We start from the raw sequence: 60,948 nt of genomic DNA, 5'->3' as shown, positions 1-60,948 counted from the left end.
CTTCATAAATCAGTAAAATAATGTTTTGAACTGTATATCTGCGTGCGTGTGTGGGACCCCTCTTAGGAACTCTATTACCTATAAAAATAAAGTTCTTATTATTGTATTGTTATTAAATATCTGCATAAGTTGTTAATTTCCTCTATTAGTGCAAAAATATTTTTTTGTTTGGAGCCTTTCAAAGTAAAAAAATTTTCAGTGTACAATTTGTATCTGCTTTGATTTAATAGAATCTGATGTTGTGAAATCAGCTTCTGTGTCAGAAGTATGTCATATTTTTGTCATTCGCTTTAGTTTCAGAGAAGCGCTCGGCTCATGAGTTGTAAATTTGCAAAAGGAAAAAGTGATGCATAATTGTCAATCAAAATAGTTTATTCTTTTTTGAGACATTTCAGGCTCAAAGTACACGGTAGTATCTGTGATAAAAGTTCAACAATAAAGTTGTGTCAACACCATAAAACCATGAGTGCGCTCAAAATATACAATTACATCCTTTTGAATCGTTATTGCACATGGTGTCTGTACACATAGGCACTCCCCCATTATACACAGTGTTCGTATTCATGCTGTGCAGTGACACTGTTTCCATCTCTACTGTCATTCACTGAAAAACTTTATTTGTGCTTTCGTTTTACCAAAATATGCATTTATTGTCCGGCATCAAACAGCTTTTTCCTTCCCTCCATACCAGACATGGCCTCCACGTTCTTACGCCAGTCAGTCACTTCTTCTTTCTGTTCATAGAAAGAAAAAAAGCTCCCAGTGATCCTGTATTTACTTTGACATAGTAACTCCAAACTGACATGAGCGGTCGTCCAATGTTTAAAAGTTCACAGTTAATAAGGACAGTACGCACAGTCCACTTGGCATTTTAAAAGGGAATTTATTGTTCCCAAACTTACCTTCTCCTCCTCTTTCTTCACGGTCTTGAGGTTGGCCTTGAAGTCCACGGACTCTTTGACCTTTGCACCCAGCAGAGCTCCCAGCATGGCGTCAGCTGAGATCTTCACCCTCTTGAGAGCAGGTCGCTTCATCTTGCCCTTCAGCTCGAAGATCTTCTGAGAAAGATTTTCTATCTGCAGGGGACAAGAGTGTACGTACGCAGGAAAATATACATTATGCAGTTATTACAAAATACTAAGTGGTAATTCAATTGTCACGGTCTGACAGGAGTGTTGACCACTGGACCAAAGTGCAGCCAGTCAACAATCGTCACATCCTCTAAAGGATTGAATCCGTTACACCTTTGAAGAAGTGTTGGTGAATACACACCTCCTTGGCATTTTTGACCACCTTGGCTTCTATGTCGTAGCGATCCTCGTCTATCGCATCCACCTTCTGGTGCAGGTCTTTGCACAGAGTCTGGAGGTAGAGAAAGCAACGCTTCAGCCTCGCTAAACATACTGAAGAGAACTCCGGAACGTTTTGCTTGACCGTAAGGAATCAGTGTGTAGATTGTCACACTCAGATATGGTGAAAGTTCATTTCTATTCGCGACATGATATTATATATTGTTTTTTAATAGTTTGGAGGTTAGACAACTAGGCCCACGAATGCGCGGCATGCGCGGCATCTGCAGCACAGACATTAGAGGTGCTTATGTGTGGAGCATTCCAGCAATGTTACTTCAATGGTGAGCATCTCACGCAGTGACCTGCACGGACCTGAAGATCCTGAAGGGACAAACCAGACAGCTGCAGTGGAGGAACTCTCTCCTTCAGAGCAGCGTCTCTCTCCAGCTGCTTTTCCTCTTTCTCCTTTTCCCACATCACCGCTGCCATCTTCAGCAGCTTGGTCTGAATCGCACAGGAAGCAGGAATGAGGAGATTTTCAAAAATCAGATCGCAAACGATGATATAATTTTAGTTGTTGTGAAAACACAAAAGATAATACCTTAAGAGTCAGTCTGCGTGATGCAGAGATCTTGGATTTCTTCTATAAAATCACAAGAAAAAAATCAGTTTGGACTACAACACACAATGATATTATTATGCTCTCTTTTAATTTAGGCTCATTATCATTCAACTTACCGGACTTTTGGTGGAAAAATATGTGGAAAAAGAATAAAGAATTATTAGTTTGGGCATGTTTAATAGCTGAAATGGTCTATGCTCTGATATTAAACGTGCAAATTTAGAAAATTTGAAAAAATGTGCTTACCCTTCAGACATGGTTGGCTTTTGTCTGTAAATATCAAAATATTTTTACCCTCAAGCCATAATGTTTATGTGTCAGAAACAGTAAAAGTGATATCTTGATTCTCATGCATAATCAATGCTTTTTTTTAATTGTTCCATAAAAAAACATAAATGATTCCTGTTATTCCTTTGCCAGCATTACAGATCAAATGTTTCTACTGTAAACACTGTGTGTGTCTTTACTGCTGACTGAGCCAAGTTTAAGTCAACCAGGCTGTGGAATGACAACATACCACCATTAAGCCTTTAAATTAAAACACCGCAGGCCTGAGTGCTGTGGATGAGTTCAAACAATAAATCCCAGGCGGAGTCCGTCCATCTTCAAGGGACAAAGATGAGCACAATACTGAGAATGTGTAGTTGTAAGTTAAACGGAAGACAAAACAATCAAAAAATCTAAAATGTTTACATAAGACAACATGGTACAGAGGATATTTTGTATAACTGCTAAAGTAAAAAGCAAAAGCGCACCTTGGCATTTAAATCACAATCATTCAAATGTAGATAAATTTGCGAAATTAACAATTCTTATAAAATATTACATTTCACAAAGTCCACTTCCCCCCCTCCCCCTCCTTGCACTGCACTCGCTTCCTGTCACATCACTTGTGCACACATTATTGATAACCTTACTATCCTCACTCGTAGAAATGCATCAACATACCTTTTTTTTTTTAATATATCCCTGAAGAAAACGCAGCTGATGTTATCAGTCTCTGTCTTTAACTGACAACGTGTAAACTTAAGTCAAATTTTATGGCTTCTTTTGCCTCCTGTGAGTGGCCAGCTAAAATAGCCTTTCCTGACAGCTACTGTACTGTATTTCACCACAACTCAGGTTCATAACTCCAGGTTCACCAACAGGCGGGGGAAAACTAAACAATACACTTGTCAGGCAGTCAGCCCCTCCCTGTTCTAGTACATCTACATTAGCAGTAGTAGTAGGAAATCAGCAGGTCGAATTGAGCGGTGCTTCTTAAAACGTAAGAAAGCAATAAAAAGACAGTCCAGACTTGTGATCATGATTGTTTAATCAGCTTCAGATTACAGGGCGATCCTATGTGTCATACAAATACTGCACTTTCAAAGACAAATTCAACCAGTACAGTTGGTATTATTGTGTTCATCGTTGTCGGCTATGTGTTCTTATATGCAAGTTCACATCAGTTTAAAACAGTGTTGTTCATAATATGAAATGGAAATTTAAATGGAAATTTAAATAGGATAATCAAAGTGGATGATTTAAAAAAACAAAAACCTTGAATATTGAATGCTAATGATTAACTTGTGTTAAATTATGTGACACCAGCATATCTTAGTTTATCTTGAGTTGTTTATTTTATTTTTATTGTGCAGCGTTGAAGAGTTTCTTCCTGCCCTCCATGCCAGACATGGCCTCCACGTTTTTACGCCAGTCTGTCACCTCTTCCCTCTGTGAAGAATCAAAAGGAAAACCAAGAGACAGGTTAATTTGCATGATTGTATAATAATGATTTCTTTTCATTTATGCAGATATTGAATTTGACCTTTTCCTCGTCTTTCTTCACTGTCTTGAGGTTGGCCTTGAAGTCGGCCTTCATGAGTTTGGAGGTGTCTGTGAATGATCCCAGCACGTCCTCCGTCGTCTTCTTCACCCTCTTCAGGCTGGGCCTCTTTGCACCCTTTAGTGTAATGACCTTCTGCCTCAGCGACTCGATCTGTGCAACAGACATCACCGTTTGCTGACAGGTCAGTAAATACATTTTATGGGCCTCGTTCATGTCCGATTTGCATGCGCCGTACCTCTGTCTCGTTCTTGACCACTTTGACCTCCAGATCGTAACGCGTCTCATCCACGACGTCCGCTTTATGATGCAGTGCTTTGCAGAGGTCCTGTAAGTAAAGGAAAAGCTGACAATCAAATGGATGTCAAACAATAATCGCGTGACTCAGCGTGCCTCGCAGTGTGAGTACCTGAAGCTCCTGAACTGACAGGCCTGACAGCTGCAGAGGAGGGAAGCTCTCTTTGACAACTCTTTCCTTCTCTTGTTGCTTCTGTTCACCTTCAACTACCAGCATAGAAGCTGCCTTCTTTAGTAGCTTGGACTGAAAGACAGTGAGGCTTTAACGTAGCCCTGATAAATATGCAAAATGCAGACAAGATTCAATGACAGTATAAACTAGTGATCGTGGCGTCTCGGTTTACAATACTCACCTTCAGCTGCAGGCGGCGTGTCGCTGAATATTTGCTCTTTTTCTGTGATGAAGAACAAAACACATTAACACAGCTGACATTAATACAGCTCTCGTGAAGTGGGTAAGAATTTGGAATTAATGTTATAAAGATTCCGTCTCACCGGTCTGCATCATCGAGGGCAATGAAAAGGAGACAAAAAAACAGCATTTAAAACAGTAATTTCAGAAAAAGAGTAGAGTAAAGCTGTATAGACTGGTTTCGTCACTGTACAAATAAAGAAATGAGAGCCATCGAATGGACAGAATGAAGATGAACTTTTCTTTCCTGTCTGAAATTTGTGGTTCTTTAGTTTTTACATATAAACCTTTCAAGTGTTATCAAGAAGTTTGTTTTCTTTAAGTAGCTAGTACTCACCCCTCAGACATCTCTGCAGCTTACAGTACCTTTTGAATAGAAACACAAGTATTATAAATACTTGCTATTTAACACGTAATATCACACAACTTCCACATATCCTGATGAAAGCCTTTGCATTTATAAATGTTAGCTTTTTATTTGGAGCATATTTCTTTTCTTTTTTACAGTCACTTTGAGACAATCACTCTTCCCTTTATTCCATCTGTTTCCTGTTGTCATTGTGATTTCTGAATCCCACCAGTTAAGTGTTAAGTCACGTGTTTCTATAATTTCAATATCAATCCAGGACCACATTGTACTCGGAACAGGCTGGCAAGGAGCTTCATGCACGGTTATATTTGGAAACATTGTTCACATGCTTTCATGTATGCCACCAGTTCATTGTGGCGTTTTATAATTACGCAGAAAAAAAAAAGTTGTGCAAGAGTTTCAAAGCCAAAGCAAAAACAAAACAAGTCAGCAGAGACCATGTCAGCCGGCTAAAGTAACAATCAAGTTCAAGTTTCTGTCAACAATTCATTTTCTTATCAGTATTAGTTTTTAAATGACATTGCTGTATTTATTTCACGAACATAACCGAGATATTATACTTTAGCAGTGAAATGAAGGTGTTGACAGATGGAGATGAGCAAAGAAACCAGTGGACACTTTCAGAACAACCTGAAACCCCCTTCCATCTGCTACGTGTCCAGTTCACGCAAACAAACAAATCTCACTTATCATTAAGTGATAAGTTGTTAACCGTTACTTTGGATCAAGCGTACCATTCCCGGCATCACTACTTTGCTGTGGAGTTTAGCCTCAGGTTACATTTCCTCACTGAGAAGATCAAGAGATAAACGAGTAGCTTGCAAAGTCGTGGAAGTCAAACTGTGATCGCAGCGTTCAGAAAGCTCCTCTAAGTCCTTGACAAAAGTGGCAACATGGTTGGGATTCCCTATAAATACCTGCTGCAGAATCCGTATCAGGGCCACAGGGTTGTAAATGCTCCCTAAAGCCAGATTTGACTTGACCCTGATAACATAGAGCAATAATGACAGGCACTTAGTACCTGAACTGTTGTCGGACCGGGAGGAGAGATGATCCACTCGATGTCTTAACCCTTCTCGCTGAAGATTCCCTTTTAGTGTCTACAATAAATCTGACCGGTATATTTCTTCTTATAAATACCAGATTGATTGCTGTATGCTGCTTACCTTGAAGGCGTGAAGAAATCAGACGGAGCAGTGAGGAGTCCGGAAATGGAAAAGGACTTTATGGTCATTAGTAAAAAGATGTATGCATTCGAAGAAGCTTGTGAATGGCTCGCTAAAATAGACCCCTGTCCACCTGACAATTTGGACCTCGCAATGCACAATCCGTATTTGATTTGCCCTAGACCTCTGACCTATTTATTTCATGTGATTGCTTCGTACAAGGGCACGCCGCACACGTCTCTCACCTAACTGACAGCTGAACTATCGCGCCAGCGGATGCCAGACGCTCAGAGCATGCTCACTTTTTAAATTTATGCGATGGTGTGTAGCCACGGTGTTCTGACAGAAAATAGCGTACAGGACCGGGTTTACAAAAGTGTCTCATAGAGAGACTTCAAAGAATTTTGTATTTTATTGCTGCTTCTTTTAAAATACCAGGTATATATCAGGGCAGAGTGCCAATACGGTTGTTGTTGTTGTTGTTGTTGTTGTTCTCACCATCACATCACAATGTGCACATGTCGAATGGTCACATTGCAGGATGTGCAATCTGTAGTCAGGCTAAGTGATTCCAGCTCGTCGCTGTGGTCGATGCTGGACAGAAACAACATGCTCTCAGATTGCTGGTTTAACTCTTTTTTTAAGACAATATTTCTCAAACATGGTCAAGGATTTTCCCCAAATTTGATTCAGTCTTTTCCACTCACTAGATTTGGTTGTTGAAAGTAATAGTTTGAATACAGTATATATCAGAAAAAAATCTATAATGTTGTGTCAGATTTATTTTCTTTCTCCAAGACCATAGAGTCTTTCTGAAAATCAGGTTTTTTGGGTGTGTCTTTGTATTTCTCATCAAATTACCGTGCATAGCTGAATATTTGCCGTGTTTTTAATAGCTTATACAAATAACTTTCTACGTTGTATGTTGGCAAATGAACTGATTATTAGTTTTTATCACCAGGCCCACGCTGAGATTAAATCAGATATTTCCAGGATTCTGATCCCAGCAGATCACATGACAACTGAGGGTAAGTTGTACTCACTCCAAATATATTTTTAATTTTGGACTTCACAATGATAATCACCATGACACCACTCTCACACAAAGGGTAGATCAAATACAACCTCCGCAGTCTATTTTGGTCAGATTTCAGTGGCACATGATGATCTGGCTGTCTGTTTGTCACAACATCGTGCAAACTGATACAGCTGAGCTCTGTTTCTCGCCAGAGACACACTAAACCTGGGACAATGTGGGAGGACTTAACATAAAGCCCCAGCTACTTTTTGGCTACAGACTCTAATCCTTGCTAACTAAGCGGGGCATCTCGCAAAGTTTTAGTGGTCAAAAGTCCTGGAGGGTCTGTTGGCGCTGAGTGTTGATCCTCTGTACTCAGACGGTCTGTTATCTGTATATGTGGCTAATATTACACGTGGGGGGAGGGAGTGTTACAGTTGGGGCCAAGTGTGATATAAGACCTCTTCTGGCTGGACTCCTGGCCTTAAAGGTACCCATTTTAACTGGACCAGCTTGAAGTCCACCTTCACAACAAGAATTGGACTGACCGAGAAGGTTTTGTTCTCCTCTTCTCAGAATCATTGCTGCAAATGCCTGTAACCACTTATAGAATAGAATAGAAACTAATTGTGCTACAGTTTGCAAAGTATCCATCAAATATCCGCTAGAAAATAAATGTGGAAATATAAACACTATAATTTTTTTTTTTTTTACTTTTTGTGTTTGATCAAGCAGCTCAGCACGTTACATGATGAGATGATGAAATGAGTTGCGCTGGATGGTTTTCAGCTTAAGACACCAAAGTTTAAGTTTCCACTGCAGCAAACTGTTCGGCTTCTTTGTGTAGTTTGCATGTTCTCCCTCAATAGGTTTTCTCAAGGCACTCCAGTTTCTTCCTCCCATCCACAAAACACACATTTGAGGTTGATTGGAGTCTGTGAAATTGTCTGTAGGTGTGAGTGTGAGTGTGTGTCCTGTGATGGACTGGAGGCGAGTCCGGCCTTGTACCCTGCTTTCACACATAGTCAGTCTGGATTTGGTTCTAGAAGTTGGATAAAGTGGTATTAAGCGATACATGGGTGAATGCAAAATTTCTTTAAGTTTGGCCACTACTGCCCCCTTGTGACGGATTTACTAAACTGATTTCTAATAAGGAACTGGAGCTGCATGATATCTGGTGACCATGGGATATGCAATAATGTGATTTCCAATTAATATAAACCCTTAAGTAGATGCTTTTAATGTCTTTGTGCTTTGGTATTTGTTTGTAATAACAGTTTCCTCTTGACAGGATCGTGTCTTTTGTTACTTTTTTTGTGTGTTTCAGAAGCAAAGTATTATGTTGCGTTTGTTTTTTGCCATTATGACTTGATTTTTGTGCTTTTGACTTCTGCTCTGTGGCCGCCATTTAGAATGAAGTGAAATAATCTCTGGAGTAAATTTAATTTATTCCAGTAGGACTCAATCTGTTTCGGCAAATATATTGTATATATTCTCAAGCAGTGCTTAAATACACAGTAAACATAACTCAACATTAACATGATTTGTGGCAGCTCAGTCAATTTTCTGATATTTACATTTCACCAGTTCGTGCAAATGAAAAACCACATTTGATAAGAGCCTCTTTCCTGTGTACTATGATGTCTTCAACTGATAAAAAAGACACACTAACTGAAATCATTCAGCAGGAAGCCGTCACTCTGATCGCTCAAGCAAACTACAGAGCAATCATTTCAGTAGCAAGTGATTATTTAATTGCTTTATTTTTTATTATTTCAGTTGCAGGTTTAAAGCTTTTCCGCTGGTATTTTGAAGATACACGATCTGTCCCACTATGATCTACGTCTCTTTTGTCTGTATTTGTCTCACTGCTGGATTCCCCTTGTCGTCCTCTCTCAGGATGAAAGAACAGCCGGTGGACTGCACCCAACCGGTGAGAACTGTTTGAATTATTTGAAACAGATGTAAAGTCTGAATTGCATAAAACACTGTCTCAGTGTATGTGTCTATTTTTTCAGGGTCTTCCCAACTGTACAGTTAGTAAGTATGTTCATGTTGATATTGAGTTGATATTCATCAACTCAGTCTAATGGAGTTCAAATAATTATGACAGCAGACAAGAGTTCATAATAGCAGCAAGATCTTATAATGCAGTTTTTTTATTTTTGAAATGGCCTTAAAGAATGAAAATGAAGGCAATCATCATTCACAATGTACCACCTATTTATGTTAAATGTATGTCAAAGGATGCAGAGTCCTTACAACTCATAATAGTAGTGTCTTTTTTTTGCTTTGTGGGGCAACTCTTCTGACCTGAAATAGGAATTCAATTTATTGTTGATATTTTATTTTGATAATAATCCGTGTCTGTTAAACATCAACGTGGTCATTGTAGCAGAGTACAAACCATTGGAGCAATAAAACAACAGTTGATTCTAACTACTGCAACATCATGCAGTCCACTTATATTCCCTGATACAGTACATTATACTCGTTTTATTCATATATCCATTTTAAGAATGTGCATTACTTTTTCAAAACAGCTCCAACTAAAGCGACGCAGTGCATTTAAAACAAAAGAAATTAACCCCCAGAGTGTAAAATAATGGCATAGCAACCATTTCCTGATTGTCAGATAACTGCTCAGACATGGTTACTGAAAGAGATCGAGCTCCTACCGGTCCAGACTGGGCTCCAGAGCAAATTGGATTGGACAAACATGGACGTGTTCCTGTCGTGAATGTGACTTGGATAATGAAGACCGATGGTGAGCGATGCTTACAACTGCTGTGCAGTGACGACAAAAAGCACTCTGTGATATATTTAAAATGCTGCATTATTTTTTGGGGGGGAAATGTATTAAGTACACCTCTCTGTCCACAGCGTCCATCTCTACACTTTGCGGATCGCAGATAAATGTTGTCGAAGAAAGAACAAATCAAAGTTTGTGTGTGCAGTTTTCCTTCAGTATGAACAACGTCCTAAATCCAGATTCTAACAGGGTAGTTATTACTGTTTATCTGTACTATGTCTGACATTGCAGTGATAACCTATGCACACATTGTTTTAGTCATTTCTTTATTCTGATTTTTAGTGGACATTTTCATTGGATGAAGTTGTGGTGGAGCCCGGACATAAATATACACTGACGGTTTTTAATTTGCCAGAACCCCATATCGGCGATTATAGAATTAGAAGAAAAATTACCATCCCAAGTGAGTTACCGTACCTGCAGATCTTTATCACTACGAAAATAAGATGAGGAGAATAAAACATATTTTTACAGTGCTACCACTGATAATTACTGCTCATTAATAGTTTTGTTGTTTGGTAATCCATCTCTCCATAATTATTTGTTTGCTCAAAAACACAAATCGGAAGATCCACTAGAATCCTTTTTATATTTTCAGCAACATTTTAATTTTAGCATTCTGACATGTCTATGTGATACTTTGACTTTATATGTGGTTCTAAAATTTGCTAATATTTTTCTATGTTGGGTAGGATGTGATGACACAAGAATCCAAAAGGCCCAGATGTGTTTGGAAAATGGTAAATTTATTTATTTATTTATTTATTTATTTATTTATTTATTTATTTATTTATTTATTTATTTATTTATAGTTACTCCTCAATTTTTTGAGTCTCAAAACATTCCAAGTGTTTGCAATGTCATTTCAGGGAGTCTGTGGGAGCCTAACATGTCTGTTACTATATTCAGTGATAAGAAACCTAAAAAGTTGTCTGTCATTGTGGGATTTGAGACGGCAAAGTATTCAGAAAGGTACTGCGTTATCATCCAGAACAATGGCTTCCTTCACTCAATCAATATCTCAAAGGTAAATACAAAAAAATATGTCTTTACCCTTTTATGTCTTGCCCCTTTTAATTCTGTGAGTATATGAATATTTTTGAAGATTTGTTTGGAGTCCAGCGATCAAAGGTAAATTCAGATTTTCTGTTATTTAAAATGTTAAAAATATTTATCCATAAATGAATTAAAATGAGATTACAAAAGAGTAAAGATGTAATTCTATTGATGTCTATGAGTTGTGCTGCAATGAATACTGAAGGTGGCAAAATAACCAGCAAGCCCTGGTTTCATTAATTTAGCATCTAGTCTCAGCCCAATAAGAAGAATATCAGATAGATACTGAACAAAACACAGTTTGGGGCTCAAAAGTAACTAAACAGAAGCTGCCAAAACAGACAGAAGTTTAAGTGAGCTGGACTGAAGACAAACTGGGGGCTAAAGTGACTCACTGCTGACGTCTAATGCATGAAAATAATAAGCCTTAATGCCCAAAATGTATTTTTCCTTTCCTTTCATTAATAGGAAAACAGGACATTGGTGAACGTGACATTTGAGTTTGATTTGTGGCAGCTCTCACAATGTGAAATATTCATCACGGTGAAGTAGTTTCAAATTTCTAGTTCCTACATTTTACCTTGTCCGTATAAACAAAAAGTGTTGATTTTTCTCTGTTTGTTTCAAAGATTAAACCCTTTTTTTTACGATGCAAAAACAACTGTTGGAGCCCAGAGAAAATAAGTGACTACTGCCTGTGTGAGTATGATTTCAGCAAGGATGTGGTGCAACTACTGAATAGCGGTTCTGACTTATGACCTCAAACATCAGGGAAGTCACATTAAACTGAAAAGTGTGTATTTGACACTTTTTTTCCACCAGATCTTCCACCCCGAACCAGAATTATAAAGACGGTTTTGGCGCTGTTTTTCAGTGCTGTTTGTCTTTCTTGTCTACTGTGGAGACCGTGCTACAAAGGTTTGCCTTCTTCTGTATGTCTTGTGAGAAACACATTCTTTAAAAGAGTAATATTTACTGCTACTTGTTTTCACTTACTTCTTGTCAGATCTTCTCACCACCTCCTCGTCTGCTACCAAAGAACAGCCAGCCGTGATTCAAATCCTGGAGAGAAAACGTGTTCTCATCATCTATTCCTGCGACCATCCTCTATACAAACACATTGTTCTCAAGCTCTGTGCTTTCTTAGCAAACAAATGTGGCACCGAGGTGATTATGGACCGGCTGGATTCTGCCAGACTGGGAGTGCTGGGAAGCATCCAGTGGTTGGAGTGTCACAGAGAGCAAATAGAGAGCTCCTCGGACAAAATCCTAATCCTGTGCTCTCCAGGGGTGCAGGCCAAATGGAGAGCCATGTGTGGTGACAAACCAGTTTTTCTGAGAGAGGACATCTATTCGCCTGTGGGTGACATGCTCACCCCGTCTCTCAGTCTCATGGTCCCTCATTTCATTCGATCCACGACATTCGAAAAGTACATCGTGGCTTATTTTGACGACGTGTGTTCTGAAGACGACGTTCCTTCGCCTTTCAAAATCGCCGTGCGATACAAGCTGATGAAACAGTTTGAGGACGTTTTTTTCAGGATCCTGGACACAGAAAAACATGAGCCAGGCAGAGTGAAGCAAATCGAAGGACTTTCGGAGAACAAATACCGTGAGTGCCCCTCGGGGAGAGCCCTGCACAATGCCATAGAAACTTTCCAAGCATACCAGCTGGAGCATCCACACTGGTTTGAGGATGAATTGCGGGAAAGCTTGGACATGGAAGTTGAGGAGACATCAACTGGAGTCTGCGAAAGCAGCATGCCCATCGCTGGCCCCAGAACATGTTGTGTACAGAACTCAGTCCAAGTTATGTGACGACACCATAATGTGGATTCAAACAGAAGAAAACAAAACATTTCAGATCTGTTTATCAGTTGAGTACAGCAGTGGTTTTGGTGAGGGCAGGCAGCCTATTAATGTTGTATTGAGACGTCGCATGAAGACACTGTAACTCAGTATTTTGATGGAAATGTCAAGTGATGTTTATTAATCTATCTTTTTATGATGATGATGCCTTGCAGCCTTCGGAGGATTTCTCAGTGACCTAAATTCTGTTATATTTTAATTCTGCTTTGTGATTTTTTTTAGTTTTATATTTTGCAATGATCACGTGTGCTTTTACAAGGAGACAATTAAAGAGTTTAGCCCCCAGTGGTCTGCAGTTGATGCTTACAGGCAGTGTAAACAGTGTGAGGGTCAAAGTTCAACCTAATGGCCAAAGTTTGTCAGATTTTTGTTTTTACTGCAGAAGGTAAGTACTAACTCTAGAAGCACTGTTTTATATGTCATAAAATGACTATGTTTAGTGACTTGTGGACCTTTTCATGGCTCAAACATGGACACTTGGTTTGAAATGTACTCTTTCCTGTTTTATAACATCTTTTCAGTTTGAATATTTATAGTGAGGAACTTTGTCAGTTCTTTTTCATGTAGATTGGTTTTTATTCTTGTCAGATTTAAGTGTATTTTTCTGAGGCATTGTTGTGTTTTAAAGTGTTGTTACACATTGAGTTCTGCAGCATTCAGTGAAATAGTTGTTTCTTGTTTTTATTTTATTTCACAACAAATATGTCACCAATTCTATATAAGGTACCAAGGAACGTGCCTCTATGTAAATTCAGTAAAGTAGAAAAAAAAGAGACCCTTGCTCTGGAATTTGAGTGTCTCTTTGTGATAGTGGCCTCAGAAAGGGGAGAGGGGCTCTGGGAATTTGTCCCAACTAACTGGAGCAAAGAAAATCTGCACAATGGCTGATAGGACTTGAGCTTTGCAGTGGCAGAAAACACACCAGAGGCCCAGATACAACTTTGGATGATTTTTTGTTTCTCTGCAAGAAATAAAAGGTAAAGCTGTTTGTTTCATTTTTTAAGCACCAATGCAGTTTTCTTTCTTTTCTTTTTTTTTTTTTTATCATTATAGATACTAGGTTGTATAATACTAGAATATATGCGACAACAGAATCATGCAGTCCCTTTTTACCTTCAGTGTTACGGTGGGTCTTGGCCTGATTGAGGTGCTGTGATGTCCTTACTGCCATTTAATGTTGTGGGTTTGTCATGCATAATATTAATGTTATTTATACCATTTGGGTAAGAGGTAAAGCTTCTCGTGTACTGCAGTAGCAGTTTAGCAAGTAACTAACAGGCAACCACTAGAAGGAGGTACCGCAGTGATTGATTTATCTCCCACAATCACAGTCTGCTTCTGCAGCTGATTGGTTCTAGTAACTGGAAGAGCAGGCTGACACTCCTTCATTAACTACTGAGGAGTGAGTGTGACTAATAGTTGGTCTTGTCGTTCAATCCTTAATCTTGTCATGTTGAATTGTTTTTGAGCAAGACACCGAACCTGAAAATGCTACCAAAGGTTGTGCACTTTGCAGAGCCGCTACTGCCAATGATCTGAATGTGAATGTGACTTAACAACATAAATAAAGTGCTTTGAGGTCCCATCATTAAAGTCTTATCTTTGTTTTCAAGGTGTCCTGGATAAAACCTGATCGGAATGAGGATGCTGAAAAGAGCCGTTACGTTCATCTTGAGTCGAGGAATCGCAACTCATCCAAGCAGATTGTCAAAACGCAGTAAATGCACCTTCGCATTATATCCAAAGTATCAACAATTGTACTCTATGCACATTTTACAACCAATGAATTTGTGTCCTTTCTCAGATGGTCTCTTCCACGTTCACCCCACTGTGCTGCGGGCATTGGAGGAACACAAGCCAGTAGTTGCTCTTGAAAGCACCATTATCACTCATGGCATGCCTTATCCACACAACCTGAGGTAATTCCAGATGTCAGCTCACTTTCATTCCAGACAGTATTTCTATTGTCAGTTGATTATTCACCGTTCTTGCAGGACAGCGAAGGAGGTTGAGGCCATTGTGCGAGCAGAAGGAGCCACTCCAGCCACGGTCGGCGTGATCGAGGGAGAAGTCCACATTGGGCTGTCATCAGAGGAGCTGGATCTCCTGGCCCAGTGCAAGAACTGCCTGAAAGTATCCCGACGGGACCTGCCCTATGTCATTAGCAGGGTGAGACTGCAATCCTTTAAACTCAGATATGGAAAGGACATGTCGGTGTCCTGTGTGCATTCTTGTCAGTGTGTTTTGCTTTTTCAGGGGCTCTCTGGAGGAACAACCGTGTCAGGAACAATGATAGCAGCGCATAGAGCTGGCATCCATGTTTTCGTGACAGGGGGCATTGGAGGAGTCCACAGAGACGGAGAAAAAAGTGAGAACCTTGTTAATGATGCTATGCACAGAATATACAGGGGGGGGAAAGCAACTGGTTTCATATCCTTTACTAATGAGTGCGTCAAAGTGGACTGATCTGGAATTAAGTGGGTCAGATATTCAGTTCATGCTGGATCTTGTCACGAAGGGATGAGGGGATACAAGTTGTGGTTGGTAAAGAACAGCTTCTTTGGTCACAGATTAATTTTTTTACAATTTATCAACATGAAAACCATCAGTACATGCGGCTTACTGTATCTTTCCCATTTTTAATGAAGAAGTAATAATATGTTTGTCATAAGTTAACTCCTTATTATTTAATGGGAGAGATGGCGATGGCCACGGGATTTATTGAGGCAGTCTTGTAACTCGAGGTTTGTTGATTGGAATCTCCCATGCCAATTGCTCACTGCTGTAGATCCATGGAAAAGGCCTGTATCCCCCAACAGGAAGGGTATCTACTGTACAAACACACACTCAATAGTCATCTAATGATTTACTTTAAACCTCCAGGTCTGGACATCAGTGCAGATCTGACTGAGCTCGGCAGGACTCCCATCGCTGTGGTCTCTGCCGGGGTCAAGTCTATTTTAGACATTGGCCGCACACTGGAGTTCCTTGTGAGTAAATTCACATCATTTTGTGGAAAGTCGACAAAATGATTTATAGTTGACTTTCTACTTGACTGTGTTAATGGTAATTTTATCACATTAATTGTGATGCGATGCCCAACCTAAACATTTTGGATCATTGATTGTTTACTGGCTTATCCACAGGAGACACAGGGAGTCTGTGTGGCCACATATGGATCATCAAAGAACTTCCCAGCTTTCTTCTCCCCACAAAGCGGATTCACTTCCGCGTACAACGTCTGCAACCCTCAGGAAGCTGCTAAGCTAATTGGTATACAGCACTTTATTTATCTGAATACTGATGATCCCTTAGCTTTATAGCTCAGGTCAGATTTTAGTATATGTCTCAACACACGTCACATTTATAATAATGGTTTGGCTTTGTATTTGTAATGATTCGTGTAATCTGTTTTTGGTCATTTAGCAAGCACTTTGTCACTGAGCCTCCAAAGCGGCATCCTGTTAGCAGTTCCAGTCCCAGAGGAGCATGCAGCGGCAGGACAGGAGATAGAAGAAGCCATACAGGCAGCAGTGACAGAGGCGAGGTACAGAAGGTCCCTCTCGTGTGATTGCTTTTTATCCTGCTGTACAATCTGCTCTCATGTTGCCTCCTCATCAAGCATCTCAAAACCAAAAGTGATTGTTAATGTCAGTGAGATCACAGAAATGATCGTTTTCTGTTCTCTTTGTAATAATTTCAGTGCTACAGGTGTTACGGGAAAAGATGTGACGCCATTCATTCTGCGAAAGGTCAATGAGCTGACGCGAGGAAAGTCCCTCCAAGCCAGTATCTTTCAAAAAAACCAAAAAAAAACCCACAATCAAACTGAAGATGCACGATGAACATGATTGTATCAAAGCTTGGAGGAGAAAAAAGAAAACATAACGCAAAAATCAGGTGACAGGTCTGAAAATGTCATTGCTAAATCTCCACTATTAAACACTACTAACCCACAGTATGTTGAGACCAAACTATCCTTAACAAGTTTCAAGACATTGCTCTCATTCACAACAACGCTAGGATTGGCAGCCAGATAGCATGTGCACTGTCAAAGCAGATGAATGACAACATATTAAAAAAGCAAACTCACAATCCAGGAAAACTCTCAGCAGACTCCAAATCTGATATTGTGAGTATCTAATTCTTTTTTCTGATTTTAAACGCTGAAATAATTATTATTTGAACCAATATGACGGTATTCCAATGCAGGTTGTGATTGGAGGAATAAATGTGGATTTTATTGCCAAAGGAAAAACAAAAACGATTCACGTAAGTTACATTTACACCACAAGTACTCAAAAAAGATGAAGGTGATTCATTTCTGAGAATTATTGTTCTTTCTCTCAGTTTGGACAGACAAACCCAGGAAGTGTCTATCAGTCGTTTGGCGGTGTAGGACGCAACATCGCTGGTTGGTTTTTACTTTATGATTATGTACGTGTGCATGCTTTTATCTGTAATTTAGAGCTTTTTGCTGCTTTTCTTTCAGACTCTCTGAGCAGACTGGGCCACAATCCTCTGTTTATTTCAGCCACTGGAGCTGATTCAAACAGTGACGCAGTGTTCAACTACTGTAAGCATATGGTACGTGAACATCAGCGTCAGAGCATGGTTGAAATCTTGTCACTCAAACATGCAAAGGCTTCATTGTTTTCTTTCGTCAGAACACCAGCGGTGTATCGAGGCTGGAACAGCAAAGCACGGCAACCTACTGTGCTGTAATCTCCCAGAATGGAGAACTGAGTGTTGGACTTGGAGACATGGACATTCATCAGCAAATCACAGAACACTATGTGAGTTCTGCTGACACACTATTCATTTTGCCGGACTCGTCCCGGATTAATGTTTCACTCCTGCATTTTGAACCACATTCATGAGGTACAGTTATAAAGTTTTCGCAATATCGATCCTGATATCGATATAAAATGTAGTTATTACTGAAACAGACAGCTGAATATAAAATTTACTAGAGGATAACTTTACCTCTCTCATCTCACCACATACTTACATACAACATTTCTCATACATCAGCTGCATCACGTTACATTCATATAGTTCAAACGGTTGACCCATTAACCCCTGGTTTTTTTCTACTACTTTATTACTACTTTTTTATTTTGTGTTTTACTCTTCTTCAAGACTCTAGTTTTACAGCCTGTCCTATCGTCCAAGATCGTACCACACCACTGTTTTAGAGCTCCTCTATTTAAAACCATCTGATTGTACACGTTCTAAGCTCTTTATGAAACATCTTTATCTCCAAAATATCAATATGTTTTCTAATTTATCTATCTTTTTTAACTGAAAGTTAAAAATTTTGTCTTTTAATTTGTATGTGATCGATCCCTTAGTTATGTAATAAATGTTCAAACAGGTGGGCCTATTGTGAAGTTAAGTTTAGATCTCTCATCTCACAGGGAGAATAGCCCTTGTACTAATATGGGCTGAAAGGCCTTTCTGTGTGAGGTGTGCATGTTCTCTCTGCACTTATTTAAGTTTTCTCCAGGTACTCCAGTTTCCTCCCACAGTCGGATTATCATTAGTGCTCATAGACTTGAATGTGTATGACTGTCTCGCCGTGTTTGCCCTCTGATGGACTCACAACCTGTTCAGGATGCTTTCACCCATAATTAACTTTAGTTAGTGCTCAATTGCTAACAATTACTGCTCACACAAACAGAAATAGTTAATTTTTGGGGGGCTTTCAGTGTCAGTAAATTGTTTTGGTTTTGGAATGTTGGTTGGACATCAGTCAATCTTTATTACTATAGACTCCAAACTTTAAATCGAACTCAAAATAACATTGCACATTGATAACATCAAGAGCTATTAAAGGATACATAAGCAACCCAGGCTTTAAATTACATGCTTTTAATTTGTTTTGTCAGTATTCTGTCTTGAAATATGTTTTTTGGAGGTGTCGCAGTTTGAGAAGCAGATTTCAGCAGCCGCCCTTGTGTGTCTCGATGGAAACATCCCAGCCTCCACCATCAACTATGTGTGCTCTGTTGCTGCAAAGCACAATTTAAATGGTGAGCGTGGATCCGTGGTCAGTGAGCAATGATTGTGCACAGCAGCATTCACTGAGTTTGTTCCAATGCTTTCTGTGTGTTTGACAGTTTGGTATGATCCCACGGATTCAGATAAGGCCTGTAAGCCGTTCCTTTCAGACGCATGGAAGTCACTGTCCTACTTATCCCCAAACCTGGAAGAGTTGTGCACCATGAATAAAACACTAGGTGTCACAACTCCTGAAGGTAAAGCTTATCCTTTCATAAATCTGTAGCGGATCCTCTTGTCTTGTTTTTCACTGTGTCATGTTGTCTAAGAGAAGTTCACACCCACAGTCGTTACACTGCGAGATTGTGAGTTCTTGTAAGAATGCACACAGTGTGGTAGTGACTGAGGATGTGGTTCTTCTTGTGGCAGTGTTGCCAAGCACCCTCGATGAGATGCTGGCTGTTGCTGTGGCTCTCTCACGCCCCCTGCTGGAGCATCTTCACTGTGTGGTGGTGACTCTCGGGGCTTCTGGGGTGTTACTGTGTGGAGAACATGATGCAGGGACAGTGAACCTGCAGCCAAGACAACATAAGAGGGTAAATACTGTCCCAGACTGTCACTCCATGATGATGATGATGATGATGATGATGATGATGATGATGATGAACTTGTATTCACAGCAGAGGACGCTTTGTGCTCTGCACTACCCTACACTCACCATGACCTCAGAGGAGACGATGAACGTGTCAGGAGCTGGAGATAGGTGAGAAAAATCTACGTTACCTACTTTCTTTTTCCTGTTTCCAAACTTCCCCTGCTCCAGTTTCATCTGCTGTTTATTTTCTGTCATCTATGAGCTCTTTATCTCCTCCTAACTGTTTTGATCTCTCTCACAAAATCAAGTTGTGACACTGAAACATCATGGCTCTTTGTGCAGTCTGGCAGGTGCCTTGATGGCAGGGATTCTCCAGGGTAAAGACACTGACAGTTGCGTCCGGATGGGACTCCTGGCTGCAAAGATGTCCCTGGCTTCACCCCACCCTATTGCCCCAACACTCACCTTAGACTCTGTAGACCCCACAAAAATCCACACTCAAAGCTGGCCCACACCCAGCTTCGTGTGGAAGGAGTAAAAATCCCAAATCTTTTTTCACTGTGTTAACGTTTTTGGAACTTTGCTTTGGACTCTTACAGACAGTTGATTAAATGTGACTATGTGAATGAAAGGAGGAGGATCACTGATTACAGAAATTTCACCTAATACAGTTTTTCATTATTTTAATAGAATCGAAACATTTCCAAAATACAAAGCACCGTGTGAATAATTCATTAAAAATTAAGAATTCAAAGGCTGCTCAATGTAATAAACCAGGGGTGTCCAACATCAGGTCCAAAGGCCAAAACTGGCCCAAAAGAGAATGCCATCCAGCCTGCTAAACCACCAAGCAAATTGTAAAAACATTATTTTTTTTACCTAAGAGTAGGAGAGACAACAAAATACTGAGACCCAAGCTGAGATATCAGTGATGCTGACATGAAAGCTAGCTACCTCATTGCTCGTAAACCAGTCATGCTGTAAGAGTGAGTTTGTAAAAACATGCATAATGCTACAGCTATAGGAGGAGCTGTTTGGACATTTCAAAACATTTTGCACGAGAAACTATCTTTATATTTGGCTTCATAATGAGATCATAGTCATTTTTGGTAGTAATTGTTTGGTTTTGTAAGGTTTAAGTATAAGGTTTATTATGGCACTACTTTAACGTTCCGGCTCACTCAAGATTAGACTGGGCTGTATGTGACCCATGAACTAAAATGTCTATATGCCTGTATTAAAAAATAAACCCATTAAAAGAGATTGAATAAATATGTTGATGAAAATGGTGTTGTTTTATTTAATACCATATCATAATTACCACTATATATATATATATATCTATACACACACACACACACACACACACACACACACACACACACACACACACACACACACACACACACACACACACACACACACACACACACACTAACATATATATATACACACACACACACACACACACATATATATACATATACCCTTACTTCACCATATTTATGGCCTCCGGTCTAATTAGCCATATAAACTACATCTCCCATGGTGCACCTCTTCCCCTGTGCGCAGACTCACTGGCCGTGAATACTTGCCTCGTTCCCTCCTCCCTACTATAATGCTAGCTAAGATGGTGGTTTGAGCGTAAATTGTCTCCACAATACCAAGAAAAGAAAGGGGCAAAACATCTCTACAGCCTTTTAGTGACAACAGAACAGCACAGCTACTGGTATCTTAGGCAGCAGTTTATAGAAATTTTGACATTTTAGATACATTGGCTCGCAGTCCCCGCCCAATTTGGAGTGACTCCCTTGGAGTGGAATCCTAAGCTAAATACGGACAGGGTAAGTAACGCTAACGTTAGCAGGGCTGCTAGGCAGGCTAACGGCTTCTGCTCTAATTCAATTAATCAAGGTTGTCGTGTCGCTTACAGTTTGATTGACCCTCTGTGGAGTCTCGTCGGGCCCCCCGAGCCACTGTCCATGTCTAACGATTGTCATTGGAGCAGTGTCAGGTGTTTAAAACTTGTCTCCAGTGCAGCGTTAGCTGCTGTAGGCCGCGACGTAAGCCTCGTCCACTTTGCTGGGAGTGTAGCTTGCTAGCTGCGGCGAGCCCTTAGCATGAAGCAAGCTGTCACTTTCTGGGTGGGAGAAACCGCCGCTTTGTGTCACGCGTTTCATTAAACCGTGGATGGCGAGTTAATAGTTAGTCCTGTGTGCTTGGCGTTGGTGATTAATTTCACAGTCGCTCCGGGATTCTAGCTATTGGCCCGACCGGCTTCTTTTACCAACCCGAAGCTAACGTTAGCTTAGCCCCAGCGTTAGTCGATAGTCTGTCATAATGTACGATTCGGGAGACAGCAGCTAAAGTTACCAGGCTGGCTAACTCCTTTACCCGTACACGACTTTATCAGCCACACCGTGACACTCCTCTATGTGCCAGCTCATTGTCTAAAAGCTGCCCGGTGTCTTGAAACGTTGGCATTCCTTCTCTCGACTTGGCGGCAGAGGATTTTTTTCATTTTTTTTTTCTTACATTTTCTTTTTTTTTTAAATCAATCTGGGTTTGTCGTCAGCTGGCTGCAGTGTTGTCACGTACAAAGCTGACTGGTGTTTCTCTGCTCTCATCAGGCGATCCAGCTGTAAATAAACGCAGTTTGGTGTATTTCATGATGGACGCCACAGGGAAATACACTGTCAAGTACAGTCAGCGCATTTAAAAACACGACAACATCCGCATTACCACTCAGCTATTATGAGTTCTGTTTTTGTCTCGTTTATTTATTTATTTTATTTTTTTGATTATAATGTGGACTGGTTTGTGTGTTCTTAGGCACACCTTGCTGAAACTAGTGCAGTCTAGTTTAAAGTCCAGCTCTCATGACTGCTTGCATCTGTTTGTATCATTATTGAAAATGAAACCCACAGTTTACCTGGGTATTAAGTGACAATCTGGTGGCTTCACAAACATTTGGAGGAATCAGAAAACGATCTAAATAATACACAGATTATCTGAATTCTTGTTGAAAGCAGTATTGATAGTAGTTAATTATTTAAGCTTTGGAATTGTGTTTATTTCCACTGTATTTGATGCTGTCTCTATTTGGGCACGGAATTTAAAACAGATCCACAATACAGTGCTACAGACATCAAATCAAGAAGATAAAAGTATATTGCACTTGATCGCTATGTTGATCTGATGAGTGTTTGACCCAATGATGAACTCTCAATCAAAGACCTGTACATTAAAGTTTATCTCAGCCTGATCTTGTAGCCAAGGCCGCATCATCCAGATTTTTGATAGGAGTCGAGATAACCCGTTGCCTTACTTTAATGTATTGTGTATATGCTGCCAGGACGGAGGTCTTATGGTGGTTTTTTTCACTCATGTTTGTACAGCCCTGTGCTCTGTGACCAGCTTCAGTACTCACCCTTGCTGCGCCATAGGATGTCCCATAGCCCTGAAATGAAGGACGACCCCATGGAGTGCCCTCTGTGCATGGAGCCGCTGGAGATTGATGACGTCAATTTCTTCCCCTGCACTTGTGGCTACCAGATCTGCCGCTTCTGTTGGCACCGCATTCGCACAGATGAGAATGGCCTCTGTCCCGCCTGCAGAAAGGTGATGGAAACGATAACGAGGATGTGACATCGACTAAACTCACAGAGCAATAGGTTGATGTTTGCTAAAGCAGTGGATGATGATTTTAAGTGGCTAAACTTTAATATGGGAGAAGAAACTGCTCTTTTGTACCCTCCAAGTAGCTGGTTCGACAAAACATTATGCCGTCATAATTTACAGGTTCACGTTTGTTTGTGGAGACTTGAAGGTTTCAGTTACACTCTTGTCCACTTATTTCAAACTAGCAGTGTGTGTTGTTCAATATTTAGTGTGTCGGATTGTAACTAAATTGTATGTGTGGTTTTGCGTAGCCGTACCCAGAGGACCCTGCTGTGTACAAGCCTCTGTCACAGGAGGAGATCCAAAGGATAAAGAATGAAAAGAAGCAGAAACAGAACGAGAAGAAGCAGAAGGTGACAGAAAACCGTAAGCATCTGGCCAGTGTCAGAGTGGTCCAGAGAAACCTGGTGTTTGTTGTGGGGCTCTCGCAGCGACTCGCCGACCCGGAGGTGAGTAACTGTGTCTTCACTAACAGGCTCAGTGACTTGTTCTACCTGTGTCCACAGAAGTGTTGGAACCCGTGTTATTTTATTTTGCTAGCAAATCCAGGAGTGACTCTTAGAAACTGAAGGCACAAGCTGCTAGATATCCAGATATGTGGATATTTTGTGTAGTTTGACAGGTCAGGTCTTTCATATTTCTCCAAATCTCAGTTTCTGGAGTATTGTAAATAAAAGACGGAACAGTAAATTGGAAGCTTTGTCTGACTTTTCTGTGTTTTCACACACAGGTCCTAAAACGACCAGAATATTTTGGGAGGTTTGGGAAAATTCACAAAGTGGTCATCAACAACAGCACATCGTATGCAGGTTCACAGGTATGGGATCTGGATTCTTACTCCTTTATAAAACAAGTTACATTTTAGAATAATTTCTGTGGGACAAAATGTCCAGATACAAGCTGGAATATTGAGTGAGGCCTTGTTTACATGACAAGATTTTCAAGTGAACCCGGGGAACTTCCACTTAGTTTACGTGAAAACAGTGTTGCAAGTCTCAGTTTACTGCCTCCGTCTCCTTCCAAACAACAAACATGCAACTTTTCTGAAATGCACAGTTCTGCACAGGCACACTATGGCTGCAGTCAATAGTGTTTCTGCACATTTGTGAGGAGATGGACAACAATAACAATGCCTGATTCTATAGTGTTTGTGCAGCTTCCTCTTGAATTTAACAACGCTTCTCAAACAAAAGTGCACATTCACTACACATTATTCTGGAGACACCATTGCTTATATGATGGACAAGGGCCTCTGATTGGAGCTTGAATGTTTACATCATGATGTTTCTGTGCACATAGGCATGTTGTACAATATAAACCCATCCCTGGGTAGTGGTCTAACATGCAAATTACAGCTTTTCCATGAATATTGTTATCAATCTGGGGCCGACTGCATGTGTAACTTGTCTGAAATAGAAAAATAAATTTCTGGCAGGTTGTTCTCATGTAAACAAAACCTAATAATGAACATAAACTGCTACAGGGCATCTCAGTGTTTACCAACTTTGAAAATTTGTTAATTTAAATTTTTTTCTTCCCAGGGGCCAAGTGCTAGTGCTTATGTCACTTACATCCGGTCTGAAGACGCTCTGAGAGCAATACAGTGTGTGAACAATGTGGTTGTTGATGGCAGAACACTCAAGGTGAAGACTTACCCATGATGGGTTTTGCCACACAATTTCATTGTTGATCTTTTCTATAAACTCTGAAATGGAAATGGCTTAAAGTTCCCAATACATATCTCGTTGATTAGTCAGATGTCCTTGTTCTGCACAATTTATAAATATTTGATTCAGAATAAAGAAAATTGTTTTCTTTTTCTTCCAGGCTTCTTTAGGCACAACAAAGTACTGCAGTTACTTCCTCAAAAGTATGCAGTGTCCCAAACCTGATTGTATGTATCTACATGAGTTGGGGGATGAAGCCGCTAGCTTTACTAAAGAGGAGATGCAGGTAAGAGATGCGTTTTTGTCCCCTCAAGCTGTGCACTGATTTAAGTCGAATGACTCCTGTCCACTGACATTGTCTTGTTCTCAGGCGGGAAAGCATCAAGAGTACGAGCAGAAACTCCTCCAAGACCTCTATAAAATAAACCCTAGCTTTCTACAACCTCCAGCATGTGGAACAGAGAAGTCAAAGAGTAAATCCAACTCCACACAGAGGTTAGTTTCTATTTCTTTCTGTCCTCATCTTTTCACTTATTCACAGATTAATCATGGCTGTTTTTGTTCCGTGCTTTAACAGAACCAACAACAGTAATGGTAAAGATGGTTGGCCAACGCTGCCCGGGCATAGCAAACTGGCTAACGGGCTTTCAGAAGACCGCAAGTCCCCTCCACTACTCGACTATCTAGACCAAGAAGTTATTGCTTCAGACGGGCTAGAAACAGAGCTGGGTCCTGGCCAGTGCACTGCCTTGTCCCCCTTCTCCTCCAACTGTGACAGTAACAGGTGAGACAGCAAAATCAGTTTCCGTCTTCCCGAGGAATGTATCTTGGTGCGTGTCACTGTTTTCTCTGAATACGTTCTTTCATTTCATTCCTTCAGTCCCAGTGACAAACCTTCAGAGTCGATGGGCATGGTAAATGGAGAAGCTTTGCAACAGGTAACATCCTCTCAGATGATATTTACATTAAGCTCATTCAAAAGAAGGATTTCACAACAATTAAAAAAAAAAAAAAAAAAAATTGTGTGTGATTTTCTAGATGCCGACCAGTGACTCCCCCTCCCCTCCCCCGGGTCTTACCAAGCCCAGTCTGGTGGTGCCGATCAGCATGTCAGACCTCACAGCTCGTTCGCCTTTCGAGGGTGCTGCTGCAGAGTCCCAGTCCCTCTTTTCAGACAACAGTAACTTCAGACATCCTAACCCCCTCCCTGCCGGCCTGCCCCCCTTCCCCAGCTCCCCCCGAGGAAGTTCAGACTGGCCCATGACACCAGAACCACAGAGCCTCTTCACATCAGGTACCATGTTAATCCTAAGTACTTCAATAATCATATTATATATGTTTGACTTTCGAGCAAATCTTTGACTGCTTTATACCTCAAATAACATCCATTGCATAACTTTTAATTGGGATATAAATAAGGTGTCAGCTTGTTGCCTTTGTAATTTCAGTAGACAAATTAAGACTGTTGTAACTCATCTTTTTTTTTTTTTTTCTTTCCTCACAGACACGATACCAGTGTCTTCCTCCACAGACTGGCAGGCAGCCTTCGGGTTCGGCTCATCAAGCAAACAGCAGGATGATGACCTGGGCTTCGACCCTTTTGACGTCACCCGCAAAGCTCTGGCCGACCTCATAGAGAAAGAGTTGTCAGTGCAGGATCAGAGCCCCTTGTCCCCGGGGCTCCTCTCTCATGGGAGCAGCCACGGTCCCGGCCTGCCACCCTCCAATCCCAGCGCCTCGCACCACTTCCCCAGCGGGCTGCCACGCCTCCCTCAGCTCCACCACAGAGCCATCTACAGCTCCTTCAGTTTCCCCGGCAGCCACAACAGCCAGGCCGGGCAGCAGCAGCAGCAGCCAGCCGCCAGACACCCCTGGATGGGCGTCCCTACAAGAAATAACCTCACACACTTGAACCACTCAGCCAGTGCTGCCTCACACAGTAATATCCTGGACCTGAATCTGCCCCCTCAGCACAACACAGGGCTGGGAGGGATCCCCATCTCAGGTACCAGACACCAGGGTCACTGTGGCACTTTCCTCTATCATGTTGAAGCAGATTAGATGTATTGCACAATGTCGCTATTTAATACCATGTTGCATGTACTTATCAGTGCGATACTTGTTTTGATCAGCTTTTATTGATTCTCAGAGAAGAAAGGAAAAGAGGTGGTGAATGCAGTTCTGCAGTCCACCACTAGTGTGTGATCAAAACAAGCAGACCCCTCACTGTCATGTTGTCCTTCTCCTGCAGAAAACAGTGGCTCTATAGAAGGCTTAAATATGAAAGAGTGGCAGGACGGACTGAGAGCTCTGTTGCCCAACATAAATATCAACTTCGGAGGCCTCCCAAACTCCTCTTCTTCTTCATCCTCCTCATCATCCAACAGTGTTAACCACATCGGTGGGCCGGCAGGGCCAACAGGCTTGACACACAGCCTGAGCTGGGACGGCACAGCCAGCTGGATGGATCCTGCTATCATTACAGGTATGATCACAACATCGGTCCATCAGAAGAGATTTAGGCCACATCCACAACAGGCAAGACAATTTTTTTTTCCCCCCCCGAGGTTCTCCCAAAAAAATTCCGTCCACACCTTACTATAAACACGGCTCAACACTAGGCTTCAGGGCATGTAGTACACATGCAAGGCCTTTAGGGTCGCTGTGACTCACCAAACAACAAAAACGCAAAAGACAGACTACATAGAAATTTAGAAGTAGACTCCTGCGCATAAACCACTATATAACTAGTTCTATAGGTCTATGGCCCCGCTCACCCTGCTGCCAGCATCAGTAGCTTCTGCAGCTCCACCAGAGCTTGTAGTCTGATTGTTGTGATTATTAGAAGACATCATGGACCGTGGCGGGGGGAAGAGAGGGGCGATTACTTCATCTTTTTTCCACAGATAATTGTCTTTGCTGTCCACACCCCGGGTGTTGGACGGCACGAGCCGGGGTTTTAGAATTTACCCACTCTGGTACCCGTCTTCAAAAAAAACAACGTTTTCACGCTTCGAAAACACCGCCTCGTCTGGATGATGGGTCAAAAACCGCTTGTTTAGGTTAACCGCCCATTAGATCACGACATTGAATATATGTCTTTTTCCATTATGGAGTCCTGTCTACAACTAAAAAGTTGTAACTTCTTGTAAAACTTGTAATCTAACTTATTTACTTTTAAAAACAAGAATTCTGTAAAGTAACTAAGTTACTTTTAAGGGATTAATTAGTAATCTGATAACTTTTTCAAGGTAACTGTGGCAACAATGCTCCCGAACACCAGCAGTGTAATGACTGTGTGTTAAACTTGTTTGGAGAAGTGAACACTGGCTTGACTGTAGTTTGTCAAATAGTCACTGTCTTGTATTTTCGTCATCTCCTCTCTCGTGACGCCGCCTCAGGCATCCCGGCTTCGGCAGGCAGCAGTTTAGACTGTCTCCAGGACGACAACCCACCACACTGGCTCAAGTCCCTGCAGGCGCTCACAGAGATGGACGGTCCTGCCAGTTCAGCGGTGCCCACTCCCCAGCCTCTCCACAGCGGCCTCCTCGATGCCCACCTCCCCCTCCACCACAGAACCGCCGGTGACTGGGCTCCCTACCTGCCCCCCCCCACAGCCAACCCCGCCAGCCATTTCCACTCCCCACCCCCAGGCTTCCAGACCGCCTTCAGACCCCCAGGACAGCCCACTACAGAGCTGCTACAGAGTGCCGCCGTGGACCGCCACTGAACACAGACTACAGCAGACACCCATCCATCTCCCCCCCCCCACACCATCACTTTATACCCACTCATCCTGTACCCATCCCGCCCCTCCCCCCCCTTTTCCCACCCCCCTTATTGCAATACACACCAATCTGCAGAGTATGAAAAATTAACAAAGTAACAAACATGCTTTCTTCTTTTCCTCTTCCTCCTTCCTTTTTGTCTACTCTCAAGGCCTATTTGTTTTTGTTTTGTGGCACACACACATTGTCAGTACCCTTCTGTCTGCTGCCATCACCACTCCTTTAGACCTAGATCTGGGCGTCGTGCGAGGTTCATTGTGTAGCTTACTGTCTAACGGAGAGCACAAGACTCGGTATAGCGTCAAGCACCCAGCGGTGACACGAGTTAACTCCACAAACTGGCAAAGAAACAAATTAGCTGAAGTGAGGTCTTTTTTAAATAAAAAAAAAAACAAGTAACTAATGATTAAGCATGAACTACAATTGTGTTTTTGAAAGTTAAAGTCATGATTCTTTTTTTTTTTTCTTTTTTTTTCTCCGAGGATTGAAAGCAAGCTGTGAATCTGCTCTTTGAAGCTTTGCCCCAAAGACCCTCATCCTCCCCACTCTGACAGGAGACTGTGAAACGGTTAACCCTTACAGCTGAATGAGGAGAGAGAGAGAGAGAGAGAGAGGAGAGGGGTTGGCACCTGGCATTTTCCGGAGTGGGCTCAAAGGAAAAATGTCTAAAATCATATTGGGAAAAGAATTGAGCTGAGATTTGACTGGCGGAGACTGAATGCAGATGACCCGGGGGGGGGGGGGGGTTGAGGGCACAGGCTATGCATGGGCTCCCTGTCAGGCAGGGACACAAATGGCCTGCTTCAAGAGGCCACTTGGCTCACCTTCTCTTCAGTGCGAGGGCTCTCGCCGGCCCTGTCCTGCCGAAGGGAAGAATTTTCGCTGAACCTCTGTATCAGAGGATAGAGCACAGCCTCGCCGCAGGGAGCCAGGGCTTTGGGAGATCGTGGCACACATCCTGAGCACTAAGGTTAGACTCTTACTCACAGTGCCACTGTGTGGTACCTACAATAGCTAGCCCTAACATGGACAGCCACCACATAGATAGGACAATGACTAAATGGAGGAGGATACTAATGAGGGTAGTAAAAGGGTCAACAGGTCCCTTTGTTCCACCCGCGAGGGCTTAAATGAGGCCTTAAAACGGACAGACAAGAGAAAGGAACTGGAGTGGGAAGGAGGGAGGAAGGGAGGGAGGGAAGCGTTGGACTGCTGAGAAATATGCAATGTTGTATGTGACTTCGGCAACCGTATGTGAGCGTGTGCCACACAAGGAAAGGTGCTGCAAGACAAAATGAAGTACTGTAGTAGAGATTTTAAAGGAGCTCTCAGCCATTAGGATTCGAGATCAACCTCTCCGACCACCGCCTTTTTTCTTTTTGAAGTCTTAATTCTGATCTGTGTTCGCTCGGTCTCTCTCTGTCTTTCTTACCCCACCCCCCTACCCCCCTCCCTCCCCTCCCCCTCCTCCCCCTCCTGCTGTTCCCTATGTAACAGTATTCACAAAAATGAACAAAGTCATCCAGGAGAAGCCAACACAGAGTCATACAGTGGGTTTTAACACAATGTTACCAGAAAAAAAAGTAATCGAGGCGCTTAAAAGGAAAGTGAACTGTCCTCTGCAGGTCTGGAAAAATGAACCTTAAATAAAAGTGAAAACTCAAAGCTGGTGTGTGTCTGCTGTTGTGTCCTCATCTCCACACAACTCTCAGCTACTCACCATCATAATGCTCATAACACCAGAAGGACATCAGGGGGCTAACTGTAAATCACTCCACGTTTATTCCGACATCTTCCACTAGGGGGCGCACCACTTTCTGTCAGTGATGAAGCTCTGCAGTCAAACTTCAGCCCAACGCACAAGGTGACACAGACGCTGCACCTTCTCCTCGCACATTTATTGATTCATACTAATAATAAATTTGTTGGGTTTATTTTAAATTGTTGCTAAAGCCTGACTGCAGATCAGAGTCGTGAGTGACGGATTTCAGTTTAACGTCTGGAGCTGCTGGTTTGCAGAGCATGCATGTCTTTCTCTGTCCTTCAGTTTGCAGCTCTGCTCCCTCCTCGGCCAATGCAGCAGCAGATACCTGCAGCAGAGAGGGGAGCAGTGCAGTCAAAACTCACACACTGTGCTCACTATGTGCAAACTCACTCAACCAAATCAGCTGCTGGATTACTGTATATAAGTAAAACACACACACACTGATGGAGACGCAGAAGCAGATTGTGCACTACACAGCTATTTTAATAAGGTGAAAGATAATATGAACACATTATAAACCCACATATAAGATACAACACAATAGACATGTTATCAATCAGAACAAAATCTAGATTTAAATTTTTTTTTGTTAATTCATTTTAGGCATATGACACTTCACATGTGTACAATCACATACTTAAACCAATGTCCATAAAGTGCGTATATATACACACACACAAATCCATACATATACACCGTCTGATGATATAAATAAATCATAGCTTATGAAGAAAATTATGAGAAAATAGATAATCTATCTTTAAGTGTGCTCACCCACTTATAAACATAGACACGTGTACATACCTCATATACTTAATTAACGCGCCTGAAAAAGGGTAGGAAAAAGTGAAACTTATCAAATTCTACCCCTTATCCAATGTTGGATAGCTCCACCTTATAAATATCTTTCTGGATTAAAATATAGTGTTATATATGTAAATATAGGCAGTAAGAATGCTATGTAATATAATCACACACACACACACCCACACACCTCAACAAAACTCCTACTTTGCAAACTATTCTACAGTCAGATGTCAGTGTTTCTCAATCAGTGTGGTGGGAGGAGACATGAGTGTTATCTGACTTCTGTTAGAGTGAAAGAATTACAGGTGAATAATACTTCCTGTGTCACCCTGGTAAACTGCGCTGGTCAATAAGATGCCTTCCTTCCGCCTCAAGTAGCGCACGCTTTGTAGGTTCGGCCAATCCGGTACGGTGCAGCGCTATTTGCATATTAAACGAGGACTAACTTGAACATTGGAAGAGGAGACAAAAGTTAAAGGCCTGGGCTGAAAACAACAACGATCGTCAAGGCAACGTAATTGTGTCCATATAAGTTCCAGTGGGAAACAATAAAGACTGTAGATCTGAGGTGATAATACATGATCCACTCACCTCATCCTGACTCCACAGGGGGTCCACAGCCTCTCCCTCACAGCCAGAAGGTCCCAGTTTACAAAAACAAAAAACAAAACATCCTAAGTTCTTAAGATGCTCTCTTCTCTTGTTTGGATCTTTTTGCTGTCATCAGTTTTGTTTCTGTTGACTCTTCTGTTCAGCGTTCTTCAGGTCCTCCAGGTGTCAAAAATGGTTTGTATGTTCATATGATGTTAGTGTGTGCAGAACCGGAGGCAGGAGGTAATGAGCCGCTTCTGCTTTAAGCAGCATATCTTGTATTGCACTCTTCATTCTTGTTTATGATGTTTGTCTGTGTATGCTGGATGCTTTCATTTGTTTCCACTTCTACATTCATCACAATAGAATTTTGATGAAAAAGCCTCATTAAACCAAGCCTACAGGAAGGACCTCCAGCTGATGGTGAGGGAGGCAGAGAACGTCGGAAACAGACCACGACACCAACATTACTGGGTTCAGACCACCGTGAGACTCCTTAGATTGACCCTGAATGATGATATGTTGCTGCAACAGTAATCCAGACACGAGACACAAAACTTGAAGTATAACTCACCCCTCTTTAGTTTTGCAGTGGCTCAACTTTATCTGGTAGTTTCTTAAATAATGATAATGAATTATATTGTCATGATGTTCTGTTCCATTAAAACATTGTTCATGACCACAGAGGCAGACTACTGGTTGGCTTCCTTCATAGAAGTCACTGTATAGTGTGTGATGCTGGGTTGACTTCAGTATAAAGTCTGAATTCAAGTCCACACTGAAGGCTGCACACACAGAATATTTTATAAATTGTTTGATGACTTTATTTGCAGCTTTCTTGATTCAACTCATTTAAAACTGCATGCACCCTTTGTTTTTATTATTATTGATTTTTTAAACCATAAATGTATTATTCCAGTTAGTTTACAGCCAAGCCTAAATAACAAGACAGGCAGTCCTTTTGTTTTATACCACAGCAGGAAGTGTTAAAAAAAGAAATTAGTCTATTTCCATATCATCCCATCTGGTTTACTGTATTTATACCATCTACAGACTCATAGAAGTCAGTGTCTGTTTCAGAGAAACAGGTAAAAGTTTTGCCTCTAAAACATCTAATCAGTTAAAATCCACAAGGGGTGAATCAACCAAAACCTTTTTGGCTTTTTTTCGTCATTCAGCTAATGTACATTTGTGTCGGTCCTGTGAGTGGACGTGAGTGGGTGTGGAACAAACACCCCCAGATGGTGGGCGATGCCCCCCTCCGAACGCTCCAGGTGCTGAGGAGGCACCAGCGAAGGAAGGTGAGTGTGTAAATAATGCAGGCAGGCAGCAGATTCAGGGGCTGTGACAATGAGTCAGCAGCAGCACAGAGGGAGGGGGACAGCTTTGCTGAGAGTGTTTCAGTCCCAACACACACACACACACACACACACACACACACACACACACACACACACACACACACACACACACACACACACACGCATTTCTACTGCACTCACACACACAGTGGAGGGATCATCATGATGATGCACGCCTGGCGTACTCAAGAGTAGCATCTGTTTATTTTCTACAGCCACAGAAAATAACCCAGGAGTTTGAAGTGTTGTTCTGTTTCTTCTTGCTGTGCCGGGAGAGGACTGGCACAGAAACTGCCTGAAAAGCATGTCAGACTTAATGATCGTTTTATTGATTCACTTGCTTTGCTGAACCCGCATATTCATGCTCATTATCATAAAGGGGCTGTGGAGGAATGAGGGGAGCGAGGGTGAACCATCAAGCAGAAGAGGTTAGAGGTAATTCAACATTTTCTTTTTGCACTGTCTTCACAGCTCTGGGACAGGTCTGGAACTTCCATCCTCCCAATGTTTCAACCACTTCTCCTGCACTGAATTAAGCAAGCCAGCTAAGTGCTTTTTATCCACAGCCAGATGTCACATTGAGACAAAGTTTTAGAAAAAAAAAAAAATATATATATATAACAAAAAAACGGCAGTGTTTTTTTGCTGCTCCTCACACAGAGGCGTCCTCTGCGGGGGTTCAGTGGGGTAAAGTGCTGAAGTCTTGCTTTCCTTGAGGACTGCAGCTACAGTAGGAGGGCACGTGCAGAGGGCACAGTCGCTGCAGTGGCTCAGGAGCAGTGAAAAGGCAAAGACACACGGTGAGATGTACAACCAAGGAAAAGGAACAAAAGAATACACGAAACGTCAGAGCAAACTCCAAAACACATACTTGAATACAGAAAAAAACCTTCAGAGCAGAAAATGTGGCAAAAATCCTGTTTTTAAGGAACGAAGCTGATTGGCTGAAAGGGAGATGAGAAACACGTTTGCTTCAGCATGTTTTCCTTTTTGATTTTCCTTCCAGCTGCAGAAATGTGTCCTTTAGGTATTTCAGGAATTTGAATGGAAGCTGACCTTGCATTTATTTGCTGAAGAAATAAGGACATTTTAACCCTTTGTAGGACACATTCTGAAATGCATTTATGACTCAATTAAAAGAAAAACTATTTGCATTTCATATGTTGTCGTTGATGTCAATGAGCTGAAAAGTATAAAGATGCTTTCGGATTTTAGAGCTTCAAAATGTGTCAAGAAAGGATAAATTAGTGTCTTGACTTGGGTAAAACGTGATTAAATGTTGCTGCCTGTGACTCTCATTATACAAACAGTGTTAAACAAATATTTTATCTTGTTTCTTCTGTAAATGTCCTTCATCTAACATTGTTGATTTATAAGAAATAAAACCTCACAAGAGGTAACAGGCTATTTTGAAAATACAACCATTTAGATCCCCAAAATGTTTCCTACTTATGTTTAAACAAATATACTTTTATTCCAACAATAATGCAATAAAGCATTTCTGACTTCACTTCAGTCCCGTTATATAATGACAACAGCATCGTCCATATCGAGGCATGACACATACTGAGGGCAGGACTTTACAGTAAAGCAGACGTACTCCTGGTACTGATCACACCAAGTGAGAAAATCACCAGTGGACACATGATCAGGCTGCTAAACACATATTATTTCATGTCAGACTATATGTGTTTGAGTTTTATTTTAGATATTTTTTCGTTTTTCTTTTTTTTTTTTTGTTCTTTTTTTCATTGTGACAGGACTGAGAGCGCCCACACCAATCCCAACGTGAGCTTCTTACAATGACAATCAAAGATTTTCTGATTGTGATGCAGACTGAATCAAAACACTTGCAGCCATCCACCTGCGTCGATTGATATGAGAGATGAGTCAACGATGGTTTAGGCTCCGCTGAAAGGTTGATATTGTTTCTTATAATCTCATGACGTGGGAAGAATTGGCACTCTTCTGGTCCTTGTATTTTATAACCAACATCAGACATGGAGTGAGACCGTGGCAATTTCATCGGATTAAGGCGCCTTAATGTCTCCGTTATGTTTTATAAAGCACTCCATAAAACACAACATCATCAGTCAACAAGTCGGTGTGGACATATCTATTAAAGTAACTCTTTCTGAGGATAAATAAAACAGTATGTCAGAGCTGTGTGTACAAGCCACTAAAGGTGTTAAAGAAACCTTGAGCGTGCTGTAGAAACATAACCTGCACTTTGAGTCTCCACATGACCTCGCCTGCATTCCTGCAATGCTCCTGTCACAACTGCTGCAACCCCGAGAGCTCACTATTCCTTGCCTTCTCTCACTATATCAATCAACCTGGAACTGGTGAGCTTGCAGCTCCCGCAGAGACGTCTCCAGAAAGGTCCAGCCAGGGAAGACAAAGAGGACAAAAAAAACCATCACAGTGGCTCAACTTCAAAATCCACTGGCGTGTTGGACCTGCGCTCAGTCCTAACTCATGTGGTTTTTCACAAGACAACATTATGATGGTCGATGATGTATACATATAATTTCCTGGCTCTGTGCAGGCTGCCTGTATGTGAAACCTTCAGGGACCGCTCTCAGGAGAAAGCACTCTCTCCATTTGTCAGCCTTTGACAGGCTGTCTCACCAGTGCTGCCGCCTGCACTGCAAAAAATGACCTTCGAAAAGTTACTTAATCCCATATTTGATGTTCAAACTGAAACTAGTTACAGTAAAGTATGTGAAGTTTCAGTTGATCTGTCGTTGAAGGTTTTATAGGTGTTGAAGTTTATTTGAAGAAAAAGCTTGAAGCATTTTGTGGTTTCAGCCTCTAATGTCAGAATTTGGCTTCTTACCTTGGATTACATAACACCACAGTGAATATCTTAGGCGTTATTAAAAACAAAGACATTTAAAGGTGTCACCATTGGCTTGACAATAACACATTTTTAATGAAGAGAATGATTAGAAATGTGATCAGTATTGACGGTAAGCTGCAGTTTAAAACACTGAAAACTGTTTTACGTTTAGGTACACATGCATTAATTCATGGGCACCTTCGCAGGAGACTCTTCTTGTTTGAACAGGTCACTGAGGAGGATACTTTTTGCAGCGTGCACAACTCTCCACGAGCCTTTACTGTAAATTCAACCAACAGTCCAGTTAATGTGTCCTGGCCAGGAAGACTGACATGCTCCTCCATCATGGTGCAGTATGGAATGGTTCTGCTGTCCGGGGTCTGTATGTGGAGCGACACCAACGCTAGTTTATGTCCAATAGTGTGTCCTTTCCTCTCTGTCCTCAGGTCAGTCTCATTATTTGGGTGTTTCTGGAGATGTCATGACAGCCGTGCAGGATTTCACCTGAATATACAAGAATGTAACGCTATAGATTTATACTGTGAGGATCGGTTTTCCAGAGCAAAAGGTTTGAGGAGAAACACCAGCAGTCGGGTGGAGTGCAGCAGCGTGTTGTGAATGATGAATGTCTTTTACACTGTGGGTAAAAACATCCAGTTAATTAAATGAAACTGGGCTATGAGGGATGAAAGCTGGCAGTGGTGGGGGAGGAAGGAATAGGTTGACAGTTTGAGAAATATGTTCTGATATAGATGTCAATCGATTGCATTTTCTTCTCTGCTCAGTAAATAGAAGAAGCGGCTGATTGACACAGCTGAGTTTCAAAACTGAAAACACAAGGAAACAGCCCATCTGGCTCATTCTTAAGGAAACAAAATCTTCCCATCAGGCCCTCTGAAGCTCTGTGTTTTCATTCTTGAGCTATAACTCAGGGACGTATTGCTGAACAAGCCGACCTGACACAGGCCGGAAGACACAATTAGTCAGCTTTGGTGGAATATTCCAGTAATTTGAAGAAAGTGAGACAAAACAACCAAGGTGAGGTGTGGAAAAAAATGATGTTAAATCTAAACAGAGGGACATAAAAATGGCCAAAGGACCAACGTCATTTTTTAAACACATGAACACGACTCAAAACTAAAGCAAATGAAAATGCTCCAAAACAAATTACAGAAGAATCAAACTATCCAAATCAATCTAGATTACACATATGATTGGCTTAATTAAACCCAAGTTACTAGAGAGATGCACAAAACAACCAACATTGTCAAAAATGTCACAAATCTGCTCAAACAAAAAGACATCAAAATAACATGGAAAATTAAAGAAAAAAAAATCAACAAATCACTCAAAAATGGAACAAAAAATGTTGAGAAACAAAATATAAAACATGCCAAATGACTATTATCAATAATTTAGTTTTTTCATGCATGTTTTTAACCATTCAAAGTGATTGACAGATGATTGAAAAGATAATAAGACAACACAGGTAAAGAAAACAGCAAATGTTAAAGAATAAAAAGATAGATGCCATTTTATAATGACAGAAGACGGATAAAATATTTTTGTAAAAATTAAATCAATATGAACGTAGAAATATTTGTAAGGAAAATAAATAAATAAATAAATGAATGAATGAATGAATGAATGAATGAATGAATGAATGAATGAATGAATAAATAAATAAAATTAAACTCCAGGGACAACACAAGATTGTTTTTAATTAAAAAGTACAAATTGTTAAAGAAAAAAAAAAAAAGAACTAATTAATGTATGTACTTCTTTAGTTAAACATATACTTGACATATATGGTACATATACTCTGAAATGTCCTCAGGCCTTCAGAAAGACTCTTCCAGCATTGAAGCTAAAGGATGCCTTTGAATATGCTGGCCCTACATTTTGGGATTTAACAGAGTCGTGTTATCTGAGGGGTTGCTCCAACTCGTACCCTGAGGTGTACAACCATGAAATTCTGTAAAATCCAATGAGACGATCTTGTTTTGTCATGACGTGGGCGAGCTCGACAACACTATTAGATTTATAAAAATCATCAAGTAAAGCTAAACTGGTTCAGTCTCTCTTTGTGCAGAACTGGACTAACGAGTGAACTAAATTAAGAAAATTTAAAAAAAGAAGCCATTTCCACTTTTGACCCTGAAGGCATCTCGAATTGAAACAGGTTGACCTTCTGTTGACCATCTGACCGTGGCTCAGAGTCCCGTCAGCACGAACTGCGGACTCCGCCCTCGGGCCTCGCAGTGATGCCATTTTGTGGTTTTGTATTTGCCGAGCGCCTCCAGCGATGTAACTGAAGCAGGAAGGTCACAGCGCAACTTTTGTTGATGTAAAGTTTCGAATATTCTCCGCCAGACAAACTTGCTGATACTGCAAACTAGGCAGCAGGAGCATGTAAACTGAGATCCACATCACCCGATACCACAAGGACATTTCCAGACACGGAGCATTGATAACAGATCCTTTGTGGGTACAAAGGGGAAGATGAGAGTTACAAGAATTTGGCTGTCGGATGAAAAACCCCAAAATGCAGAAGTTCAATTCAATTCAATTCAATTCAACTTTATTCATATAGCACCAAATACAACAAAGTCATTTCTAGGTGCTTTTAACAGAGGAAAACACAATAAAAATCCACATGAGCAAGCAGATTTATTTGCGTCTGTGGAAAGGAAAAACTCCCTCTAACAGGAAGAAACCTTTACAGAAACCAGACTCAGAGGTGGAGGCTTTTCTGCTGGCCGGTTGGGGTGAGAGGATAGAGGAGAGGAAAGGATAGAATAGACAGAGAGATAGATTGTCTGGATCTCCATTTGTTTGGAGAAACAGACCCTGGTTTGGGTAGGGGGAGGTAGAGAGAGAGGTAGAGAGAGAGACGTGGGGGGGGGGGGTCTTGCAACAGCCCGAAGCTTTTGTAATTAGAAAAGTCTTGAGTCTCGTCTTAAAAGCAGAGACTGTTTCAGCCTCCCTAACTGAAACTGGGATCTGGTTCCACATAAGAGGAGCCTGAAAGTTAAAAGCTCTGCCTCCCATTCTACCTTTAGAAACTCTAGGAACCTCCAATAAGCCAGCAGCCTGACAATCTGGGGAAATATGGGACTAACAGTTCTTTAAGATATGATGGAGCCTGGTTGTTAAGAGCTTTATAAATTAGAAGGAGGATTTAAAAATCTATTCTAGATTTATCAGGGACCCAATGAAGAGAGGTTAGTATTGGAGTGATGTGATCTCTTATGCTGGTTCTTGTCAAGATTCAGCATACTCAGCTGCAGCATTCTGAATCAATTGAAGACTTTTTGAGCAGTTCTTTGAACACCCTGATAATAGGGAGTTACAATAGTCTACTCTCGAAGGAACAAATGCATGGATTAGTTTTTTAGGTGTCACTCTGAGTTTGTTTTTAATTTTGGAAATATTACATAGATGGAAAAAGGCCGGTCCTGCAGAAGTAAGGGCCTTTTGCCTTTGTGATGTTGTCATGTTGTTGTCACGCTGGTGGAAAAGCTCTGGAAGTGCCTGTGTGACCCCCCTGCCTTTTTCCAAAGTCAGCTGGGAGCAGCTCAATGACAGACCTTATACAAAGCGTTACAAGACATATGTCAAATTGAGTGCACTTAACAAGCAAAATATAAGTTATCTTTTTTCATGCCTGTGAACCCATCAAATATACTTTATACTGCAAAAACATTAGAAAGTCTGACATACAACAACAACAAAAAAATACTATTATCTGCAAAGCATGTGCAGTCTTTTTTCATCTTATCAAAAACCTTATCAAAGATGATTATTGAGAGGTTGTGTGACTGTGTTATCTCTCCTGGTGTGTTTCTACTCTGTGTCACGCTGCATGAGGGGGAACCCTCTCCTCACCATTGTAAACCAGATGATCTGACATTCGTACTGTCGGGGAACTTTGCTCTGTGATTGCCGCCACTTTCTCAGGACGACGTCAAATCTCTTGCTGCCTTGCTGCGTTGATGTAGGGCTGTCAGTCGCCTGAAGCAAAGAGGTACATTTAACCAGACCGAGTTTCACAGAGACCATTTGTGGACTTCCACAAGGACGAGGAAATTATGGACGTGCCCTTAATTATTAAACAAGTGTGTCAGCAGAGCCTGGCCTGATGGAGGTAATGCAAAGAGGAAGTGGGCCAGAGAGAGGACCTCAGGGAACCAGGATGGGGAGGGTAGTGAGAGAGACCGGTGGGCTTGGACCAGGGAGTTGGGTGGTGTTGGACCCTCGGGGACTTTGGCTCCAGCAAGGGGAGATCCAATAATGCTGTCAAAGCTATTTTACACATTGTTAACATTCAGAACCTCTAACCTTGTTAATGGTGCACTCCTGCAGAGATTTGGCTTAACAAAGCTCCAAAGTCAAACACCAGAGGACACTTGTGATTTGATACACAGCATTCATACGATACTGTGCGTGCACAGCCAATTAGGCCGCCACGACGAGGCTCAGGAGAAACATTTTGGATGACATCAACAGGAATGGCAACGCATTTTTGTACAAATGATACAGGATGAGTGTCTGTCTTGAAAGAAATCGATCAGGGAATCAAGAAGCCTGACTCAGGCGAGCCGTGTGTGTGTGTGTGTGTGTGTGTGTGTGTGTGTGTGTGTGTTTGTGTGTGTGTGTGTGTGTGTGTGTGTGTGTGTGTGTGTGTGTGTGTGTGTGTGTGTGTGTGTGTGTGTGTGTGTGTGTGTGTGTGTGTGTATGGTACATTTGCATATCGTCATGGCTGGAAGCGCTCATTCCTTGATAAGAGCACATTTGCCTAAAAGCTGACAGAAGGCGTTTCATTCAAGGGGATGCGCTCAGGTTGTGTTGTGTGTTCGAGGAGGAGGAGGAGGAGGAGGAGGAGGAGGAGGAGGAGGAGGCGACGGCGGCCAATCAAGACTTAGCTCTCTGACCGACGGGTCCCTCAGTTTGTCCGACATGCTGATCAGGGATTACTGGGACGGCGGCTTAAACCATCACAGTTTCAATTAGAAGTTTCTCATTAGCATGCAGAGCCTGACATCTGGGGCCTGTGTTGACCTGAGACTTCAAGTAAACATCCACCTGTGATTGTGTGTTGAACTCTCTAAAGGGAAGGGAATTTATTTCCCTCTTATTGTCAACAAATCCCACGAAGACACAAAGACTAACAACTCTGTATTTACAGTGCATTATTCCTCCAGGCCGTTGAGCTCTGCTGTTGATTAAAAACAGCATTGCTGCAGTGAGATACATGTCGCTTCTGTGCTGATTTGCTCCTGTAAATATTCACTATATCAGTGGTTCCCAAACAGTTTTCCTCCAGGACTGCTGCTCAGAAAGACTGAGGGTCCGACTCTCTGTTCTCTGATTTGGAAAATAGTTACAGCCCAGGTGGACACTGTCACCAACACATCAGAGCTGAAACATTTAAAAAAAACAAAAAAAAAAACCCTAATTAAATAAATAAATAAATGACAAGTAAAACCGTTTTGACAAGCCAAGACCGTACAAAGTGACCCCCACAGCCCCACCCCTTGTGGTTATTGTTGCCACCTCAAGAGAGTTTAGTTTAGAGTTTAGAGTTTAGGCTGGGACCCATTCCACTCTGAGCCACAGTTTTATTTTTTTAAGGTGTTTCTCTTCTCCAAGACACCTGATCCAAGTCATTAAGTCACGCAGTATCACACTTTTAAAGGGTTTTAATAATGACACATTTCTTTGGGAAACACCATTTATGTGCATTAAAATGCTAAAAAAAAAAAAAAGCTCCACAATGTCCTCCTGTGAAAGATTGATACTAACATCTTCTAAAAGGCGACCTGCAAGTACGTTTACAAATCATCTGCACATAATTGACTGGAACCGATTGACCCACTGCCGAGCGCGACGAATTAAGAAACCATCAGAGTCATGTGACATAACAAAGACGACAAAGCTCAGGGAACCGTTTGGAAAGTCCAAGTACCTGCATTGTACTTGCATCTTTCATTTCGTACATTTTCAGAGCAGGTTTGTTACTTGAATTTGCGTTTCAGAGGAATTCTCAATGTTTCTGCATCACTGTGCTGTCTCCACATCAAAATCGTTTTGAATTTTTAATGAACGGAAAGTAAAACCTTTGTGTATCCATCTGTTTACATATTGCATGCCAGACAGAAAATACCAAATTATGCAAAAGATAAATATGGATCATAAGTAAGACATTATGAGAGGGAGAACTGAATTTGAAGTTGAACTGTAATCCATTGTGATTACTTTGTTTGAGACATTTTTTTTAAAAGAATTGAATTATTTTAGAGCCAGTGGGTTGAAGCTACGTTTTCAAGATATCAGGTATATTAATACATTGTCTATAAAAAAAATAAAAAAAAACAGCTTAGTACCACTACCGTGAGAATATGCTTGACAATAGGCCAGATGCATCAGCTGAATTAATCTGTGAAATATAAAGTTAAAAAAAAATCTCTTTCAAATTTCACTTTTGTATGTTGTTACGGTTGAAACCAAAAACCAACACAAACTACAGTATGTAAGTTACAGGACATATTAGTGAAAAGTCATTCATACAAAATTTCTTCACATAAAGAAAGCAGGGACAAAAATACCAGAATGATATGGTTTAATTTTTAATTTACACAAGTAACATGACTAACAACTATCATCAAAAAGAAAACCTGAATTACCCCTTTTTTTCATTATGATAGCAAAGAATCACATCTGGTGTTTTTTTTTTTTTTTTAAACATGTTTCTCTAGTTTCTGGCGTGAAATAGGGAAAATTTACTTTTAGCCTGATTGTTTTAGACTTTATAGTTTAATTTTGTTTTTAATTCTTTATATTCAAATTGGTTTATTACATTTTGATATTAATTTGGTATACCTTTATCTAATTTGGTATTCCTATATAAGCAATAGCAGTAAAACAAAAAGGAACCACCACTTTAACATTAGTGTAACACTGGAAATGTAATGAAATAAAAAAAAATATGTATGCATCTGACACTCCTGCTGTAAATCAACAACCTATCTGGTACTAAAAGTGATGCTTATTTAGAGAGTGGAGCATATGATTTATGGGCAGATTCAAACCTTGTTATTTTACCAGCAGCGTCAATTCGTTAGTGCCAATACTCTCCCGGACGGTAAAGGGTTGGACGTATGCCGTTTTAGTAGCAACTTAACAGCAGTAACATGGAGTGTTAGTGGAAAATATTACACTATGTGAAGCTTTGTGGGACAAAAAACAGCGAGGCTGGTTGTGTAACGGGTTATCTGACAGCAAAACGCTATAGTTGTACTGTATGTTGAAGTGTTTGGATTAGAGAGATGTATCAGAGAGCAGGGAGCGAACAGAAGTGTTGTGAAATCCTCTACAGTTACTGAGCTCCACTTCTGTATGTTATTCCTGTACAGTGGGGAGCACCATGACTCAAGAGAGGGAGAACGACAGAGAGACTGTGAGACAGAGAGAGGGAGAGAGAGGGAGGGAGGGAGGGGGTATGTGTGCAAGGAGAAGAGTGGGATCGGTGCCAACTCACCCCACCCTTACTGCTGCTGCTGCCTGCAGAGTGAGGAGTGCTGCATTTCCTGAGGGCAATGCAGAGGAAGGCAGAAGAGGCTGTCTTCTGTTCAGGTCACCATACAGCAAAAACAAACAGAGAAACTGAGAGGGACAGAGGAGAGAGAGACAGACAGAGAGACAGACAGAGAGACAGACAGAGAGACAGATGGACAGAGACAGATGAGCTGCAGTATTCACCACGAGGCCTCTGCTGCCCAGTGTTCAGCTTCACGCCATCAGAGGACACAAGTGGGAATGAATCATTTTGACACCCCGAAAACTGTGTCTCCTTCTCTCGGTTCCATCGCTCACTTTCACTTCTGCGGCTCTCGGATTGGACGCGTGCGTCTGCTGTTTTAGGGTGACTGCCCCTGGCAGCTGCACATGTTTAATATGGAGAGACCTCTCGATTAGGAGGTTTGAGCTGACAGGTTGTCAAAACTGAAACAAGATGTTTTAGAGTATGCTCTGAGGTAAAGGGAGACCTGAATCTGAAGTCCACCATTCATCTGCTGTGATTAAATATGTCTCCGTTTCTTCTCGCAAAACTAACAAAATGTGATTGTTTTTCAGCGAATATGTGTTTGGTAAATGAGGCTCAGTAATCTGAGGTTTACAATTTGGACTTGATGAGTGCCTCCCTGTCTTATCTGTCAATTCACAGTCTGAGCCGTCTGTCCTCAGCACGTGGAGCCGCACATCACAGCCTGTGTGAGTACAGGGGAGCTCGTCGGGCGCCTTAGGTATGTAACAACTTGCAGGCAATGACAGAGGTAAGTGGCGCTCTCCTGGGACGGGAGGATTAGTGTGGAAGCATTACCTTAGCCCCATGAATCACTGCTAATGGCCTCAGTGAGAGGGTACTGTAGTACCGAGGTGTGCTGGAGTTCTGTAACAATGCACACTGCAACATATTTCTGCTGCTGGTCACAATGATGGATCGTCTCGCTGCGCAGATCTACTGTAGAGCCGTACACCCCCATCCCCCGAGCCAAAATCAGCGTACACCAGTGGATCCTTAAAAATTTATTGAAGGTAATGTAAGATGAAATCATAAGTGATATACGAAAGAAAAATAAACAAGTAACCCTTGCATAGATCACAGACCATGCCTTTGTCATCATCTGACAAACTGAACACACCATAGCATAATCCTCGGTAAACACAACATGACAATGACGGCTGGGTTGGGGAACACAATCAGAGTTTGGCTTGCTTGTGGATGAAAAGAAGAGCAGAAGAGTTCAACAGTCCTTCAGCGCTTTTGCTCCGAAAAGGCCCCGCTTGTCCTGACCGCTGAATAACTGTGCATTCTTGACAGAAAAAAAATACAAAGCTGTCTTCAGCCGTCACACTTCGAGTACAAACAGCAACCTCGTATGTATTGTCACCTTTGGTGAGTGAGGTACACAAACACATCCCAACATTCAGTCCTGTTCGCCGCCTCCTCAGCAGGCAAAAAAAGAGCAGGTCCAGTATTATGACTTTTTTTTCCCCCCTTTGATAAACAAGAACGCTTTGAAACCAGTGAAGTACAGGGGAAGGGTGTGTGGCACAGGCCCTGTTTAGACACGATGGACATGTTTCCCACATCGCAGTCGTCACTACCGTCTTGACTGAGATACAAACGGGCCGAGTGTCACTTTGAAAGAGCAGTTCAGTCTTAGAATAGAGACAAAGTCAAAGAAACTAGCCCTTAATGTCCTCGCTCACATTCAAAGCCCGGCGAACACCACCCGAGCCGTCACGGTGTGGACGCCGACGCCCGACTCGGACGCCCGGTGATGAGGCCGACGCTAAGGTGCTTTTAAGGAAATCCAGCGGAGGACACGTTTCACAACACTTTTCTGAACAGGGCCTTACAGGAAGCCTTGGTGCAGATGAAAGCAAGGGTTTCTCTCTCTCTCTCTTTTGTTTTTTTTTTTAACGATGCGACTGCATTATAGTTGATCTGCAGTTTGAAAGGCAAAGCTCATGCAGTCTTCCGTCGACCATGCAGTTTTTTAGTTGTGTTTTTTTTTTGCGATCAGTAGGTTTCTGTAGAGATACATTGTTGCAGGAGGTTCAGCAGCAGAGATTTGAAAAAAGGGAAAAACAAACATGAACATGGTGTTTTGGGTGAATCCTTTTTCTTCTTTGTAGTCCAAAAAGCAAAGAGACAAACCGTATGTTGTTGTTTTTCTTTTTCTTTTTTTTTATAAGAGTACACTTCTTCTCCATTTCATCTAGTGTAAAGCAAATGTTCATAATACAGTAGATTCTTTATCATGGCTTGCTGTAGGAACATACTGTTTGGATATTCCAGTGTAAGGCATGTCCTTCCTAAATCAGTCACGTTACAGTGTCATCAGAAACAAACCCAACAGGCAAATAAGAACACACTTGTTTTTCATACATAACTGCAGTATATAGTGGTTACTTTAATTTATGTTACTATAACTAAATTGCATTTGGTTCTCATGAGAGTCCGCGTTGATTCTTTATTGGATTATTAGTGTCATTTTTCAGACATTCTTACTCAAGTTTGTCTGCAGAAGCATAACACCTGACAATAAGCTCGACAAATGAACATGTACAACAGCTTAGGCACCTGCTCCGACTCCAGTGAACTGAGGGCAGGTTCTCGCTCCAAGTGCATTATTGGCCCTTCCTCCCTGGCTCCACCGAGCCCCTCAGCAGCCGTTCTTCTGCAGCAAAACAGCCAAGATGCTCAGTGGGAACGGCCACTATTACAATGCCTGCTGTATCTGGACTTTTAGTTATTTATTTTTTACAATGTCAGCCTCTACGTTTGACCCCGCTGACCTTTACAAAATCCCGGAAGGAAGGTTAAGAGGTTGGTACATAAACAGCCCTGTTGTGAGTATCTGTCAAGTGATTTGCAGTGTCTTTGACATTCAAAATAGATTTGTTTTCCTATTAATTTCTTTCTTTCTTTCGTTTTTTTTTTTTTTTAAATACAAAAAGCATCTAAGAAACAGGTTATCTGTTATTCTATTGCTGTTAAGAATGCATGTCTGTTGGGTAATTGAATGTGTAGCACCGTCCACACATGTCCCCCCCACCCCCAACGCCACCCCCCAAACCCCACCTCCTCACACACACACACACACACACACACACACACACACACACACACACACACACACACACACACACACACACAAGCATCAAAAGCAGCAGCGGTTAATGCGAGGGGTGTCATTTGTGTTTGCGTCGGACTGTTTCATGCATGGTACAAACATCACTGCTTTCAAGAATCAGTGTCAAGACGAAGAACACCAAAGCAAACCATTTCCTGATAGCTGCAATATCGAAACTATTCTAATTTACTTGCTTTTAGAGTATATATAGCATTGTATTAGAGGGTATTGGGTATTACTTATGTGCTAGGCAAAATGAATGAAATACTCTTCAATTATCATCATTTTTTTTTTTTGCAGTCGTGATAAGTAACTGACATCGAGCATGTTCACTTCGTCTGAGGCAGACTCTCTTCAGCAGGACAGTACAAAGATCCATTCAGAACTGTGTCCGAAATTAACAAACCGGCCAATAATAACAACAGAACATTAGAAGAAAAGGCTTGAAATAAAATGTGCAGATAACATGTTACAGTAACAAGACAACAGTGTCAGTCCTGTACTAGCACCACAAAGAATAGCCATTGCACCAACAAAAACAACTATGACATTCAAGTAGCACTGCAGTGGAGCTTTTTTTTTTTTTTTTTCTTGTCTGCAGGACAGAGTGCTAGACAGAGAAATTGGAGAGCATACAGTACAAAATCATCCTATGATTTGGATCAATTCATCTTAACACTGAGTGTCGATTGATGTGCAGTAGCTGGATATTTTCAAGTAGTCATTAAAATGTGTTCCAATCTATCTGCAGTCTGCCCGTCTGGAACATTATGCTAAGGAGAAATAATGCGCGACACACGAGCAAGCTCAAAAAAAATCCCAAAAAATAAAGAATAGCACTCCTAAATAAATATTTCAAGCAGCAGATTAAAACAATTGTGCAAAAGACAGGCTGCACTTTGCTGTGCGTCTCAATGCCCAATAACTGCAGGGTTACAGATTTTTAAAAGCTAGATTCACCTTGTTGGACGTGTTCAAACACACTCAGGTGTTTTTCCTGTGGCACAACAACACCCTAACATTGCACTGTTTTAGAAACACTAACACATGAAACAAGTCAACCTCACCCCAGGATGGGGAGTCACGCAATCTCTACAAAACTCTCTCCCAATGAATGTCCTGATTGTGCGCAGCTTTAAGTGGAAAAAGAAAGGAGCGGGATTGCGGTACACTACTCGTCCTAAGTGCTCGTGTAAAGGCTATGCTTTGGGACTCTCACATTCAATATTGCATGGCTGCATTTTTACACTTAAGGTTCCATTTTGCATTATGGTATAGGAAGCCCTGCATTGAAGCTTGCAGCTCTGCAGCAAGTTTGCAATGACCTCGCTGAGGTAGAGACCCTGAAAGGATGCATGGTGCACACTCCAAAAAAAAAAAAAACAGAAACATAATTAAACATTGTTTAAAACAAACTATATGAATATTCCCTTTTGTATTGGAATGGTAAACATGCAGAGTACAATACGTTGCTGCTTAAGGGCATAATTAAGTGCGTGACAGCATGAAAACTGGGTTGTGCATGATAGCATGGATCATATTTTTCTCTTTCTCTTCCTCACTTTTCGACCACGGTCACCTGCTATTTCACCTTTGCTCAACCAGCATCATTGTTAACATTGTAACAAACACGAACACTAAAACAGCTCTGCTCATCCACACGAACACCACTGTACACAGAGGCACTTTCACTGGTCCTGTTGGTGAAAGGGATAAAGGCACTAGCAACTAATGTCTGAATAAATTCTCGGAAACATGACGTGAAGTTTTGGTGGCGATCCTTCCTCAGTGGATTTGAAAACCAATACGTACACATGGAAGCATGACTAAAAATGTGTTAACTTTTCTTGTTCAAAGAAGGTCCATGCACTGCACTATTGACTAATACTGTAATTGGTTGCTTATTGTGATTATATGCATTTTTGATAATGCTTATTCAGTTTCTTTGTCTACCTTTAAATTAGGAACTCTGCATCCTCAAGGTGGGTTTGGATATATTTGATCACAATTCAGAAACATCCAGAATTTGATTTCCTTAGTTTCCCTGATGATAGGGCACCACAGAGTGCCTGAATTGCAACAAGCTGTATACTCACGTCATGCATTAAATATACCAGGATACAAAAGTACCTTAATTGATAGACCATAATGCAGGTAACTTTTTCATGCTATGATCTCATTTATGTACTGTTCCCTTAAGTTTAACATTCAATTTCTATACTTCTAAATGATTAGGATTTCAAATTAAAAACTCATCCAGTGCACTCAGTAATAAAACTGATGAGAGGGCAGGGGAGGGAGATGGATATCCAAAAGAACATCCTTTCCTGTAAGTGAGATATGCCTCGTGCATGCCGATATCAAAATGGAAAAGTCTCTAATCATGCTTGTGAAGCTCACTTTATCATTGTGCTGTGTTGCATCTAAAGGGCATGGCATTGAATCACTTGGTGATAACACAATTACAGCCGCTGCTGGAAAACAGCAGCAATGCAGATGTCCGTGAAGCAAGTAGATCACCATCTGTTTACATCCAAAGAAGAGAGATCAGTCTTCCTCCTATAAGGTGCTTTGCTGAGTAGTAGATCCTCTGTACGGAGTGAGAGGAGAGGAGGGAGTGTTTGGGGAGGGTGGTGGTGGTGGTGATGGTGGTGTTGGTGGTGGCAGCGAGGTGGAAGGGTCTCCTAACTTCTTGGCGCTCACCACTCGGCTGCAGATGCTCGCATGTCTGCAGTCGTTTCTGGTGCATTGTGCGACTTGCTGAAATGTTATCTGTACTCCATGCATAAGATTAGAATCATCACGCCATTGTCTCAAGAGACAGGGTGTGCTCTGCATCCTCCAGGGAGCCGTGGATATGCACAATAATCAATGTTTTTCTTTTCGATATATCTATATTTTTGTAGGATCACAAGAATTAATTATTCTATCTACCTGTCATGTACTCTAACAGCTCCATTTTTTTCTGTGTCCTTTCTGAAAAGCTGAGCGTAATAGTAGGCCTAATGCCAAGAGAGCGCTTTGGGGAGATAAATGAAGCATTCCTAAGTGATGGTCTACTCCACATATGACAGTCCCATAGAGATCCTAAAGTTCCTAACTAGTGTCTAAACATCTGTAAGCAGCTTGCTTTTATTTACACAGTTTTGGTTGGCTATAGTGCAATTGCCAGTTCTGAGGTTTGCCTCCCTAAAATTGTCGATGCTATTGTTTATGTCTCCATCAATCTCCATGTACTCTGACTTGCTGACAGTGGATGAACTACGGCGGCTCGAGTTGGTTTCAGACGGGATGTTGGGGTTGCTGACATTGAGCAGCTGGGCCTGCTCCTCTCCCTCGGTCTCCCTGTGGTAGAAGTAGTTGAAGTTGGACACAATGACAGGCACTGGAAGTGCAATCGTCAACACACCAGCGATGGCGCACAGAGATCCCACAATCTTGCCCCCTATGGTGACTGGGACCATGTCCCCATAGCCCACAGTTGTCATGGACACAACAGCCCACCAAAATGCATCTGGGATGCTGCCAAAGTAGGATCCTTGCTCCTCTGCCTCAGCAAAGTAGACAGCGCTGGAGAACAGGATGACTCCAATGAACAGAAAGAAGATCAACAATCCCAGCTCTCGCATGCTGGCCTTGAGGGTCTGCCCCAAAATCTGAAGTCCTTTGGAGTGTCGTGACAGCTTGAAGATCCTGAACACCCTGACCAGACGGATCACCCTGAGGATGGCCAGAGATGTTGCCTGCTCTCCCACCCCCTCGCTCTCTGGGTCTTCAGCCAGCTCAGTGCCAAGTGTAATAAAGTAAGGGATGATGGCCACGATGTCAATCATGTTCATCATGTTCTTGAAAAATGCAGGTTTGCTTGGGCATGCCAGAAAGCGTACTATCAACTCAAAGGAGAACCAGATAATACAGAGAGTCTCAATAACAAAGAAGGGGTCAGTCAGGATATTTGGCTTGTAATAAATAGTAGTGTTCCCCACTCGTACCATTCGACCCATTGGGTCCTCTTTCAGCTGTGGTAAAGTCTCTAAACAAAATATGACTATTGAAATCAGGATCACCATCACAGAAACAATGGCAATCCCTCTGGCGGTGCCTGAGCTTTCTGGGTGCTCAAAGAGGAGCCAAATCTGACGCTGGAACTCCTTCTCAGGTAAAGGACGCTCTTCCTCCCTGATAAAACCCTCATCCTCACGAAACTTCTCCATGGCGTCCACTCCCAGCTCGTAGAACTTAATTTCTTCAGAGAACATATCCAAAGGCACGTTCACTGGTCTTCTCAGTCGACCCCCAGACTGGTAATAGTACAGGATGGCATCAAAACTTGGGCGGTTTCTGTCAAAGAAGTACTCATTTCTGAGGGGGTCAAAGTACCGCATTCGCTTTTTGGGGTTCCCCAGCAACGTCTCTGGAAACTGGGAGAGAGTTTTCAACTGCGTCTCAAACCGAAGACCGGCGATGTTGATGACCACCCTCTCACAGCACTCGTGGTCATTGTGGTCAGGAGGGTAGGTGTCTTGAGGGTGGCCTGGGACAGCCGAGGTCTCATCCATGTTGTCTCCTGCTACCACGGTCATTTTGGAAAGAGGACGAGGTGGCACAGGAAGAGGAGGAAGAGGAGAAGCAGTGGTGTGTTGGAACACTGGTTAGTCGGACTGAGCAGGCATTCAGGGCTGGGGGGGAAATTTTCCACTCCTCAGCTTCCCACACCCCTTAAACTGCTGGAGACGTCCCCAGATACGAGGAGGCTGGTTGGCTGCTTTGCCTCAGTGCGGCTCCACTGCGGTTCTCGCTGACTTGACCATTGCTGCTCTCCGGTACATCTACAGCTGTTGTTGCTGCTGCCTCTGTCACCCAGAGAAAGAGAGAGAGGGGGGGGGGAGAAGAAAGAGGAGAGAAAAAGAGAGAGGGAGGGAGGGAGGATGGGAGGGAGGGAGGAAATAATGGGATCAAACAGCCAAGATATTTGCTGGCTTAGCATTTTCTGCAGTTCATTTTTTTTTTTTATTTACTTCTGTCAGATCGTAATTAATGCAGTTATCCAGCAGATGAAATATAAAAAAATATGACAACTACAAAAACATCATTGACAGAAACACTTTAACTCTCCCTGACATGCTCAGTAGGTAGTTTGAGTTGATTATTCCCTTGAAATTCCTTCACATGATGACTTGGTATTTTCATCTGGTCATTTCTGTTCAAATGTTTACTTTAGTTCAGTAGCGAAACGCTGCAGTTGCCTCTTAAAAGGTACACAGCAGGTATTTATCCTTCACCACGATCGGCAGACTGAAATATGATGTGACGCATAATATTTGATACTACACCAACTCATGTTTCTCCATGCATGTAGTCTATAGGCCCAATGCGGTGAAATTATGCGAAATCCGTACACCACATTTAAAAAAGAAAAGGCACGAGTAAAAGTGTTTAACATCAGCAGAAGCTGTCATTAAGAGAAGAAAGTCAGCATAATCTAGTGTGATAAATCAGGCGTTCCGAGGCTTACCGTGGGTAGATGTTGAAAGGTCTTGAATGCGTCTTATCCTCGAGTAAAATCATCCAACAGCAGGAAACCGGTGCGCGTCATGTGGCAACTTTACATTGCAACTACTGGAGCATTAAAAAGCCGTAATGTACCGATAACCATCCAAACTGCGAGGGAGCGGGATGCAAAATGGAAAAAGCATCCAAATGAAAGCCGGATGACTAACGAGTCAGAGATGAGGGGAAAGGGAGCGAAAAGAGGCTGCAAAGCTGCAGCGTCGATAGTTGCTTGCGCGGCGGCACGGTGGTGTGAACAGCTTACTGTACACCGCAGGAGAAAATCTTGCGCTGCAAATCGGGGGGGAGAGATACATTAAGGGGCAATAAGCGAGCCCTTGACATTTCCAGACATCACTGCATCAGCAGAAATCTGCTGGGTTTTCTTTTTTTTTTTTTTTTGCAACCAGACGAGATGACGGGCAGAATGTGTTTTCAGTGCAGCGCGGAGAGGCGCAGTCAGAGAAGAGGGAGGGAGAGAAAAAATGAAAAGGTACGGAGCCGAGAGAGGGTGAGGTGCAGCAAGAGGGATCCAAATGTTTTCTCGGCAATGTCAAGCATGTTTTGCTGTGCATTTACATGCAAGTGCAGGGGAGGCGAGGGAGGTGTAGGGGAGGTATGAGGAGTGGAGTGGTGTGGAGAGGGAGGGCTGTAAGCAGGAGCAGGAGGAGGAGGAGGAGTTGGAGGGTTTCGACGCAATGCAGACCGGATCTACTAAAGCACGCCGCCAGAAGTTCTCCATACAGCACAAAAACAAGAACGCTTGTGTGCCAGCACTGGCGCAATTACACTGCAAGGAGAGACGATCCTCCAAACTCACACTGTGTAAACATCTGAGTCCATCTCAAACTCATCATCAAATGAGGAGACATTCAAACATCATCTTTTCATTATGTCACTCCATATCTTGATGAATACACGTATCGAGGAGGGGTGACCAACCAGAGGTTATGAGGTTTAATGATTTAATGTTTAACAATTCCCTGCAGGATGAAATGTAGTTAACAATGGGCGCACGGCGTTCAGAACTTGTATGCTGACTGTGTGCAGGTCTCACGCCCAAGATCTGGTGCTCCATGATACTGATAGCTGCTTAGTGTGAAGTCATTGTTACATTTGGCCTCAGAAGCCGAGCAGACACGAGGGGAAAGTGGCGAAGGAGGCTCTGCAGAGACGAAGGAGCAGTTTCAGCACCAAGGACAGCGCCGATTATTGATTCACCTCAGGAAATCCCCAAAACAAACACAAGGACAAACTCAGGTGATGAGATTAAAACGTGATGATGACGTGGATTAAAGTGGATTAATGCCTGAAGACGATAAGTGGATTAACTGGTTTACACATCAAACGCAGCAAAATCAAGTTTTCGGACCTCTGACGAATTTAGTTACAATACGTCAAGTTTAAAAAAAAAATTCTTCATTTATCACAATGACATTTTATTTACTTAACTGGTTTTGTTACGAGCCAGCCATGTTTGTCCCAATCATTCAGCGCCTCATTCAATAAAGTTTAAGGCTAATTGATATAAAAAGAAAAGAAAAAAGAAAAAACAGAAGAAGAAACTACTTGCTGTGTCTTTTCACCGTCTCTGACCTTTTTTTGTTGGAAATAATGAAAGATGACGAGTGGTATATTTTCTTACTCATAAATCATTTATATATAAAAAGGCTTAAGTTAAGTTCACATACATGTTTTAAATTAGAAAAATAAATAGTTTATTACATTTTAAAGTCACATGGATTCATGTCATGCAGAAGTTGCATTATAATGCTCCACGCTACGAGCCGCAATGCAACCTGAATGTTTTTGTAACAACACAGAAGTAAATTACAACTTTGCATCAGAAGCTGCATGAGAAAGGGAAGACGTTGTAATACAAAAATGCATTATATACACAAGGCTACAAATAAAATACAAAGAGAAGCGTGGTCATTTCTGAAGCCTGCACAAGGTTGTTGTTCTCCTAAGGATGTGCACACAATGTTCATGAAGGCAGCTTTTCCATGCTTTTGCACCATGAGGTCTCTGTAGGCTACAACACCAGCAAAGTAAGAATAATCCGGTAGAAAAGGATCCGGTACCACTCTCCTGTCCTGTTGTGACTGTGATGAAACAACAGGCTTCTCTTTAATCGCCTGATTCCTGTAAGTAAGCAGATAACAAAACCCAGCTTGTTAACATGAAGAGGGACAGAAAGCAGACTGTAATCTGAAGGAGTAAATACTGTCTAAGAGCATGATATCTGCCTCGATCAGTGGAGATGGACTTGCGACAGTGTGAAGATATATAACTTTGAGTGTTATTACTGCAGACTGGGGCCAGAGAAGACGTGATGTCTGCAGGAATATTCATCATCCACACAGTGGCGCTCAGAGCTCATTTGTTCTGACAGTTCTGATCAGAGTCCCGTCATGGAGGCACATCAGAAACTCCAAAAGAAGGGAAGGGAGGATGTGTTTTGTGCCGCATTTCAAGATTGCAAATAGTTTGAACCAAGCCTCTAATTAATGAAAATAAGAACTTGGATTTTATTATCCACTTTTACAACACCGGTTTAGTGTAGTGGATAGCATCTTGACCACTGAGGAAAAAAACCTCTTCTAAACCTATTTTCAAGATGCAAGCAAGCTGTTAAATGATGGATGGGGATGCATGTAGGTTCAAATGCAGGTATAGAAAAAGCGCATCGTACACAGAGACCCAACTGAGCTACAAGCACAGCAAATAATCAAATAAAATGAAACTATCACTGCAAAGGTCATTTTGGCCGATTATTTCTACACCTGTAACAAAGAAACAAAAATTTTCAAGCATTTTTTTTTCTCTCCTACTTTTACAGTGCTGTGAATGTTGTCTCCAGTTAAATGATTAGGAAAACCAATGAAATATTAGGAAACATAACGCTCTGAGTGACGGTACTTTTGACAAAAACGCGCTTGAGATATTTCATTTTATGTGCAGATAACGTGGAGGTTTCACAGTGTGAAATAAACGATGGGGTAAAAGGAACTTTTATAAGATTAATTTGTCTTAGTTAGAATCCATTTGTGTTAACAGGTGCAGGTGATTCGCCGTGCGTCACGCCTTGGACTAAAAGGAGGACCCATCGTGCGTCAGAGAAACTTTAATGCACGGCTTAACTTTTCACTGTTGTGTACACCAAATATTTGGGATTTGCTGGACAAACTGCACTGCATCCCACTGGACGATTTATTTCCTTAAAGAAAATGATAAATTGTTGTTTATGTTGACTTTTCTTTGTGCGTAAAAGCCGATCTGACCCCGTCAGCTATGGGAGGTCTTGAAAACAATAGCTGTGAAGTATTTAAGACAGAAAGAGAAATAAAATCACGTCTGAATTCATTTGTCTTTGAATTCTAACTGTAATGGTATTTAGTCCACAGCTCCCTTCCTGGTGATTGTTTTCATTTCTCAGCTGCCCCCCTGTGTGAAAATATGTGGAGCAGTGGTAGGAATGATTTTCTGTTGTCATCTGCTGAATCAAATAACACTGAAATAAAGCCAGTTCTCACTTTATTGCGAGGTTGCATCGTAAACTCTGAGGCGCCACTTTTTTCTGAATCAGTGGAGGCAAAAACACCTGCAGCATCCGACATGGAAAAACTCTGAACTGCACTTCCTCTGGAACTCACCAGAAATACCAGCGTCCTCCTCCTCTGTCTACACATCTGTCAGCCTCCCTGTGTATGTCTCTGTCACTGAACTCACGTTTGGATATGTCAAAGCTTCCACGTCGTCGCTTCCCCGAAAGGACTCAGTCTTGGAAAGCGACTCGTTACCTTTGCAGGAATCAGTATCCCCAAAGGAGAGCTGCTGCGAGTCCTGCAGCTGCTGCCCACATGTCACATGCACGTACTGAACATTTTCCTCGTCTTCGTTCTCTCGGTGGTAGAAATAATTAAAATTGGACACGATGACGGGGACAGGTAAGGCAATGGTCAGCACTCCAGCGATGGCGCACAGCGATCCCACGAATTTGCCACCCATGGTGGAGGGGCACATGTCTCCATAACCGACTGTGGTCATCGTAACCACAGCCCACCAGAACGCATCAGGTATACTTGTAAATCCGGACTCGGGGTCTTCAGCTTCTGCAAAGTAAACAGAGCTGGAGAACAAAACGACTCCGATAATGAGGAAAAATATTAGCAGTCCAAGCTCCCTGAGGCTCGCGTGCAGCGTCTGGCCGAGGATCTGCAGACCCTTGGAGTGCCTGGAAAGCTTAAAAATCCTGAAAACGCGCACCAGACGGATGACCCTCAGTATGGCCAGAGACGCAGCCTGTTGACTGCTGCCCTGGTGCTCTGCCAGATCCATCCCCAGAGTGATGAAATAAGGAGCTATGGCCACGACATCGATTATATTCATGACGTTTTTAAAGAAAGCTGCTTTACTGGGACAGGATAGAAACCTCATGGTGAACTCAAAGGAGAACCACACGATGCAAAGTGTCTCCACCATGAAAAAGGGATCTGTGAAGGGACTGGGTGCTGTGCCTGGCGCACTTCCGTTCACCTGAATGTCTTGAACTATAGGGACCTCTCTAAATTCAGGCAATGTCTCCAGGCAGAATATAATAATGGATATCAAAATAACCATTACTGACACGATGGCAATTATCCGTGCGGGTCCTGAACTCTCCGGATACTCGAACAAGAGCCACAACTGGCGCTGATACACGTTATTGGGCAGCGGGCGGTCCTCTTCACTCCCCATGCCCTCGTCATCTCGGAAAAGCTCGATGGCATCCTCCCCAAGTTCATAAAACTTTATTTCTTCCAGGAATATATCCACAGGTACGCTGACGGGCCTCCGGAGCCTCCCTCCGGACTGGTAGTAATAGAGGATGGCATCAAAGCTCGGCCTGTTCCTGTCGAAGAAGTACTCGTTTCTCAGCGGGTCGAAGAAGCGTATCCTTTTGCGCGGATCCCCAAGAAGCGTGGCGGGGAAGCGAGAGAGGGTTTTTAACTGCGTCTCGAAGCGCAGGCCTGAGATGTTGACGACCACTCGCTCGCTGCACTCCTGGTCCGCCGGTTCCAAGTCAGCAGCATCTTGCAGCAAAGGAGTGACGACCACAGTCTCATCGTGGTTCTCCTGAGACACCACAGTCATCTTTTTTTACCCCTCTGAGGGTAAAATCCGTCACTCACCTCCTGGGTGTCTTCCTCTTGCCCCTTTGTCCGTGCGTCCTCCTGACTCTCCCTCACATGCAGATTCAGGCAGAGCACCCCCACCTCCTCCCTGTTTGTGGCTCCCCAAAACTTTTACTTGTCGATAAAAAAAAAAAAAAAAAAAAAAAAAAAAAGGAACGTTGATTTACACCGCCCTTTTGTCGGATTAGTGCCTCTGAACTGTCAACTTTCAATAGTGCACACAGATCTCCTCTTGCACAGGCTACACCAATGGCTTGGGAAGGCTATCATATTCACTCCATTTTAAACCCCAAAGCCCTCCCCAAGTTGGAAGACCAGATGACACTTGTTGCTGCTGCTGCTGCTGCTGCTGCTGTCCCTCTCCTACTGACTCACTTCACTGTATCACTGATTTCCAAGTAAACAGGCAGCAAAGCAACTATCTCCATCTATATGATTTCCCCGCCTACAAACTCTCACCCTTTAACGCTCATTCTTGCTTTGCTAGGGGAAATTTATTTACAGATTTGGAGTGGGTGCAGTCCTCTCACCCTGCAGGTCCTTCATTCATGAAATCATGGGGTTATTCTTGTCAGGAGGGGGAACCTCAAAGACTCGGGCCTGTCTGCTTTGGGTCACTGCCCACCATTCTGAAAACCATGGTACGACAAATACAACTTGCGAAGCACAAAGTAGGGTTTTTCTTTTTTTTTCTGCAGCTACATGTTAGACGTCTTGAAATAAATGAGATGCAATCATTTGAATGCTTTGCGGCCAGGAAGCCTTGTATAACCGGGGGCCCTCCCAGGCAGGCCCAGCCAGTGGAAACTGCTGGCTTGACTGACACTTGAGTCACCAGGGAGGACAGTGGATTGAGGACGCCGCAGCCAAAATAACATGCATCCTTTCTTGCACTTACAGGACTCAATTGTACGAGAGAGAACACAGGGAACTCCCAAATACAAGTGGTGTAGCTAAGGGAAACACAAATGTGTGAAAAAAGACAACCGCTCCATCGGGAATTTTCGTAGAAATTCTCTATTTTGTGCTGCTGAATGTGTCTTATCTGAGAGGATGTCACAGTTTGATTGTTATATTTCTGTGCAATATGACCAATACAATTACACTGATCTCGTGTGTGCACTGCGGCACTGCGTGATCTAACTTTAACTTGTTTTTTTCCACTTTCACCTCTTTAAATAATGCTGTATCAGTTATGTCAGATGGTACACCCTCAAGAGGACAATAATAATAGCACAGGGGTGATAATCAGTGTTACTAAAGCCAACCTGAGTGGTTTGCTCTGTCATGGAAGATGCACTTAATGTTTTTGTGGGCATAACATGCCATTTAAAAACATTCCTGTCAGAGATGGTTCTTTATTTACAGCCAGTTTAACAAGGACAGATTCCCAGAAAAGCGGGATTTTCCAACCTTTCCATTACTGAACAAAGGGTTAGATTTCAGTGTCACGGATCAGTTTCAGGACACACTGCCGCCTGCTGCTAATGTGTTAGCATATAGCATTCACCAAATGACTGTCTGGGTCAAGCTGAGATGTCAGGCCTTGACTGTATCCAGGGAAACAAACAATAACAAACAAGCCCGGGGAAATGACACGTGACTCTTATGGTTCAGTCGGAGCAAAAAGAAACACTCCTAAAGATTCATTGTTCATTGGGGATCCACAGTGACTTCTCACCATTATATTTATTTATCATTCCCCAAAGTCATCAGTGGTAACTTTGTGTCAGTAAACAATCTTATTTGAGCACCTCATACTAGTACTTAACACCAGTGGGATGTGTACTCTGTTGCCATGCGTGTGTTTGTGTTGGGAACCTGCAGCCACGCCTTCTCGGGCCCATACATTCAGATATGTGGATGGATATGCATGTGCATGTATAGTTAACAGGGAGTGCATGTAATGAGGTAAAGCCAGAGAGACGCATGCCATAAAGCCGGCAGGGTGCATGAATGCTGACAGTGAGGAACCTCCCATCGTTATTAATGGCTCAACCTATGAGTGCAGGAGACCCCCTCAGTAACAAGATACTGTGAAGTCACTCGCAGCAAGGGATCATCTGCTTTCTCATCGTTCTTTAACAAATCATTCTGAAAGCATCGGGATCACAAGTGGTACTAATACCTTTCAAATCTAATACGTTTGGTGGTCTGATGCTAAATATAATTATTAGTGAATGATTAGTGAATAGGCTAGAAAAGTGATATTAAAACACTCAACATGAGTAAGTTGACGTCTAATAAATCTTGCAGTGAGTTTATGTTGCAGTCTTTTGAAGAAAGGTACACTGTATTGATCTGGGGGGAAAAAAGGTCATATTTACGAGTATTTAGATTAACTGCATATCTGAAGTTCGCCGTTGTCTAAATATATACCGGTCCTTCTTAGCCCATTGCAGACGTGAGGTAATCACGGTAGCTCCGTGTGTCAGTGACTCCCCTTTGGCTTTCACCTCCTCCTGCCACCCCCAGGCCAAGTATTTCAAAAGTGTGTGCGTGTGTGTGTGTGTGTGTGTGTGTGTGTGTGTGTGTGTGTGTGTGTGTGTGTGTGTGTGTGTGTGTGTGTGTGTGTGTGTGTGTGTGTGTGTGTGTGTGTGTGTGTGTGTGTGCGTGTGTGTGTGTGTGTGTTGCTCGTTTTAGTAATGTTCGCAAATGAACGCGTGCACAAATCATGTTTATGTATGAGAGTTTGTTAAAAACTGAATGAGGCTCTTTTAGAAAGTAAGCCATGCGAGTCACCAGCTCTCCCTTGAGATCACGTCATTCTAGTGCCAGCCACTGTGCTCGAAATGAAATAGGGGGCATTTGACCCAGTCTGACGTATGCTCTGAAGGGTCAGTGATGACAGCGTCTCTGACACCGGAATGAGTCAGTAGCGGTAGAGCCGAATGTGGGAAACTTCTGTTTCAGTAGTTTTCACACTATATCTGCAACTTCGACAAAGAATCACAATAGTCCACATTACATTCTTTCCAACATTTGGTAACTTGGACCAAGTGGTTGGCCAGTCAGAAGCTTCCGGGTCACATGTGGCTGAAATGTCAATTTGCATCAATAACTCAACAAGAATGTCTCATTTCGCGTTGACACTGCGTTTGGTGTTGACAGATGTGTCTGATGAGTCTGACATTAGAACGCTGTTTTCAATTTCTCTCTGAGCTCGATTAAAATTAGAGTTAAAGGCATGTGACTGTGTGAAAGATTTATGACACCACAGCTACTCGGGAAGCTAATCTTGGTCCAGCACACAACTTACACTGGTGCAAATAAGAAGATAATATGTAAGAAAGAAGCACTAGATGTCAATTTATGGATTTTAAAGGCAGAATCATTTGGCTTATTGTAAAGTTTTATGTATCGAGGTAACATGCCGCTGCTTTCAACGACATTTTAATGAGTACACTTGAACATGAAGTTCAGTTATTGTTCATGGTGATAAAAGGTATCAACTACATTTGATTAGTGCTGTATGCTTCTGACGTTCAGCAGAGTTTTTGTCCAGACTTTCATGATAAACACAAGGAACAGTCAAGGAATGTGGTAACGGTCATTCGTACGGGTTTTTCTTGAGGTACAAATGGCAGAACAGGCATAAACATAAGGACATGCCAACCTTGACCTTCGAGAACTTAAATATAATCGGTTTGCGGTGGAGTGAGAGTGACGAGTG

At 42.1% G+C, this 60,948-nt stretch overlaps 6 protein-coding genes across 8 annotated transcripts; 3 read left to right on the top strand and 3 right to left on the bottom strand.

Moving 5' to 3' along the window:
* Window positions 1–647: 647 nt before the first annotated feature.
* LOC308116740 (troponin I, slow skeletal muscle-like) lies at window positions 648–6,197 on the bottom strand (the record flags this gene model as incomplete). Of its 2 annotated transcripts, XM_080475097.1 has the most annotated exons (7): window positions 5,988–6,197; window positions 4,789–4,817; window positions 4,393–4,434; window positions 4,152–4,283; window positions 3,981–4,070; window positions 3,725–3,895; window positions 3,214–3,630 (listed from the first exon to the last, which is right to left on the bottom strand). In XM_080475097.1, exons 4-7 carry the CDS (start codon window positions 4,254–4,256, stop codon window positions 3,544–3,546), a joined length of 453 nt encoding a protein of 150 aa, XP_080331223.1. In that variant the 5' UTR covers window positions 4,257–4,283; window positions 4,393–4,434; window positions 4,789–4,817; window positions 5,988–6,197. The 2 variants fall into 2 exon arrangements, with proteins under 2 accessions (XP_080331224.1, XP_080331223.1); XM_080475098.1 differs by lacking the exons at window positions 3,214–3,630; window positions 3,725–3,895; window positions 3,981–4,070; ... (1 more) ...; window positions 4,789–4,817; window positions 5,988–6,197 and adding exons at window positions 648–734; window positions 903–1,076; window positions 1,273–1,362; window positions 1,665–1,796 and having other exon boundaries at window positions 4,393–4,428.
* A 2,472-nt stretch (window positions 6,198–8,669) lies between these two features.
* Window positions 8,670–13,027, top strand: LOC308116737 (interleukin-17 receptor A). Its single transcript, XM_080475093.1, has 11 exons — window positions 8,670–8,938; window positions 9,024–9,045; window positions 9,641–9,772; window positions 9,889–10,007; window positions 10,100–10,220; window positions 10,510–10,557; window positions 10,687–10,844; window positions 11,342–11,416; window positions 11,503–11,572; window positions 11,696–11,791; window positions 11,880–13,027. The coding sequence occupies exons 1-11, from the start codon at window positions 8,840–8,842 to the stop codon at window positions 12,689–12,691; spliced, it is 1,752 nt and encodes a 583-aa protein (XP_080331219.1). The 5' UTR covers window positions 8,670–8,839; the 3' UTR covers window positions 12,692–13,027.
* A 1,298-nt stretch (window positions 13,028–14,325) lies between these two features.
* On the top strand, window positions 14,326–20,622 carry LOC308116736 (uncharacterized protein). Its single transcript, XM_080475092.1, has 18 exons — window positions 14,326–14,459; window positions 14,547–14,661; window positions 14,737–14,911; window positions 14,999–15,110; window positions 15,626–15,732; window positions 15,889–16,015; window positions 16,169–16,289; window positions 16,446–16,531; window positions 16,738–16,874; window positions 16,955–17,014; window positions 17,093–17,156; window positions 17,235–17,329; window positions 17,410–17,538; window positions 18,663–18,777; window positions 18,865–19,002; window positions 19,175–19,341; window positions 19,426–19,508; window positions 19,683–20,622. Exons 1-18 carry the CDS (start codon window positions 14,381–14,383, stop codon window positions 19,876–19,878), a joined length of 2,106 nt encoding a protein of 701 aa, XP_080331218.1. The 5' UTR covers window positions 14,326–14,380; the 3' UTR covers window positions 19,879–20,622.
* A 343-nt stretch (window positions 20,623–20,965) lies between these two features.
* cnot4a (CCR4-NOT transcription complex, subunit 4a) lies at window positions 20,966–30,132 on the top strand. 2 transcript variants are annotated; one of them, XM_080474572.1, is made up of 13 exons: window positions 20,966–21,184; window positions 22,787–22,961; window positions 23,273–23,470; window positions 23,752–23,838; window positions 24,563–24,664; window positions 24,849–24,974; window positions 25,059–25,183; window positions 25,266–25,472; window positions 25,569–25,626; window positions 25,727–25,982; window positions 26,193–26,693; window positions 26,940–27,173; window positions 28,090–30,132. In XM_080474572.1, the coding sequence occupies exons 2-13, from the start codon at window positions 22,788–22,790 to the stop codon at window positions 28,416–28,418; spliced, it is 2,397 nt and encodes a 798-aa protein (XP_080330698.1). In that variant the 5' UTR covers window positions 20,966–21,184; window position 22,787; the 3' UTR covers window positions 28,419–30,132. The 2 variants fall into 2 exon arrangements, with proteins under 2 accessions (XP_080330698.1, XP_080330697.1); XM_080474571.1 differs by having other exon boundaries at window positions 22,739–22,961.
* Window positions 30,133–49,655: 19,523 nt separating this feature from the next.
* Window positions 49,656–51,131, bottom strand: LOC308116722 (potassium voltage-gated channel subfamily A member 1-like; the record flags this gene model as incomplete). The annotated part of the gene is made up of 1 exon (XM_080475068.1): window positions 49,656–51,131. One exon carries the CDS (start codon window positions 51,129–51,131, stop codon window positions 49,656–49,658), a length of 1,476 nt encoding a protein of 491 aa, XP_080331194.1.
* A 4,651-nt stretch (window positions 51,132–55,782) lies between these two features.
* On the bottom strand, window positions 55,783–57,234 carry LOC308116723 (shaker-related potassium channel tsha2-like; the record flags this gene model as incomplete). Its single annotated transcript, XM_080475069.1, has 1 exon — window positions 55,783–57,234. The coding sequence occupies one exon, from the start codon at window positions 57,232–57,234 to the stop codon at window positions 55,783–55,785; it is 1,452 nt and encodes a 483-aa protein (XP_080331195.1).
* Between the last annotated feature and the right edge of the window lie 3,714 nt (window positions 57,235–60,948).

Source organism: Lipophrys pholis (genome assembly GCF_963383615.2).
Source record: "Lipophrys pholis genome assembly, chromosome: 11".
Lineage (NCBI taxonomy): Eukaryota > Metazoa > Chordata > Actinopteri > Blenniiformes > Blenniidae > Lipophrys > Lipophrys pholis.
Note: the sequence above shows the minus strand (reverse complement) of the source record. Positions and strands in the feature narration are given on the sequence as shown.

Bases quoted from the DNA above. Each gene is read 5' to 3' on its own strand.
- LOC308116737 (XM_080475093.1), top strand. From the start codon at position 8,840: ATGATCTACGTCTCTTTTGTCTGTATTTGTCTCACTGCTGGATTCCCC. The intron at 9,773-9,888 runs GTGAGCGATGCT...CTCTGTCCACAG, and splicing joins TTGGATAATGAAGACCGATG to CGTCCATCTCTACACTTTGC. The intron at 10,558-10,686 runs GTAAATTTATTT...ATGTCATTTCAG, and splicing joins CCAGATGTGTTTGGAAAATG to GGAGTCTGTGGGAGCCTAAC.
- LOC308116736 (XM_080475092.1), top strand. From the start codon at position 14,381: ATGAGGATGCTGAAAAGAGCCGTTACGTTCATCTTGAGTCGAGGAATC. The intron at 19,003-19,174 runs GTAAAGCTTATC...TTCTTGTGGCAG, and splicing joins AGGTGTCACAACTCCTGAAG to TGTTGCCAAGCACCCTCGAT. The intron at 19,509-19,682 runs GTGAGAAAAATC...CTCTTTGTGCAG, and splicing joins GTGTCAGGAGCTGGAGATAG to TCTGGCAGGTGCCTTGATGG.
- cnot4a (XM_080474572.1), top strand. From the start codon at position 22,788: ATGTCCCATAGCCCTGAAATGAAGGACGACCCCATGGAGTGCCCTCTG. The intron at 25,627-25,726 runs GTAACATCCTCT...GTGATTTTCTAG, and splicing joins ATGGAGAAGCTTTGCAACAG to ATGCCGACCAGTGACTCCCC. The intron at 27,174-28,089 runs GTATGATCACAA...ACGCCGCCTCAG, and splicing joins GGATCCTGCTATCATTACAG to GCATCCCGGCTTCGGCAGGC.